The sequence below is a fragment of the Cricetulus griseus genome (assembly GCF_003668045.3).
Source record: "Cricetulus griseus strain 17A/GY chromosome 1 unlocalized genomic scaffold, alternate assembly CriGri-PICRH-1.0 chr1_1, whole genome shotgun sequence".
Lineage (NCBI taxonomy): Eukaryota > Metazoa > Chordata > Mammalia > Rodentia > Cricetidae > Cricetulus > Cricetulus griseus.
Window position 1 is genome coordinate 267,980,982 of NW_023276807.1, and position 61,130 is coordinate 268,042,111.

Genomic DNA, 61,130 nt, shown 5'->3' on the forward strand with positions numbered 1-61,130 from the left:
AGAACCTTCCTGTCGGACAGCACCCTCTGCCTCTGTGACACAGTCTCTTACTGCTTCTCTCTCAGTCCATAGCAAAATAAAGACAGGCAAGCTAAGAAAATCCAGGCTCTGATAACCCAACGTAATCCTCTTATAACCTCCCTGATCCCAGCATCAAAGTTCCTTACCTAAGAGAAGGAACCAGAAACTGGGATTCTCTGCTTGTACTGGAAAAGTAAATGAAATTAGTAATAAAACAGACATCAGACTAAACTTCACTCCCACTGAGCATTGTACACCCTCCCGATCAATAGCGATCTAGTAAGCAAAGGAAGAGAGTGCCCTTTGGGACTGGGCTTCCTCCTCTCCCCTCCACCGCCCATCCCCCACTCCCACCCGCCCCGAATTCTTCCACACCAGTGGTAAAATCTTGGCATCACATCCCACCATCAGAGCTCAGGGGGACTTGAGCACACAGATCCTTCCTGGATGAATGGAAAGATTCGCAGGACAACCTTGTTTGGCTTTTCTTTCATTCTTCATTTATTTGCTTATTTTTGAAGGGACCAGACCCTCACTCACCCAGCCCCCTGCTTTGGCAGCCATGACAGGCTGCAGAAAAGACCCAGAAAGATGTAGGCCCCTGACTCAGTACCGTGTGCTGAGCTTTCAACCTTACCCAACCTCACCTGAGTCAACTGAGAAGGCAGCCAGATACCTTTAACAGTGGCATGCAGAGCATAGCATCCTCTCTGGGCGGACCTATTGGCCATAACAACCAGTTAGCCAATCAACACAGGACAGGTCGGCCAATCCTGAAATTGCACCAATCATGAGACTGTTGAGGACCCCAGACACTCCCATTGCTCTACCCCAATAGGTTCCCTTCCCCACAGTTTCTCTGGCCCCTTCTTGCTCTGCCTGCAGTGTTGAAGGACAAAAAGCCCCAGTTAATACAGTTATCTCGTTCATTATTAAAGAAACTTTTGCTTTTGCATTGTTGAGTCAGTCGGCTCCTTGGTGGTCTATTTGGGGTCTTGCGAACTTGGCATGACAATTTTAAGGTTTATTTGTTTAATTTTTGTTTATATGTATGTATATAAACCTTCTAACAGAAAGACCAGAGGTTTTTTTGTGGAGTTGCAGATGGTTGTGAGCCACCTGCTGTGGGTGCCAGGAAGGAACTGAACCCCAGTACTCTGGAAGAACAGAGGCTCTTAACCGTAGAACTGTCTCTGTAGCCCCGCTTTGCTTTTTGATCTCTTTCCATATACAACATTATCTGAGAGCCAGTATTTTTAATTAGTAAAATTTAAACTTTGAAATTAGTTTCACACACCAGCAACTCCAGAGAGGTTTGACAAATAAAAAACAGCATTTATTGAGCGCCTTCTCTGTTTCAGGATGTTATAGACTGGATTTTAGACCCAGAAATCAATGTATTGATGTTTGCCAGAATGTAAAACATCTGGAGACAGAGCATTTAAAATATGTGATTCAGTAAAAATGAGACCCTTTGCTGGTCTAAATCTAAAGTGACTGGTGCCCTTGCAAGAGAAAATATGAATACAAGCAGAGAGCAAGGGTTTTACCCACATATAGTGGAAAGGAAATGGGAGTGGGGCAAACAAAAGCAGGAGAAAACAACCCTGCTGGTCCCTGGATCTTGATTTTCCAGCCTCTCAAGAATGAGAGGGGAGAAAAAAAAACTGTTTCTCTCTCTCTCTCTCTCTCTCTCTCTCTATATATAATATATATATATATATATATGTGTGTGTGTGTGTGTGTGTGTGTGTGTGTGTGTGTGTGTGTGTGTGTTATTCTGTCATTGTTAACAGATAATCTAATAAAGGAGCAGTAGTCTATTAATAACTTTTTGTAGGCAAAGAAATTAAACCCTGCAGCGGTTAGGAATAAACGTTTTAAAAATATGGCACAGAAAGTGGCTGAGCTGGAATTTAATTCCTGTGCTCTGCCTGCCTCCACAGGCCACGGGATGAAGCACCACGCACTCCTATGCCTCTCTCCAGAAAAAAATCCTTCACGTTGTGTTCACATATTGCTTTATTTCTTTTCATATCTTTTAAAAAATAAAAAATAAAACCTTTGTATTTAGTTCAAGGCAGGGATGACAGTGTCTGGAAATAAATAAGCAAACAGGCCAAAACCTCTGTTTCTGCTATTCTTCAATAAGTGTTATTTATGAGTTAGAATTCTCATACTGTGGAAACAGCCCCACTCACAGTGGCTTGAATTTTAGAAAGAAAGAGAAAGGAAATTGAAGAGAAGAGTCACTAACCACTATCCCTTTGCCCTGGTTGCTTCCATTCTCTCTGGGGCAGAAAAAGAAGGTTCTCTGACCATCTCTACACCCCTCCCACTCAGAGACCAAGGCTTTGTGTGATCTTTCCAGGGAGCCTCAGGGAAGACCCCCACCTCGGCTTTCTGTTTCAGACTGCACAGCTGGAACTCCGTGGCCAAGGGCACAGAACAGAATACCTGGTTTAAGATAAGCAGGTTCTCAAGAGATAAGGAGATTCTTAGGCCATCTCAGAGCTCTGGGTCTCAAGGCGGAAGTGGTGGGGCTTCCCAGAGCAGTTTTGGAGGTTGCCTGCCGCTGCAGGAGCAGGGGTGCCTTAGTGTAAGGTGAGGTGTAGCGCTCCTGTTTGTGTTTGGAGGGTGAGGCCTGCATAGGTAGCAGGGCACTTGTGCGGTGCTCCCTAGGGCACTGGCTACCACCCCAGAATTGAAAGAATGCAGAGTTCGTGTTAGGGATGTCGAGAACGTTCTGGAACCAGGCGGTGGTCCTAGCCATGCAACTGTGTAGGCATAGTTAATGCCACTGAACCTTACTCTTAGAACGATTCAAATGTCCAATTTTATATTATCACCATCACAAAAGCTCTTTTAAAGAATAAAAGAAAAAAGTCTCAACGTGTTTCACTTCCCCGGGAACTGAAGTCATCAGGGTCTCTCTCCATCCTTCTGGGACAACGTACGCCCTTGAGGACAGATCTGGGGAGACACCTGACACACAGAAACTGTGCAGGGTCCGTGAGCGCGGCAGACACCTGCCCACTGCCAGCAGCCCCAACTCTTGATGCTGGACACATAACCTCTTCCTGGGAGCCCAGAACCCTGATCTTGCTGGAGAATTCATATGGGGAAATAATGAAGACCAATCACTTCTTGGTAGTTTAGATGGCTGGACAGGGTTAACCCTCCTTAACTAGGATGTTTGAGAGTTGAGAGAAAGGGATTAAGCCGGGTGGTGGGGAAGGGCGGCTACTGAGAAGTGCCAGTGGCTAAGGCTCCTAGAGGAGACTGTTCTGCAACTGCACACAGCTGGGGACATAACCAACAGTCTCAGCAACACCGAGAACACCGGATGTTTACCTTCCGATGGGGACAACAGGAGTGGGCAGATTGCCCTGCGACGAGGACACTCGATCACGTTATCGTCCCAGCAAAGGGAAAAGCAAAGTCCAAGGCAGCCACCCAGCTGTGCCCAGGTGTTCTGAGAGACTGCCTTGAAAACAATGGCTTTGCATCCCTTGACGCAGAATGACTTTTATCACGCCTGCTTTTGTGCAGCTAAGCTGGGAAATGCCAGCTGTGACAGCTTCGCAGAAAAGGAACAAATTTGCATGTTCCTGGGTTGTAAGAGCTCTTTGGTTGCAGAAGAGGCCTGATAATTCTGTCAAGAGCCCAGCAGACAGAGCGGCACCCGACTGCACCAGATCCTCTCTCAATGCAGCTGACAGCAAAAAACATCGCAGTCAGCACGGGATCAAAGGGCTGGGGATATCGCAAGTGAAAATACTAAAAGCACAAAGAAGCCTGCATCTCGCTAAGAAGGTACCGTTGAAGAGGGAAGTGTGCAGAAAGAAAGGGAATGACGTTATGGGTCTCAGTCTGTAAAACGCCTGGAAGAAAAAGGAAACACGCAGCTCAAATACAAGATTTTTAAACTAGAAGAAAGGCCAAGAGTTGGGTGAGGAAGAGTGATGGGGGATGTTCTTCTGTATTTATGTTTCTCTTATTGGTTGATGAATAAAACACTGATTGTTCAGTAGCCAGGCAGGAAGTATAGGCGGGGCTCTGAGATGAGGAGAATTCTGGGGACAGGAGAGAGAGAAGCCACCAGGGAGAGATGCCATGTAGAGGGCAGAAGGAGTATCATGCTGGGGCATTACCGGGTAAGCCAAGAGCACATGGAAATACTTAGATTGACAGAAATGGGTTAATAATTAACAGAGAGCTATCCAGTAAGAAGCCCTACCATTGGCCAACAGTTTAATAATTAATTTGTCTCTGTGTGCTTATTTGAGGCTAATCAGCTTCCAGACCCGGTGGAACAGAAACTGTGTCTAAGAAGAGGAAGCCTGGCAGGGCCCATCACTGTCACTAAGGGCACAGGTGACAACACCATTGCATTACTGTTTCCAGAGCTGGACACTTGCTTCCTTCCATAAATGGCTCTGAAGACACACTAGTGACTATGCTGAGGAGAATGGAGACATCGTGCCCCTCCCTTCCAATAGCAGCTGAAACAAGCGTACCCAAGAAACTAGAATTTCCCCAGGAGTGTTATACTGAGAGAAGGGAAAAGCTAGAGCCTGAGATTGTCCGCCAGGAAGAGATGCTGCACAGTTCTGACAACCCAGCAGACTGCTCACAGCAGAGTACCCTTTAGATGGACTTGGCTGTGGGGGGTGGGGGCATCACCCACTGGATCTCTCCTGGGTCTGGCCACATGGAATAAATTTTCTTTTTTAAGTTTTCACTATTACTTTGTTTATTTATTGGCTTATTGAGGGCAAATGGCTGAGCCTGGCTTCCTAGGGCAGGCAAGGCCAGACCTCTAACCTTATTTATGACTCTGGTAACAACACCAAAGCATGGATTATATTAGCAGAGCATTTTTCAGTGATGTGAAGTGCAGGCATGTCTAAATAGGAAGATAATCCAGAGAAAACTGGGATGTCATGGATACATACCTTTAATTCCAGCACTCAGACCAAGCATTCAAGGTTAACCTGAGCTACATTGCCAGACAGTGTTTCAAATAAAAGGAGTGAAGAGAAGAGGAGGGAGAGGGAAAGTAGAAATGGAGGAGGAAGAAAAGGAGGTGACAGCTGACTATAATGAAAATAAGCTAATTTCATAAATACTAGAAAGTTACTTAGAAGGAGGATGGGATGGGGGGATGGTGGGGGCCAGGGAAGGAGGGAAGGGAGAGGAAACTTGGATTGACATGCTAGACAAGCTTGTTTCTAATTTAAATTCTAAAAAATATACAAGTTTTAAAAAAGAAGTGGTCTCATAAAATGTTCCAGATAATTCCGTGTCTATGCATTTCTGCAATATGATATGGCTACAAGCTTTTGGGAGCCAGGGAGTGGAATGTGGTGGTTTGAAAGAAAATGGCCACCGAAGGGAGTGGCACTATTAGGTGGGGCCTTGTTGAAGTAGGTGTGATCTTGTCGGAGGAAATATGTCACTGTGCGGCCAGGCTTTGGGTCTTTCTTTGCTCAAGCTTTGCTCGATGTGACACTCAGTCTACTTCCTGTTGCCTGCATATCAACATGAAGCAGCTCCTTCCGTAGCACCATGATGATGATGGACTAAACCTCTGAAACTAGAAGGCACCACCTCAGTTAAATGTCCTGCTTTATACAGCTGCCATGGCCATGGTGTCTGCTCACAGCAACGGAAACCCTAAGACCCTGGGAGCCTGCCCACATCACCCTTCCAAGTAACTGGTATTTCAGGTCTGGATCCCAAGTAACAGACGGCAGTATTTAATAGAAAAATAACTTTCCGGGGTTGGAGAGGGGCTCAGTGACCAAGGACAGAGAACCAGGTCTCAGTCTCCAGAACCCAAATGGAGGCTCAGAACTGTAACTCCAGTTCCAGGGGACCCAACGCCCTCTTCTGGCCTCTACGGGCACTACACACACGGTGCACATGCATACATGCAGGCAAAACACCAATTCATATGAAATGAAAATGAACAAACCTTTAAAACTAAAAAAGGAAAAGGCATTTTCCCAATCTCCAAATGGAATGCACATAAATAACTAAATTATGTCCCGCACATATTTTTCTAGGAGTAAAAGAATTTTCCAGCAGCCTGAAACTATCCCTCCCCCCAAACTTTGATTGTTTACTAGCAAATATTTAACACCAAAAGAGATGAAAATGAAGTTTTGACCACAAAACATTGTATTAATTTAAAAAAAATAGTAAAAACAATATTTTTAGAAAAATGAGGTTCTGGGCTAGAGAAATGATTCGTTGGTTAAGACCACTTCTCAACGACCTGAGTGACTTGAAATCCTCTGTAATTCTGGTCCCAGGGTCTCTGAAGCCTCTTTCTGGCCTTCCCAGGCACCAGGCTTTGTGAAGTACACAGACAGACATGCAGACAAAAATTCCATACCCATCAGCATAAGTAACTCTTTAACCAGAATGGAGCTCTGAGAGAGTCCCAGGGAGCACACTGAGTGCTTCATCCATTCCAGTTGCCGAACCCATGCAGAATCTTCCAGCATTTCACACATACCCACTCCCAGGGTCAAGCAAGTCACAGAGAAAAGGACCACAACTGTAGGAACATTGAAGCGATGTTGTGCAATTTTCAAATCTAACACAAGAGGGCAGGTTTTGCTTTACTGTAAACATAGTTCCATCTGCCAGTGCCGGACAGTGGTTACAGTCACTGCTAAATCAGAAACAGCCAACGGCAAAGACATGAGTCAGGTGGTGGGTGACTTTGGCAGTGAGGCTGATATTATCCTCATAAAGAAAGCCAAGCCCAAGCCTTCTTTCTACAGGACTTTTTTTTACACATTACATCCCAAAGGTCATACTTGAATTGCTGTGGCAAATAAATAGATAAATATTAAACACACACACACACACACACACACACACACAAACACTGCCTTCTCCCCAGTAACTGTAGTCTTCATAGTAACACTGAATATACCCATCTGGATTAGGGAATTTTGACCTTTTTGTTTGTTTTGTTTTGTTTTAGGAAATCATGACATCCATTCTGGCTCACTATTTTCCTTCGTGTTTATTTTATTTTAGTTTTTTTTAAGATTTCATTTAACGACCTTCCAAAGCATGATTAAGTTCACAGTAGTTATGTTCTGTTCCAACTTTTTTCCTTTGTTTAGAGGCCAGCTGGTACACCCTTTAGTACATCTCTACTGTCTTCATAGCTAAGCATCTTGACATGATGCTTATGTCAGCCAAAGTCAAAGTACTGTTGGCCCTCTTGTGGGTTCCTCCTCAGCAAATTCAACCAATAAAGATTGGGAATTTTTCAAGGAAAGAAAGCCCTGTGGTGAATATAAACAGACTATTTCCCCAATTGTCATCATCACCTAATAAATACCGTGCAACAAGCATTTGCACCGGGCTAAGAACCATCTAGAGATGACAAGGCAGGCAAGAGAATGTGTGTTCATTGAATGCCAGTGTTAGAGCTTTTTATATAAGGGGCTTGAGCATCCATGGATCTGTGGTACCCTGAGGACTCATGGTCGTGGAAGTATTCTGCCACAGATAGCCAGGGACTCTTGTTATCTTTATGGGGTGACGCTTCTCAGATTCACAGCATGACCACAGCACTGGTGTGCCTGAGAAACTTATCCTCTAGCTCCTTCCACTGGAGCAAGGCTTCGGACGGTTGACACTGGAAGGCTCTGCAGCAACGTGTGTGAAGTCTTAGAGGAGAGATAAGAACAAATCTTAATTTTCTACTTAGTCTGTCATCAGAGGGTTCAAGAATTGCTGAGGGTAGGAAAATTCATCTAGAAACCAAACAAGGCCAAAGTGTCATCTCGTGTCAGATCCCATGGAGTCAAATTCCACCTCAGGCAGGCAATCCGAAGGGTGAGTTGTGAAACTCCATGGCAGGGGTATCGTGTTTGATCTAACACACTAAGACACACCCCAGGGGATCTGAGTGAAAAGTTCCACTTTGAGGTCGATGCATTCATTCATTCACTCAATCAGAAAATGTTTTCAGGGTGCTCGGGATGAGCAAAGCTCTGTGGAAATTGGAAGACTTTAAACATGGGTTCCCCCCATTGTGTCGAGCATGGTAATTATCCCCCATGGGACAGAAGCTCTTTGATGCCCTTGTCTCAATTAACGGCCTGCATTTTCTGAGTCAGGCAAGATGCTTAGCTATGAAGACAGTAGAGATGTACTAAAGGGTGTACCAGCTGGCCTCTAAACAAAGGAAAATGGCGACTGTATACCCATCACCTCACTGCCTCTTCTTGGAGACCTGTAGGATTCTTGGCAGTCTCAACCTTGAAAATCTGCCTGCAGAATTAGCTAGTAAACCCCTGCAGTGTCTCCTCTCCTGGGGCAGTGACGAAGGAGCCACACACCCCAAGAGAGAACTGTGAGGACAAGGCAGGAAATACTTCACATGGGAAAAGCTGGAATCTCCCTTCACACCTGTACACCAGAGATCCGGAGTCTAACAAACTCACCCAAGAAGTCAACTGTCTGTTTAAGGGCAGGTTTTCAGAAGTAGCTATTATGTATAGGACATGTGTCCATATTTCAATATACTTGCATTGAGCATCAAAAAAAAAAATAGAAATTAGTGCGCACAGCTTAGAAACCAGTAAACACCCCTCCCCCAAAGCAAAACAATAAACTGGAAAACATTTATTTTAATTTTCCTCCTTTAAAAGCTTTCTCTTGTTTGTAAACATAAGATGATACATGCAGGTTATTCATTTAAAGTATTGTAAGCCACTATTAAGTCCTGAGCAAGACAAATCAAGGTTAGAGAAATTTTGATCTGGAAGAGAATTGAATCACAAAAGATGTTTGCTACCGGGTCTAATTTCATTTGGAATGGCAGCTTTGGGGAAGCGTTCCATGGAAACTGGGATTCAGACACACACACGCCTTACCTTATCCTGAGCGTGTAAGCATATGAAGTGATTTGTCCCTTTTCCTTAAGGTTCAATGTGTTCCTGTCACTGAGAAGAGTAGCCTGAAACACTCAGTGACATTTTCTGTGTTCATTTGCATAATATTCAATATAAGCAAATACCAACTCTTGGCTGTGTAAATTTATTCTACCTTTAGAGTTGCTGAAAAGCATCCCTAATTGATTTATTATGAGGTTAGAAAACTGTATTCCTTTTATATGAAGCACCAAATTAGAAAATTATTTCTGTTAGGAAAACACAAGCCATAATATTTACATTAAAAAAAAGGTTCACATGTTTTAGATAAAAGAAGCTAAGTATAAATGATTTCTATTTATCTCTATGACACAAGTTGCTTTAATAAAATCTTATGACAATATGGTATATGAAAATTCTGATATGCCTGAAAGGTGAGATAGTGATGGTTATTTGCCTTATGGAATTATTTATAAATGTTCACCTTTAAAAACCTGATTTCCCATGGTACTTTTATTATATAATTGATTTATACATAACCTTTCCAGAGTGTATCCACCATGCACAATTTTATCTTCATTTTAGTATTTTTCTTTCATTTCAAAAGTAGGATCTGAAAATGTATAGCCAACAACCCTGACTGCATGGATGAACCTTGTTTGGGTTCCATGAGCAGTGTGAATGGCAGGATTCAGATGTGTTCAGATGCGTCCGTGTGGCTGTGACCTTAACTCCACAGAGGGTCCACTGGGCTGATTCTGCTGAGTCTCCTCTGGGACCCTCCTCCAATTTTATGTGACCTGGACTGAATTCCATCCCACCTGGGCACCGTCCCTTTCACCATCACTCCAAGGGCACTGTTTACCTCACAGCTCTCACCCAAGACAGCTCCAGAGACCGCCTGACACCCATGCTCTGCTTGCCATGAACCCATGCCAGCAGAGAAGTCAAGCCAAGCCCGTAGAAGGGCCATTGGACTGCTGTCTCATTCCTGATGCACACGTGTCAAATATTAAACAGATGAATTTTACCTTAAATTTTGTTTTGTTTGGACAGTGGTGGCATACAATTTTAATCCCAGCACTTGGGAGGCAGAGTGAGTTCGAGGACAATCTGGTCTACAGAGCAAGTTCCAGGACAGGCTCCAAAGCTACACAGAGAAACCCTATCTCAAAAAACAAAAAAAGGGGGCAGGGCTGGAGAGATGGCTCAGTGGTTAAGAGCACCGCTGCTCTTTCAGAGGTCCTGAGTGGCTCACAGCCATTTGTAAAGAGATATGATGCCCTCTTTTGGTCTGCAGGTATTCAGAACTATATATATATATATATGGTTTTTCGAGACAGGGTTTCTCTGTGTAGCTTTGGAGCTTATCCTAGCGCTCGCTCTATAGACCAGGCTGGCCTCGAACTCACAGAGACCCGCCTGCCTCTGCCTCCCGAGTGCTGGGGTTAAAGGCGTGTGCCACCAACACCCAGCTCACAATAAATAATCTTTGTCTAAAAAAATTGTTGTTTTTCTTTGAGACATAACTGTACTCAACCTGTCCTGGAATTCAGAGCAATTCTGTTTCAGCCTCCCAGGTATGGGAATTATAGACATAAGCTCCATGACACCTGGCTCGAATTCTTTAAATTTTATTATTTATTTATTCTTATTTATTTGTATGTAGGCTAGAGGATAACTTTGTGAGTCAGCTTCCCACTCCCACCTCGTTTTTGAGACAGGGTCTCTCTTGATTCTGCCTTGCATACTCCAGCTTAACTGGCTCATCAGCTTCTCATCTCTCCATAAAAGAATAAGTCTTAATCGACTGGTATTCCTGAATAATTTTCCGTACAGCACTGCATCAGTAAATCTACAGACAATCCAATGAATTGTAAGGAATGACTTTTTCATGTGTGAGTATCTAATAAAGGAATGGGCTCAGCATCAGTGAAATGAGACCTCAGGGCCATATGGACTCTTGTTGAGTGTCTCATGACCCACCGCCCCCAGTCAGCCTTCCTGCAATAACACGATTCCATGTGGATCATCAGCTCTGCATTTCATGGCAATGAGTGGGGAAAACAGAAGTATTTCCTCATCTGATGTTTATCTTATGGAGTCAATATTTATGCGACTATTGAATCTTGTAAGAGGCCCACCATCAAGAATGGCAACTTGAAACTAAATTTTGTAAGGCTCAACTCATTAAAGAGGACTGAATTGAAGCTTCATTTATCCACTCTTTATCTTACTTGGAAAATAAAGAATTTTCTTAATCATTGGTGCTGGAGAAAAAAAAAATGTGGGTAAAACAAAGGCCAAGGCAAGTGAGGACAAGGGTACATGGGCCAGCTTTTAACTAAAGGCATCTTGGAGAGTGAGTGAGTGAGTGAGTGAGTGAGTGAGTGAGTGAGTGAGTGAGTGAGAACACCCTGCTGTGGCTTGTGCATGGTCTGGTGTAATTCTACCCATTTCCAGGCTGAACATGACCCGTGTGTGTGTGTGTGTGTGTGTGTGTGTGTGTGTGTGTGTGTGTCCCCTACCACTCTCAAGTTGGACTGTGAGAGCCAAAGTTACATTTTAAGCTTTTTGAGGTTTTTTGTTTTTGGTTTTGGTTTTTCGTTTGTTTGTTTTTTGTTTTTTGAGACAGGGTTTTTCTGTAGGTTTGGAGGCTGTCCTGGAGCTCCCTTTGTAGACCAAGCTAGCCTTGAACTCACAGAGATCCGCCTGCCTCTGCCTCCCGAGTGCTGGAATTAAAAATGTGCAATACCAATGCCTGGCCTACATTTTAAGTTTTAATTACTATGCCGCAGAGACCCATGAAAAAAAAATGTCTCTGGTGCAAGCCCCTTGCTCAAGGACATGAAATGCTGGCTGCTACTGCTAATGGGAGATGACAGGGCACAAGTCTTTCACTCCCCTAAACAAGTTTGTTTAACCCATCTGCACCAGGTGTGCTTGATTGCATGTGGACGGGAGAACCTGACTGGGGGTCATCTTTCTGGGGAACCAGACATGGACCTGGACAGAGCCCAACCACCTTGCCTGTATTTAATTAACGCTTGCTTCAAATCTGACTTTAAACTGTGGTAGTGGTCTCATTCTCTTCTGTTGGGATTAACATTTTCCAGAGCCCACAGTGAGACTCAAACCACCAACATTCTAAAGCTGGACATTCACTCTGAAACTCTGGGGTTGAGGGTCCATTCAGGAGGCATGGGCCTTGAGATATTCCAAGACTCAAAGGCAGCCTTCAGTTCATGGACTATCAGAGTGAACTGCCATGCTAAGTGTAGCAAGCCTCTATGGAGACCTCCTGGTGAATCAGTCTGGTTGTGTTTTATGGGATCCATATCTGGGATGTAGAGGGGGTTCAAGAGGACCCCAACATTCCTCCTTTCAGGTCATACAGCATGACATTGCCCAGCCACCTGTTTCGGGTTGGAAAGTTTTATCTGTGTTTTCTGGAGTGTCCATATGTTTTGTTGTAAGCATGGAGCTGAGACAGAAATGGGTCAGATATTTTTGTTGTCTCTGTGTGCCAGCCACCAGTTACCACATGGTTGCCTTCATAGCGGGGACTCAGAATTTATCTCTGAGCTCTCTGATTACTGGATTCCGGTTAGCAGGAGCTGGGATGTCTTTTTGGTGTAGATAACATTATAGTTGTTTTATGCTATTCTACTGTATTGGAAAGCTGGCTCTAGAGTGGAGTTATGGCTGTCCCTTCCCTAGAGTCAGGCATATTTAAAAGCTCCCTCTATATCCTGAGTCAGTTGAGCCATGTCACTGTGATGAGGAAAGGAGAGAAAGCAGAACAGCCAAAAGAATTAGACCTGGCTTATGTGAACATTCAGTACCTCAGGATTTGTAAGTTCGTTTTAGTGGATATGGTTAAAGATCTGTGAAATCTATGAGAAAAGTTAACTGAAAACTGGTAACACTGGGAGTTGATAGTTAAAAAAGAAAACTATGCCTTGGTAGTCTTAAAGGAACCATGCGGCATGACTCCATTTGGGGACACAAGCAGCATGTGGCTTGTCACCATTTTTAGGCAGTGACATGGCTGGCAGCCATCTTTGCTAGGCTTCGAGAGGGAGGATGCCGGGTAACTTCACCACCATCTTGATGAAAGATGACCACGTGGAGTGGGCCTACAAGGAGGCAACAACAGGTGGCCAAGATATTTTGGATTAGGGTGGACTTTTTTGTTTGCTAATTCAAGGTTTACGAAAGATGAGAGTTAATAACATCTTTATTTTATAAAGCTAATAACATCTTTATAAAGCTTACTTTATAATGTATTAAAGCTTCATCTCCATGCTTTCATATGCAGAAATGTACCTTGTGTTGGCAACCAAACATCATAATTTAAGAGCCACCCAAGTGGTATTGGTTTTAAGGGGTCATGGAGAACAGAAGAGGCTTGACACTTTGTTTCAGGGCTAGAGCTCCTAAAGAGAGCCCGGTTGTAATGGTGGACATTAGCATGTTTGAAAATGCCACTGCTGTGGTATAGTCACCTGAAGCAACAGCCTCAACAAAATGGAGCAGGCTGGGATCTAGACGGTAGGCTTCGTATGTGCTGCCTTGGGAGGGTGGGACGAAAGAAGTGATCCAAGCCCCTCAAGAAAACCAAAAGATTGTGAATGAATCCCAGGTATTAAGCTTTGGATTGTTTGCACTGTTGGAACTTGGTTATGGCTTATGCAGTCTGACAAGAAAACTTGAAGCATTTTCTCAACTTGTAAGTCTCAACAATTTGGGGAGTAGCCTACCTCCACGGGCATGTCACATGTTTGCCTTGAGATTCTTAGTGGTGGCAAAGGTGCAGTTGTAAAATTGCAACAGGAATGATTTTGTGGCTGGGGGGTCACCACACATGGGGAACCATACTGAGGGTTGAAACATGGAGGAAGTTGAGAACCACTAGCCCCAGAATGTCTCTCCTTACCCAAGGTCTAGTCCCCATTAAAAGATATATTTCTAGACTCTTTATCTTCCCTAACTTTGTTGATCTTAAGCTACTTTGATAACCTGAGTCATGTAAGAAACTGTTACATTCTGACTATAAAAGGATCAAGAAACTCCACAGTCCCTCTGTGGACTGTTAATGAGTTAAAGGTTTTATTTTGTTACTAAAGGGAGTATCGGTTGAGAAATTGCTGTTTTTAAGGCTCAATCCTAACAGAGATAAATCCATCAAGTCCTTTCCCCAAGGTCAAGCATTTAGACAGAAGTCCCCAATTCACTCAGGGCTTGAAGAAAACTCCCACTTGCTAAAAAGGGAGTCATTCTCCTTATCTCTAGCAAAAGGAACTTGTAGCCCTTCCAGCAACACATGGCTATGGTGCCTATTAACTTGTCAAGGACAATGCTACCCTCTAGGCTCCCCCAGCCCCTGCTCATAAGCTGTACCCAGCAACTCCTAGTTTTATGAAAGCTAATAACTTATCATAAACTGCTAAGGATAATTTAAAATTACAAGTTAAGGGTCAGTCACCTTATAAGTGATCAAATTCTTTAATGTGTTCGGAAACGTACTTGTAGTACACTTCTAAGTATCAATGTGATTAATTACAGGAAAAAGTTTTATCTAGCCTCATGTGATTTCAAGATTAAGCCTGGGTATGTTTAGCTCAGATATACCTAGTAGACAGTGGTCCTCAAACTTGTCAGAGATCTGATGAGTATAGCATTTAAAATGTTTAATGGAAAAAGCTTACTATGACAGAGACTCCCAGCTCTTAGCAGTGACCACAGGATCTCCAAAGCTGACGATGGGGCACCATGATGTCTCCACCTGGATTGTGGTAATGCTAACTACTGGCAAAGACTGCCAATGCAGCGTCAGCTGCCAGGGCCTGGCCCAAACTGTAAACAAGCAGGACACTGGAGAGTTGATTGCCCCACTTTGCCTAGACAAAGTAAGTTCATCTCCCCACCCCCATGTTCCTCCTCCACAGGAAAATCCATTGACCTTCTGGGCCTGGAAGCCAAAGACTGATCCTGTTCTGGTACCTCTGCCCAGTGCCATGGAGACCACAGGAGCCTGATGACCATCTAGGTAATGGACTAGTCACTGTCATTTTTATTGACACACAGGCCATTTGTTATATTTTCTTCTATAATTTATCCTTCTCAGATCTCTGAAGGCATTGATGGCTAGGCTAACTGTGGCAACCAGGTCCTCCACAAGGCTGCAGCAACCTTGTTATTTCATTTCATACATAAAGATTAGGCCTTACCTTTTCCAGAGCTACTAGGACTCTTGGCGAGAAAAGGCAGACAGGATTGCCTTGCTAACAGGCTTCATATGAAAAGATGAACAGGTTTCAGATGTGACTTTCCACTACAGGAACAGGCTTTTCAATGACTGTTCTCAACAATAACTGCTTATGTCTCTGGTAAATGATTAGAGGGAAAGAACAGCATTGAAGTCTATGCAAGTTTTGAGGGTCTAAAAAATGTCCTGTGGTATATAACGGTCTGAGGCTATGAAAGCTTAAGTAAGTCCTGAGGGTCTCAGGAAGGGATTTAAGATGTAACTGCAAGTTGTAAAGGTATACATAAGCCATCTCAGGCATGCGAAAACGGGAAAGGTTTCAGATTTTCCCTACTCAGTACTATTGTTACACAAAGATTTCAGAAGTTCGGGATTTTAAAACCTTTGCCTAGTAAAGTCTCTATAGACCAAGGAAGGGAAACTCAGGAGACTATATCCTGTGAATGTTAGCGATCTGGTGTGACAGGTTTATGGCATGAGGAATGTATGCTTCATAACAAAAGTTTTCCTAGACTCTAGCTGAGTCAGTCAGCTTTGCTACAATGCTGTTTAATGAAGATGCACATTTTGTACAGTGCGGGCAATGGTTAGTTTGAATTGCGCAGGATTTCATCTGTGCAGCCCACTGGGTGAACACAGAAACTTCAGCCTCTCTGCTGGTCCACACTTTGAAGGAATGCACAAAACACACCTGGCAAACATTTATAAGCAGAAAAGCTCACTGTCTCAGTATGAGTCACACAGCTTTTCTTCTGCCTGGCAGCATTCCGTATGGCTGGGGCCCCTCCACTTCTGCGTGATCAAACACAACTCTTCGAACCCCTGGTCCCATACGCAAACACGGTTTCTTTTCAGTATTTTTAATAGTTTTAATCGCGTGGTGTGTATTCCCGGGTTTGTATTAGTGCACCTAAGTGCAGGTGCCCACAGAGTCCAGAAGAGGATGTCAGATCCCCTGGAGCTGAAGATGAGAGGCAGTGTGAGCCCCTGGACATGAGTCCTGGGAAGGGTCTCCTAAGAGGCAGTGTGAGCCCCTGGACATGAGTCCTGGGAAGGCTCTCCTGCAAGAGCGGTGAGCTCTCTTCAGGATGGATGCATAGCTCCACCATCTAGCCCCCACCCCGGTTTGTGAAGTGTCATACCTAGTTAAATACAAATGGATTTCTTAACCATTTAACATGTGTGGAAAATTAGAAACTGTTTTTCTGGTGTTAGTAACAAATATCAATAAAAATAAAATAACATTCTTCAAAAAAAAAAAAAAAAAGAAGTTCAGGGTTTTCACATTGACCAATGAAGTTCTGATGGGCTGCTAGAGCACTGACTATTTACTGTTCAGCCACAGCTCAGTATTTTAGGGGGGTTGCTGTTGTTGCTGTTGTTACTGTTGTTGCTGTTGTTGCTGTTATTGTTGCTGTTGTTGTCTTGACTTGAAAGTGTTTCTCATTGGGCCAAAGGCAACTCTGTCCAATCTATATCTAGCTCTCAGGGACAGAGGAAAAAATGTTCATGTTTTTTAAACCAAGTCTATAACCATTGCTAGGACTCTCAGGTGTGAATCTACTCCAGATGTTTAACAAACACGTTACCTCCTTTTTCTGAAATGTGGATTTCATTACAGATTGGCAATGATAATATAGGTAAACCTTTTATATCTGTTTGTAAAATGAAAATCTCACATAAGCTTCAGAGACTCTAGGAAGTCATAAGACTTGAATTCACTTCTCACAGGTCAAAAGGACTCCAGATAAGTACAGCCTACCTACGTTCTCTGTCTGTCTGTCTGTCTGTCTGTCTGTCTGTCTGTCTGCCTGTCTCCTGGTCGTGGAACTCCTCCCCTTCCCCAATTACTAGGACTATGGACCTGAAAATTCCAAATGTAAGATTTTCCTTTAAGTTCCTAAATTTTAACTTCTGTGCCTAGTCTATATATGTCTCAGCATATTTCCACTTTACTGACGGCAGCATCGGCTGCTGACTACAACCTGTTCCAAACGACTGTGAGCTCTGGACTTGTTGAAAGCTGATGTGGACCAGTCCAGTCACCGAATGCCCCGTCTCTTCATCTGGGTCAGTGAATCAGATGCTGTGATGAATGCCCCATTGCCTGAATTCCCTTCCTGCCTTTCACCACCATTCCAGCCTTCTTGGGCGCTGACAACATCAGCTTATTTTCAGCAGGAAGTAGTTACAGAAGAGTGTGTTGCCCTTTGTCCCCCAACATGCTGGAATGTTAGATCAAAAGAAAACTCCTTGGCACAGGGGACAAAATCGATACCTATAGTGCCTACTGGCATGCCAGGGAAGGTACCTGTCAGAACCAAATAGACCCAGATCTACCAACAGGAAGATTCGTTAGCTGAATAGTTCTGCAGTATGATAGGACACTCAACCAGCTCTATGTAAAATAGAAGCTACTGTGTAGCTTTAAGAGAAAATATTTTTATATAAACCACTTAGGAATTGTTAGAGATATTCTGGTTATACTAAAAGAAATTATTGCAAAAAAAAAGGAGAACCTAAAATGAAGCAAATAACTACTTCCCATTCTCATTTCCAGGTTCCTTCTAGATAGTAACTTTGATGTCAGCCATCATAGGGCCTTTGTTCTTCTGCTTCTTCTAATTGCTGTTGGTTCTTGCATCACTGATACCTTGACTAAATGTGTCTGAGTCCATTAAGCTGCTAGTTATTAGATCCCAATATAAACAGAATCAAGGACTTGACTCAGGATACAACTCAAGGGAAGAATGTGAGAACCAAAGCTACATTTTAAGTTTTAATCACTATGCCTAAGAATCCATGAAACGGAAATGCCTCTGATATGCAAGCTTCTTGCCCAAGGACATATAGCTCCTGGAATGCTGGAGGCTGTTGTTTATGGAAGGTGACAGGGCACAAGCCTTTCACTCCCCTAAACAAGTTTGTTTGACCCATCCGCACCAGATGTTCTTGATTGAATGTGGGTGGGAAGTTCACAGGCAGGAAATATGTCAGGATGTATGCTTGGCCCTGATTGGATGTAGGCTGAAGGTATGTCTGGATGCATGCTTGGCCCTGATTGGATGTAGGCTGAAGGTATGTCTGGATATATGCTTGGCCCTGATTGAACCTGATGGGAAGTACTTAAGCCACTGCAAAACTTGACTGGGGGCCATCTTTCTGGGGAACCAGAGATGGATCTGGCCAGAGCCCAACCACCGGGCCAATATTTAATTAAAGTTTGCTTCAAATTTGACTTTAAACTGTGGTCTTATTCTTGACCAGTGGGATTAACAGGATATGGTCTGAGTGTGCTTCACACCTTCCCAGACTGAGTATACTGTGAGTGTGCTCCCCCCTCTCCCCCCTCGCCCAAAGGCTGGACATGATCTGAGTGTACTCCTCACAGCCCCCACCCCAGCTTCAGGAATTAAAATCTAACCCCCATTATGAAGATTAAGAAGGCACAACTCTTGTTTTAGAGGTGTGAAAGTAATTAGGGTTAAATAAGGCCATCAGACTGAAGCTCCCAACTGAATTTTGATGGGTTTTATAAAAAGAGGGACAGAGACCAGACAGACACCCACACTTCTTAATTCTTGCCATATGAACTGTGTGATGCTCTACCCACCTTAGGGTTCTTTCAATAACAAGATCACCAAATTCAGCACCTTGTCCTTGTTACCTATAAAACGGTGACTTAAAAAAAACAAAACATTCTTTTCTTTATGAGGCTAGCTTGCTTTGTGTGTTTCAATATAATAGTGAAATGCTGACAAACACACGCTCCCCACAAACACTATTACATGCAAAGATATTTTGACAGATCTTCTCCTGGTTTCAAAATACACTTATCTGCAAATTTAAAGGAATCCACTCAGTGTTTGTGCTGTTGGAGGTGGAGGTGGAGGTGGTGGTGATGATTATGGTGGTGATTGGTGGTGGTGGTGGTGGTGGTGGTGGTGGTGGTGATGGTGGTGGTGGTGTTGGTGGTAGCGAGCGGCAATGCTTTCAGAACAGGAAGAGCCTTGATCAACATAAGCACTTTTAATCACGGTCACAAATAACTCACCCCACCACACTTTGGTGATGGTGACAGGCCCAAGCATCTTTGCCGATGTGCAATAAACAAAGCAGCCACTACATGTAAGCATCTCTGTCCGGGGTCATCCTCACTACCAAAGAGCGCATGCTGGGGACATTCACCTAAAGCAAGATCAGCGCGGGTGACTGCCTAGGTCAGCACTATGGCTTGGTCAGCCTCTTCCCTGGGGCAGGGTGACAAGAGCACCCTAGGCCTCCTCTGTGTATCTCTTGCTGCTTAGATGTGTCTCCATTAAGGGTGCGTAGCCCTTGCGAAGCCTTCTGTATTGAAGGAAAGCCAGCAGCCCCAAGAGACCGACGAAAGCTCCCAGTGTTCCCGTGACCACTGAGAGGGTTGTGGTCCAAACTGGAGCTTTTTCCACTGAAACAAAAAGACAAGAAGATTTCTTCAATTACAGCTTCGTCAGCCAAACACTCCTAATGAAGGAAGGAATGTTTGCCTTTCACAAGAACATTGGTTTGCAAAGCAAAACTACCCTTGCTACAATTTATCTTCTCTTTTCTTGCTGCTTATCATATCCACAACACTTTCTCCAAGAAGCTGGAAATGTTATCGCATTATTGAAATAAGGCTTATTATATTTTGTAAATCTGTTCCAGTAAATGTTTGGATACAGAACAAAACCTCTAAGGAAATGAAGAACTGCTTTTGTGAGTTAGAAAGTCATTTGAAGACATAAGAGCTAAGATGGTCTTTGGGGAGCTGTTAAATGAACAAGCCTCAGCAGGAAATTCTCCTATTGTCTCTACCCTTGTGATGGATGACAAACACATGTAAGGGATCAGATGGGCTCTCCTGACAGGGACCCTCACGAGCAGGGGCAGAACTCTTTGCATCCACTTAAACAGTCGTGAATAAAATCTAAGCCTCTCCCGGGATAGATCTAATCTCCTCACCCGTCATGGCATTCCTCCACTTTCATTAACACATTTTCGAAACACACTTGCGGTTTTGTGCCATTTCTTTACAACTTATCAGCAGCTGTAGAAGCTCATCCCCTCCAGGCCTTCTTCTCTTCCCACGCCTGACCCTCCTGGGGAGGACAGATTACATTTCTCCTCCTTCTCCAGCCCCACCAAGGGCCATGGCCCTTCTTGACTGCATCCCTCCAAAAGGAATGCCATTGTCCTCTCCTGGTAGGACCCAGCAGGACTTATTGCTAGTTATGACTTCTTCTCCCTTTCACCATGTAATGTTTTTATGGATTATTCCGGAACGTCATGCTCTGTGTTTTGGTCTTCACCTTCCACCGTTTCTCCTAACTCTGTCCAGGTCCAGCTCTGTTTACTCACCCAATTCCACCTTCCTGTCCTTTTATAATTATCATTATTATTTGATAACCCAATGAATTCAATACCGGCTGCTCATACTCCCCGGCACAGAGTCATCTACTGGAGCATGCTGGGCCTATCAGTGTTCACACTCTTTTTTTTTCTCCATTTTTTATTTAAATTAGAAACAAGCTTGTTTGGTTTACATGTCAGTCCCAGGTCCCTCTCCCTCCCCTCCTCCCCTGCCTCACTCCCAACTAACACCCTACCTATCCCATCCCCTTTCTGTTCCTCAGGGAGGGTGAGGTCTTCCATGGGGGATCTTCAGAGTCTGTCATATCCTTTGGGAGAGGGCCTAGGCCCTCCCCCGTGTGTCTAGGATGAGGGAGTATCCCTCTATGTGGAATGGGCTCCCAAAGTCCATTCCTATAGTAGGGATAAATACTGATCCACTACCAGAGGCCCCATAGATTGCTGAGGCCTCCTCACTGACACCCACGTTCATGGGGTCTGGATCAGTCCCATGCTGGTTTCCCAGTTATCATTCTGGAGACCAAGATCACACTCTTAAAGAAAGCTGACTCCCCACCCTAGAAGCCATCAACTGTGAACAGTGTCTCAGTTGAGGGTGGGGGCTCATGAGGCTGCCTGCCTCAGTGGTAAACTGTAGACTGCCTTGATCTTGTGTGGGTGACTGTGTAAGAGCTGGTGATAGCTTCTTAAAGCAGGAAATTTGGCCTGTTTGGTGCATGCTTTTAATGCCAGCACTTGGGAGAGAGAGGCAGACAGATCTCTGTGAGTTTGAAGGCACCCTGATCTACAGAATACTTAGCAAATTCCAGGCCATCCAGGACCATATTGGGGGATCCCATCTCAAGAAACACCAAATCACAGATTTTTATTCTGCCATTTATTTAATGAGACACCAAAAATGACTGACTGCCTCTTACTGTCCAAACCCTTCTTACCTTTTAAAAACTATTTTTAAATTTGGTAGCACACATATTTTTTTGTAATTTAAGAAAAGCAGCACGAGAGAGAAAGATGCCATGTGACAGGGTTCAAGCAGAGGGGTTTCTCATTAGTGAAAGGGATCATAAAAAGGGGAAAGGGAAGGGAGGAGACCAGCCTCTGGAGACAGGAGCAGCAGGAAAGAGGAGAAAGGAAAGAGGGGGAGAGAGGGGAAATAGGGAGAGGGAGAAAGAGGGAGAGAGAGAAGGAAACAGACAGAGAGAGGGGAGAAAGACAGAGAGAGATGGGAGGTGGGCGGGGCCCTTTTAAAAGAGAACATAGTGATTACAAACAGGTGGTGTTCTTAGTGGCTTCGGCTGAGGGCGGATCCTGTCAGATCCCCAAGGACAGGCCAGTGCAGATGTCTGAATACTAACACTTAGAATATAGATTTTTATCATCATAGTTTTTTAATGTAATTTGGTGGTATTAAAGTGCCTTCACATTTGTATATGACTGTCATCACCATTGTCTATAAAACATTTCTTGTTTTATGAAACTGAGATGTTGTAATCAACATACGATGATTCTCATTCTTCTATAATACCTAATGACTCTGCCTAGGCCTTTGTCATATGGCAAGGTGTGGCAGGAAAATGACTTTCATTCCATTCTCTGAAGCTAAGATTATTTGAACCCATAAAAGAAGCAGACGGACGATAGGCACACTGACGAAGAAAAGGCGCCCAAATTCATGGACGCATAAGTGCGTGGGAGTCCACGAAGGGTAAAACTCTAAGACTCACTTGGTTGGAACTGAGGAGTGGTTGTAGGGAAAGACTAAGTGGTTTTTCAGGGGAAATTAATGGTTTTCTGGGGACACGCTCTCTGGCTGCTGAGTGTGCCATCAAACCTCCTCTGTTCTGTTGATGCTCTGGAGCACCAGGCTTTTAGGCAAATGGGGACTTGAGAGAAAGCCCCTTCCTGCGGCCTGGAAAGAAAGGGCAATGAAGACGCAGGGAGGTTGTGGAGGGTATCAGACGCATCTTGGTTCTCCTTTGGTTGAAAGCACGCAGCCTGCCCACACGCCACACACAGCCTGCCCACACGCCGCACGCAGCCTGCCCACACGCCGCACACTCTGGGATCATCTGAGTGAAACCACGGATTCCTCTTCCAGCCTTCAGGAGGCCACTGTGCCCCTCCCTGTCCATCCTTTTCCTTCCTCTGTCTAAGACACCTGCTCAGCTATTTGGCATCTACCAGTCCTCTCAAGTCAGGTTCACATCCTTCTCCACAAAGTCTTTCCCAGTCCCTCGATGCTCTCTACCTTTCATTAGAAGGGGATCAGAACACCTCTCCCCACAACACGCCTGTGGGTACAGGGTCATTTGGAGATGGAAGCATTTGACATTCAGCAGATCTAGAGCTCCCTTAGCTACTAATGGAAAAACTCACAAGAAACAAGAACTGCCAAAAAGCCCTCCAGGAGAAATTGTCAGCTATGAAATTGCACAAACTTACAAAAATAGACATAGCCCCCATTACTTCACCCAAGATTCCCTTCCCATAGTTCACCACTTGTCAGAGACCAAGAAGCACTTCTCTGTGCTCTTTGTCCTGTCATGCCTCCATGATTTCCCACTCTGGGGCTTAAAGTGGCACCTAAGCTCCCAGGCCATTGGCTTCTTTGAGTCCTCCCTTCTGTTCTAGAAAGATATCCTCCCAATGGATTTTCAATCCATTGAAATTAGTTTTCCAAATGGCCACAATTTCAAAGCAAGACTAAAAAAGTGTGACTGAAAACAAGCCTTACCTCCACTTAGCCCAGTGCCATCCTGGGTAGACCTGTCCCTACTGCATTGGAGAAGTCAAGGCTGATTGAAAATGTCTGGTGCATACAGAGGGTTACTATTTCAGCCAAGATACATGGAGGAAGGCCTAGGCCCTCCTCCAAATGATGTCACAGACTTTGATGATCCCCCGTGGAAGGCCTCGCTATCCTTGGGAGTGAGTGGGTGGTAGGTTGGGGGAGGTCCGTGGGGGGCACGGGAAGATAGGAGAGAGAGGGAACAGGGGGTTGATACGTAAAATAAGATTGTTTCTAAATTTTAAAAATGGGGGGAGAGAAAGAAAATGCCTGGTGAAGCTGTGAAGTAATTTCAATCAAATAAACAACAGTTGGCCTGCAAAGCCACGGTAGTGAGTCTTCATGGAGGCTTTGCACTAATAACAACAATCTTTTAAAATGCTGCGTTCTATTACTTTGCACAATGGCTGAGTTTTTGCTAATTTCTTGTCTTTGACTCTTGCAGCAAGCTCAAGCTTGTCTCAATAATCGCCACTCTGCCTGCAGATGAGCTCGCCAGTCCCTCCCTGCTCACAGGTGAGTGAAAGTCACTGACTTCATCAGTTACACATTTCATTGGCCATGGGGCAGTTTTATGGATCTGGTTAGTTCAGATAAAACTGTCAAATCAGGCAGAACGATAAGACAGTGTCTCTGTAGAATAAAGTCTCTTAACTATTACAGTTTTCCCAAATGATCTGCAGCTAGTCCCTTTCTGATGTTTAATTGGTAGCTTGATGACTTACCTTGTTAAATCCAAGATATTCTCGAAAATAGCCAATAAACTTAACTCAGCCTGAATGCTTCAATTAACAGTCTCGTTTGACATTAAAAAGAAAGAGAGAGAAAAAAAGCTCCCTTAGAAGTTGAGTGAGTCACCCAGTTAGAAGCTGTATTCCTTACCTGGCAGATCAATGGCATAATCGTAGCCAAGTTGGTCTGCGGTTAAGAAAAGTTCCTCATTAGTCACTGGTGGGAAGAAGGGAACCATGTTATACATCCGATTGTGACCAATGGGTGCCAGCTCCTGAGGCCAGGCATCTGTGGGAGGGTTGTTTCTTTTCAGCCACTCGTCAAAGATGGCATCTGTGAAGGAGTGGAGGACCTGCAAGACAGTGGAACACGGCGTTGATCAGCTCACCCAACCCAAGCCTTCCTGACAATGGAGTGTAGTTCTTCACACAGGATTGTCTGTGCCCAACCTAGCCCTGATGACATGCACTGGAAACGCACTCAGTTTTCAGATGAGCCTTGCAACGGCATGTGGACACATCTCCTCAAAGGAGGTTGTAAACCCTTTGACCAGGAGAACACTTGAAAGCTCACCTTGCCCATTTCACACTGGTTTGGAAACATCTGAGCTCTTCAGCATGTTGCGCTAACTATTGCTTTCAGGAGAAAGGCAGATATGATAAATACCGACTTTACTCAGTCTTCAGATGTTTTAGTTCAGCAGAAGAGAAGAGGTAGCACTTACCATTATTGTAAAATAAATGAGCAATAAAAAAGGAAATAAAAACTTTGCAAGTGGATTTTCAGATATTGCTCAACCTTCACCTACTCGTTTTACAAACCTTTCCCTTGAATTCTTAGCATTGCATAGCAATAAAAAGTCTAAAAATGCCTGAATACACAGAATGCTCTTTTTATTTTCTCAAAGAAGCTGTAAAATCCTTTTCAAACACTGCAATCGTTATATATCTCAAAACATCACCAGTGCAATCCCCATATGCACAGCCCTGATTTTTTAACAGGGTGTAAAACCAAGAGTTCAGTTGATTTTTTAACAGGGTGTAAAAGCAAGAGTTCAGCTGAGACTTCACATCTGGCAGCGAGACTTCCTCTTCGGTTCCTGGGCTGCAAGTTCAGAGTAAGATCAAGGATAGCGCCTGCTCTTGCCCCTATGTCCTACAGATGGTCAACTCAGGGCCACCATACACAAGCTCCACCTCTGTGAAGAGGAGAGGAAGTTGGGAAGAAGCCCAACTCTGTCACACAGAGACACCACACAGAGAAGCCAAAGGGAACAAAGGCTAGCCAGACTATAGCTGCTCCAGTATCTGCCGCCCCAATACATTGAGATCCTGACACACACTGGCTTAGTAAAGCCATTCCAGAGTCTATCAAAACTCATAAGAAACCATGAGAAATTAAACAATCATGGAAGCTTCGAGCCTAAGTGCTGGGTCACCTCTAACTCCACAGGAGATAGCCAGATGAAGGGGAAAGGTCTACACAGCCTGGGACAGACTTACACTCACTCCAACATGCAGAGAGAAAGCTGTTTTCTGAACTGTAATGTTGGTGCTGATGGGGAGGGGTCAAAAAGGTTTAAGACGAGGAGGACATGGCTCATAAATGGTGACCATGGAAAGAAAGCACTGAAAATATCACAGTGGACACCAGTGGGACACCCCCCACCACCACCACACATGCCAGTGGGGAGATGGAGGTAACCACACAGAAACTCTAATAGCTCCTGTTGTGTGGGAAATGCTAATAAATGGTGACTGTCACATCAGCTGTAGTGTCAGTATTGCTGCTAGTTTCTTGAAACAATGACTTACGGAAGAAGAATGAAGGAATTCATATCTTATGAGTATATGCAGGCTACTATTCTTCTGGCATCATAACTTTGTATATCTAGTTAATAAAAAGAAGCATTTGAGAAGTCCTATGGTGCATAATTAGCACTTAACAAATATACTAATTAACATTGTTAGTGCTTGTTCTATGCCAAACACTGCCCTAAGAACTTTACATATAATAACATATTGAACCCTCAAAACAGCCTGATTTAATGGATGTTATTTTCATTAGATGCTCAGGCTACTGTAAGGAAGGATCACAGCCTGGGTGCCTCAAACACTACAAACTCCCAGTTCTAGAAGACAGAGCTCCAAAATAAGACATTAGTAGAATTGGTTTCCTCCAGTGATCTGTGTCACTACTTGGTTGTGAGTCTCTGCCTTCATCTCCACATAATGTGTACTGGTTATATCCAGGCTCCTTCTGTTTGTATAGACATCAGTTACCACTGTTTGAATGTCCCTCTGAAATTCTGTTGCCACTGAAGGGAAATAGTCATGAGGACTCTGACCACATAGATGGGTTAACACTGTGATTGTGAGGTGGTTACCATGGGAACCACTTCACATAGATGGGTTAACACTGTGATTGTGGGGGTGGTTACCATGGGAACCACTTCACATAGATGGGTTAACACTGTGATTGTGGGGGTGGTTACCATGGGAACCACTTCACATAGATGGGTTAACACTGTGATTGTGGGGGTGGTTACCATGGGAACCACTTCACATAGATGGGTTAACACTGTGATTGTGGGGGTGGTCACCATGGGAACCACTTCACATAGATGGGTTAACACTGTGATTGTGGGGGTGGTCACCATGGGAAGCATTTCACATAGATGGGTTAACACTGTGATTGTGGGGTGGTTACCATGGGAGCCATTTCCTCATAAAGAGAAGGATTTCTGCCTATTGTCCATCTGTTCTCTGAAGCATACTCACGTACTCCCTTTCAGCCACAGATACCATGCTGCAATACAGCACAGAGGCCCATGCCAGGTGCCTGTCCATGCTCTTGGACTTTCTAGCCTTCAGAACCATAAAAAATTATTGTTTACAAGCCATGCAGACTGTGGAATTCTGCTCCATCAGCGGGAAGTAGACTAAGGCACCTGGCATGTTTGGATTCGGGACCTGCAGTCCTCTAATATGACCTTATCTGAGCTAATTACATCTAAACAAAGTCATTTACTGAGTGGCTAGGGATCAGGATTTCAGGATTTCAGTGAGGAGGGGGCACAATCTAACCAGAATATAAGGGCTGGTCCAAAAGCACACAGATAGAATATGAGGGGGTAAGAGTTTGGACCCAGGAAGCCCAACTCTAAAGCCAGAGTTCGTTTTATAATAAAACATTTCTTTTATTTCACATTCAATGTATGCATCTGTACCTGAGGGCCAGAGGTATGAGCATGTGTGCTAGGGAGCCTGCAGAGACACGAGATCCACAGGAGCGGAAGCTACAAGGCAACCGTGGACCACTGACATGGGTGTTAAGTTAGGTCTTCCAAGAGAGAGTACATCTCTACATCCCATCCTCATACCTTTAAAGATAAAGCCAGAGTTCTTAAGCCACATGTTTGTTTTTACATACAATAAACTACACTGTTTCAACCACTAATCTAACTCTCAGGACCTACCACAGTAAGAAATTAGTTTTAAGGTACATTCTCCAGTTTGACAAGGAGGAGGAAGTATAGAATTTGACTTAGGAGTTCCTAAGCCAATTATGAACTTTGATGACCTCTGAGTCCAACTCAGAGAAAACACTGTGATTAGGAAAAAAACAAGAGACTCTGGAGACACAAGGAAGATGCAGTTTCTAGGCTGCAAGAGGCTAGGAACTTGTAGAAATATGGCAGAATCCTCCCAATGCAAAGCATATAATTAAAAAAGCAGACAAAACTCCAAAGCAATTTATAATCGGCAGAGATAAAAGAAAGGAGGAAAATAATGAAAGACAATAGGTCTCATAAGGGCCATAAAACACACAATAAATGCTCTAGTGCAAACTACATACAGACTGCCCAATTTACAGAGTGCAATAAAAGAGAGGGAAGGGTGTGCTCTGAAAAGATGCAACGGATGTCATAAATACACTGCGAGTAATAACTTATCCAAGGCTGCCACGAGACGCAGTGCAGCTCATACAACCAGGGTTTTTGCTGAAGCTGTGGGCATTAGTTCCTCAGCAGGAAACCTTGTGCTGTTCTCGAAACATTAATTGTATCTTTGTTAGACACAAGTTCAAAATTAACTTGGGTATTATTGCTGAAATAGCCAAATGTTATTTCAGGGTCAGATGTGAGGGGCAAAAGTCAAGTAAATGTACATTATTATGGACCTTTATCCACTACCTAGGGACATAACTGTATTTTGGTATTAAAAATTTAGCATTTTAGAAATAATGTGGCAAAATTTTGCACAGCTTTATTCTGCTTTGTTCAAGCAAAATAAGGATAGGTACAAGAAGCGGGGAGCCTACGTCTCATCTCAGAAGCACTGTTGGAGAAAATGTGAGCACATGGCTGAAAAACTTGTCAATGCAACCCTTGCAGGAGAAAGCAATCAATCAACACACATTCTCCTCACTGGCAAGAAAATACCATACAAGGATGCATATAAGGATAAGGCTACCAAAGGGCTTGAGCTCAGATGGCTATAAATTCAGATTCTTGCTGTAGTAGAGAAATGAGAAGACTTTCTGCACCCGGGGAAAAGAAGCTGTGAACAGCTGAGCCCAGCTGCAAAAGGATGCATACTTTATCAAAGACCAACAGCACTTCAGCTTTGCTGACTCCCCGGAAGACATCCTTTGTAAGAGAGGCTCTCATGATGGAAACATATTACTGTTACAGGGTCTGGACTCTCAACTCAGAGGTGAGTTGAGATTGAGTGTTGAAAGTCACAAGGCAAACATTCCACAAGGGTTGATGGGCATGAGGGCATGCAGGTTCTGTGCCCTAATTAATGCTTAAAGTGAAAGACATAAATAAATAAAAAGTTGAGCCAACCCGACTCAGTGAAGGAATTCCTAAGGGCACTGCCTTTTCAAACCTATTGAGGTGAGGTGTGGTGGCATGTGCCTTTAGTCCCTGCCCCAGGGAGGCAGAGGCAGGTGGATCTCTGTGAGTTCTGGGCCAGCCTGGTCTCCAGGGTGAGTTCCAGGCCAGTCAGTACTACATGACATAGTAAGACTGTGTCTCAAAAACAAAACCCATATTTAATCAAACTTGTTATTTCGTGGTGGTTTTTTATTCTTGACTTGTTCTCTCAAGGATTTGAAGCAATATGTAATAAGGATGCCGTTTTCCCTAAATAAGCAATATAGAATATGCATGAAATGGTTATCGAGCACCAAGGCTGTGCCCATGTGGCTGAGCTGTGCCACAGGAAACACATTCTAGTGGGGATTAGAAACAGCTTTGTGCAGACTGAATGCATGCGCCCCTCCCTAGTTCATGGACTGGATCCGTGACTGGCGGTGGTGGTGGGAAGCTGTATGTCTTTGTAAAATGGCAGGCCATAAGGGTGGATGACTTATGAATAGGATTGGTTTCTTCATAAAGGAGCCCCCAGGGAACACTTCCCACTTTCATCCATGTGAAGACACAACAATGACAACAGGCAGCCTTCTATGAGCCACGAAGCAGGCCCTCACCACACTCTGATGCTTTGACCTTGAACTTCCTAGCTTCCAGAGCTATGAGAACCCATGTTGATTGGTTGAGCCTGGTCTCTGGTATTTTTGTTACAGCATCCTAAACGGACTAATGAACAGCTGTAGTAAAAAGGACACTAGAGCATTAAAAACAGGCAAGATGGCTCCGTCGGTGAGTTCAAACCCTGTGACACACACAGGAAGGAGAGATCTGACTCCCGCAAGTTGTCATCTGACTGTCATTCACTACAGAATGCGTGCTTGTGGACACACAAAATAGATAAATAAATGCCAAGGCAGACAGTGACTGAGGAAGACATCCACTGTCAACCTGTGGGCCTCCACATTCGTGAACACATACACACACACACACACACACACACACACACAGAGAGAGAGAGAGAGAGAGAGACAGAGAGAGACACAGAGAGACACAGAGAGAGAGACAGAGAGAGAGAGACAGAGAGAGAGAGAGGACAGAGACAGAGAGACTTTGTCGTTTTGAAGAAGTTCTCCTGCTTAAATGTGAATAGTGATGAGAGATGGTGCCGTGGTTAAGAGCTCTTACAGAAGACCTTGGTTCGCTACCCAGCATCCACATAGCAGCCCATGAGTGCCTGTAACTCCAGACGCATGAACTCTGACACCATCTCTTGACCTCCAAGAACAACAAGCATGCACATAGTGCACAGACATACATGCAAGTACTCACACGTATACATAAAAAGTAAGAGAAAGAAATCATCATTAAATTGAATGGACATAATAGATATAGATAGATAGATAGATAGATAGATAGATAGATAGATAGATAGATAGATAGATGATAGATAGACAAATGATAGATAGGTGGATGATAGATAGATGATAGATAGATAGATAGATAGATAGATAGATAGATAGATAGATAGATAGATAGATAGATGATAGCTAGATGATAGCTAGATGGATGATAGAATCTGCATACAAGGTAAGATAGCACTGTGTAAAGGACACTATAACTCTGGAAATTCAGTTGTTAATTCCTTGAGGGGGAAAATGCTTATAATTTTTGAAAATTTTGAGCAAACACATAGGTTAGGTGCAACTGGGTTCTGCTGTTAATGTATCAACTTTCAAAGCAGTGGTCATTTCAGCTTGCATCTAAGTAAAGGCTGAAGAGAGAGAACTATGGTGGTGTTAGGATGGAGTCTGCCCAGAGCTGCCCCCCGGTCATTTTTTGTTGCAGAATCATCATTTTTTTGTTGCAGTTCCCTAGGAGATGGGAACTGAAGTTGATGTTAGACCATCCCAGATTTTCACATAAATTATGGTTTTCCACTAGAGTCATGGTTTATCTGATCAATAAGGAAGTGCATTTAATTCAGTTCTTGGTACTGACTTAGTTCTCAACAGTATGTGTTTGTACTTATAAAACCTAGTGTTGAGGGCTGGAGGGATGGCTCAGCGGTTAAGAGCACTGGCTGCTCTTCCAAAGGATGCAGGTTCAATTCCCAGCACCCACATGGCAGTTCACAACTGTCTGTAGCTCCAGTTCAGGGGATCTGACACCTTCATACAAATATATATACACTAAAGTTAAATAAAGTATCTTTAAATAAAACAATTTAAAAAAAAAAAGCTAGTGTTGAAAGGCATTCAGCATCTGCTAAAGTAACACCCCCAGATTGAACCCATAGAGACCTTTGCCAGTCCTGGTCAGCCATCCTCCCTGGTAATTCAGCTCTTCTAGAACTTACTCAGACATAATGCTACTTAAGAAGCAGTGACTGAATGTCTGTTACATGAAAGCTGCATATTAAATAAGTCTTCACCACATTTATGAAACAAAAATACAGTAAAACCAATGGCCCCATCTTTTCAAAAGCCATGAAAAATCATTCAAACATGCCCTTCACCAATTAGCATTCACTCTGCTTAGCATGACCTAACAACGCTAAATTAGCTCAGCTATAATGAAGGCAATTGTGATGGAATCAAGTTAAGAATCGTCTCAACTGACAAAGGCAAAATTGTTGGAAGACTACCAGAGGAGATCTGCGGGTGGGAAACTCTGCTCAGGCACTTTCTAGTTGGTGGTCGCACTCTGCAGCTTCTCTGAATCCTGTGTTCTCCACATTGCAAACAAGGAGCATGATTTAGCACAGAGAACCTTGTGAAGTTAAAATTACTACGTTTGTATCCACGCCTCTAGAATGGGAGCCATCACTAAACAAATGCTTAATAATGAAACAGCTTCTTAACAGAAAATAAAAGGGGAAATAAAGGTTTGGAGGGCTGAGCCCAGGACCCCAAACCAGGTAGTTATGAACTCTACCAACCTATACCTACCCTAAAAAAAGTCACTGAGCACATAAGAGGCAGGCTAGATGTGGTGTCAGTGACCACACAAGATTTTCATAAACTAAAAATAAATAAAATGAAAATTGTATAACTGTGTGAACATGTTGTTAGCATTCCCATGAAAAACATCAACACAAAGAATGTTGCAATTTGTTAGTTACATAGAGAACAAATCACTCTCACTAATTCTGATTCTATGGGATATTTGGGGTTTAAAAATACACAGACGTCATGATGAAATGGGCATACAGATCATATAAAAGCAAATGTAAACAAGATTTTTAAATGCATAGAGAAGATGCTGAGTTTCACTTATAGGAGAAATTAAAATTAAAACTTCTACACCTACCAAATTAGCAAAGAAGAAAAGGAAAGACAGCAAAGGGACAAATAACATGACAAACGGAGAGACCAGTGGTGAGGGTGGCTCAGCCTCATAGGAGTTAGGGGAGACCTGCCTTCAGGGGGCAACTTGGGATTTTTATCAAATGTCAAATGCTTTACCTACCCTTCAGCTGAAGGATTCTATCCTGTCTGTTCACTGTACCCGTTCTATGTTATTTATCCTAATATTATTTGTAAAGCAAAAGATTAGAAACTATTAAATACCTGCTGTGACTTCAATGTGCTTTGTCCCCTTCAAAATTCATGTTGACTTTGAATTTCCAATACAAAGGCATAAGGAGGTAGTGAGAACTTTAAGTGAATAAGTTGTGAGGGGCATGCCTCCTGAGTGGCTGACACTCTCCTCCTGGTAGTCAGTGAGGGACCAGAGTCTGGCTGCCCAAGTAAGCAGCTGTTGAAGGAGGCTTCCTCAGCTCTTGGCTCCTCTCTTGAAGAACGCTTTTGTGCTCACTGTCTTTGCCAGGAGTTGACTCTACACGAGACCCTCAAGTCTAGGAGATATCTGCACCACATTCTCAGACCTCTAGAACATGAGCTAAATAAATCTGCCTTGTTTAACTGACCCAGTCTCAGGCTTTATGTCATTGCCACATACAGTGGAGCAAAGCAGTGTCCATTCCGGGAGACTGGTTAAAGTCTGATGATAAATCTAGGATGCAGATCTCCAACCAGGGAGAATAAAGAGAAAAGAGAACACCCTTTCTGAAAGGGTGGGTTCTGCCATGGAATGGAATGAAAAGGGAAGAGAAGAGGAGGGAGAGGGAAAAGAGGAAAAGGTCTTTATATTTCCATTGTGTTTATAAAATACATCTGGGGGAAATGTTAACAAGTGGCTGAAAGACAGCAATGATACTGAGGATTCGTTTTAGACATTTTTACATTGTGAACCTCTTATGTGCATTATTTATTTTAAGATTCAAGTTTTTAGGGAGAGTTGGAGATATAGTCCAGTGGCCAAGCATCTGATTAGCATGCATGAAGCCATGGCTTAAATCCCCAGCACCAAATGAAATTGAAAAGTTAAGAAACTATGTAACAACTTTATAATTAAGTGAACTAAGTAGAAATATATTATGTCATTTATAAATTATATTTAGTACCATATATATCTTGAAGCATGAAAGAAAGAGAGAAAGGAAGGAAGGAAGGAAGGAAGGAAGGAAGGAAGGAAGGAAGGAAGGAAGGGAGGGAGGGAGGGAGGGAGGAAGGGAGAGAGGGAGGGAGAGAGAGAGAGAGAGAGAGAGAGAGAGACAGAGAGACAGAGACAGAGACAGAGACAGAGAGAGAGAGAAAGAGAAAGAGAGAGAGAGAGAATTGCCAGGCAAGCATGAGTAGCTGAGTTCAAATCCTCAGAGCCCACATAAAAAGCCAGGAGCTGTTGAGTGCACACCTATAATTCCAATATCAGGAATTTGGAAGCAGAAGCATTCCCGGGTGCCCTGTCCAGCTCGTTTAACTGAATCCATGAGCTCCAGATTTGGTGTGAGACCTTGTCTTAGAAAATAAGTGAAGAGTAGTTGAGATGGTTTCTATTACTCTCTGGCCTACATATGCACACATATGCATGCACCCGCCGGCTCATGCACACTATCTAACTACCCTAGTTAGGTTTCTATTACTGCAATCACGACTACGACCAAACCACCTTAGGGGGAAATGGCTTATTTCACCTTATGGTTGTGGCACGTTATGAAAGAAGTCAAGAACTCAAGGCAAGAATTAAATCAGAGACACGGAGAAGTGCTGCTTGCTAGCTTGCTTCTCTTGAAGTTTGTCTTCCTATACACCCTAGGACTACCTGCCTGAGGGTAGCCCCAGCTATAATGAGCTGAGCCCTCCTACATCAATCACCAATAAAGAAAATATCCATGGGTCTATCTGATCAAGGCATTTTTTCCAGTTGAGATCCCTTCCTCTCAGATGACTGTACCTTATGTCAAATGACAAAAACTAGATCAGAGAGGGCAGGTGATGGTAGCAAGAATGGCTTGGAGAATTATAGTAACATTTGGTGGAAAACAAACACATGAACTGTTACTACCTACTCAGTTCATGAACTTCCCAGCCAACTCACAGAACAGAACTCATCACATGTACCTTGTGTAAGGATAACTCTGAAGCCTCAAAGAGATGTCACCTCTTTACAGCTAGAGTATTTCTACCAAGAAGATGAGGGTAGGAGTGCTGGTGAGGCTGGAGAATGATGAACACTTACACACTTTGGTGTAAAATTAGTAAAACAGCAAAGAAGGGCCTCGAACGTGAGAAAGAGACCTTCTCTGTACTCCAAACTCCACCACAGGGTTTATATCTAAAGGAAGCCGTTTCTCACCATGCTATTCACAGTAGCCAAGATGAGGAATGAACCCATGAATATCAGGACTTGACCTTAAAAGGTGGTTCAAGGTCTAGGAGCATAGCCCAGTTGGGAGGGCCCATGCTTGCATGTAAACCTGGATTCCACCCCCAAAACCACATAAACTGTGTCTTGAAACGTAGCATCAAATTAGACTTTAAAAGTGGTATATAAATTCAGTGGAAGACTGTTCCGTTACTTGCCTTTTAACATGGGGTCTCATGTAGGCCAGGTTAGCTCTAAAATGAGCCAATGTGTAGCCAGTGACGGCCTAGAATTCCTGATCCTCCTGCCTCTGCCTCCTGAGTTTTGAGTTACAGGCGTGTAGCTTCTGCTCAATTCTGGAGTGTGATTGTGGTCTTTTGTGACAACATAGGTTCTCAGGAACACATGACATGAGGTAGCATAAGCTAGGCACAGAGACACTTCTCTAACACCTATGTTCGAGTCCCACACAGCCAATGAAGACCTGCCTGACATCAATCTCTGGATGTGATGTAAAGAAAACGAACCACACCTCCTTGGCTACTCCAGATCCAACTTGCTCTGTTTCAACTGACACTCCAGCCAGAGCTTCAGGTACTGATTTCAATCAACACAAGAACTTCAATCAAGTTGAGGGCTTCAACCTAGACCTTCAATCAAGCAAATCCCATCTAGCATGGACTGGATACAATCCATTAGAGACTTTCACTATACTAACATTTTCTTCCTACAGGACCCCATGAGGCTATCGCCATCCCATTTCAGGAGTAAGTAACTTGGAGGATGCTACGCCCCCTTCCCCCCATTGTTGTCACTAAGGATAATGTATATACCTAGTTATAGATAGTTTCCTAGAGTTTAGGGTTGGAATTGGAAGGAAGTTTTCAGGCTTGGACACCTCTTTCAGATGACTTTAGGGTTTAGTTAAAATAGACATAGTTAGGATGTAACATAGCAAATTATTTATCTTCTTGTATTTCACCCTTATGATTATTAATTATTGTAGGGGATAATGAATATTGGCAAATAGCTCTTACTGACTTTTTGGGAACAATTAGCAACAATTACCCCAAAACTGACAGAATTAAATTTATAAAAAAGACAGTCTGGATTCTTCCATGTATTGTAAGACAAACTCCCATTTCTGGAGTTCTTACCTTCTACACTGATGCCAACAAATCAGGTAAGGCAGGTTATAAAGCAGGTGAAGTAAGTATAGTAGTTCAAAGTCCATACACATCTGTACAGAAGGCAGAATTATATGCAATTCTCATGGTACTTATGGATTTTACAGAACCTCTTAATATAGTTACTGATTCCCAATATGCAGAGAGAGTCGTGTTACACATTGAGACTGCAGAATTTGTTCCTGATAATACAGAATTAACTTCTCTGTTTTTACAATTACAGGAAATTATCAGAAACAGAAGTAATCCCATATATATTACACATATCAGATCCCATACGGGTCTGCCAGGCCCACTAGCACAAGGCAATGATGAGATTGATCATTTATTAATTGTAACTGTGCTAGAAGCCTCAGAATTTCATAAGAAACATCATGTAAATAGCAAAGGTTTGAAGAAGGACTTCTCCATCACTTGGCAACAAGTCAAGGAGATAGTGAAAAACTGTCCTACTTGTTCCTTTTATAATCAAACTCCATTGCCAGCAGGTTGTAATCCTAAGGGCATTCGGAGAAATGAGGTTTGGCAGATGGATGTCTTTCACTTTGCAGAGTTTGGAAATTTGAAATATGTGCATCATACTATAGACACATTCTCAGGGTTCCAATGGGCTACTGCTCTTAACTCTGAAAAAGCTGATTCTGTTATTACACACCTGCTAGAGGTGATGGCAGTTATGGGTATACCTGCACAAATAAAAACTGGCAATGCTCCAGCATATGTCTCCACAAAATTGTAACAATTTTTTAAATATTATAACATAAAGCATGTTACCGGTATACCACACAATCCTACAGGACAAGCAGTGGTTGAGAGACCTAATAGAACACTTAAGGAGATGCTTAACAAACAAGCTTGGAAGACTAAACCCCTCAAACATAGGTTGCATAATGCTTTATTAACACTAAACTTTCTTAATGCCAATGAGAAAGGACAAACAGCTACAGAAAGACACTGGACTACGGAGAAAACTGCTGAACTGAATCTGCCGGTATACTTCAAAGATGTACTAACCTCTGTATGGAAACCAGGACATGTGTTACGTTGGGGTAGGGGTTTTGCATTGGTTTCTACAGGAGAAGAAAAACTTTGGATACCATCAAAGTTGATCAAGATTTGAGTGGAAAAGGAAAAACCTCTCGACGATGACAAATGACAGGTATTCTACTAAGGTATATCTATATCTCATAAACTAAATAGAAACTTCCCAAAGGAAAGGGAAGTGTTTTGCTTTTATCTTCACAGGAAAACTCCTCTCCAGAAGGCAAAGGACACTGCATGGGTAGATGCTTAAGAAGAAAAGGTAGCTATAACCATCAAACAAAAGGAACATGCCATACGGTAAACTTTACAGCTGTCTCTCAGAGAACTCTATTTCTCTTCATTTCCTAGTCCCTATTCAATTAAACCAATGCTGGATTTAGAGGTGGATTTGGCTTTCCTCCTCTAAAATCCAAGCACGTTATTTAACTAAACTTTAGTGTTTCTGTGTTGTATCAAGAAGCCAATTGATGTAATACAGAATAAAAGAAGAATTTGGGGACTGTCTTTGCATTTTCTTGGATCTTTCTCTCAAGGTGTACACCCTCTCATAATTGTTATGTTCTCATGGTTGCATTCCCCAGCATGTGTACATACACAAGCAAACATTTCTCTGCTAACTGTTTATGTTTGAGTCCCACACAGCCAATGAAGACGTGCCTGACAGCAATCCCTGGACACCCTGGAAAGAAAATGGGCCACACCTCCTCAGCTGCACTGGATCCAACTTGCTCCATTTCAATGGACACTCCGGCCAGAGGTTCCGGTACTGACTTCAATCAAGTTGAGGATTTCAAGCGAGATCTTCAATCAAGTGAATCCCATCTAACATGGACTGGATACAATCCATTCAAGACTTTCACTATACTAACATTTTCTTCCTACAGGACCCCACATGACTATCATTGTCCCATTTCAGCAGGAAGTAACTTGGAGGATGCTATGCCCCCTTTCCCCATTGTTGTCACTTAGGATAGTGTATATACCTAGTTAGGGATAGCTTCCTATTGTTTATGGTTGGGATTGGAAGGAGGTGTTCAGGCTTGGACACCTCTTTCAGATGACTTTAGGGTTTAGTTAAAATAGATAGTTAGGATGTGACATAAGCAGATTGTTGTATCTTCTTATATTTCATCTTTATGATTGTTAATTTTGGATAGTTTACACTGTTAAGTTTTAATCCTCTTTTAGACTAAAAGGGGAATTGTAGGGGAAGCTGTAGCCACGCCTACTTAGCGGCTGGCTACAGGTGTGCCTGACCAGGCTTGCAAGGGCGTGGTCAGGGTGATGTAGAGTGACTGCGTTTTCTCTTTCGGTTTCACTTTTGTACTTGCGGTACAGACCTCTACCATGCCAGCTGGCTAGGTTGCTCTGTAAGTAAGGCTTTTCCCTATTAAATACCCTTATATTTCTACCTGACTCCATATTGGTAATTTCCCACTATAAATTATGGATATTTTTCACTGTTAAGTTTTAATACTCTTTAGCCCAAAAGGGGAATTGTAGGGGACACTGTAACCACACCTGCTCTGAGTGAGAGGCACACACATGGGAGCCCCTTCTTGCTTTTCACCTTTGGCTTGCTCTGCTTACTCCGTTCCATGCCAGCTGGCTAGGTTGCTCTGTAAGTAAGGCATCTCCCGAATAAATACCCTACTATCTTTACCTGACTCTGTGTTGGTAATTCACCCAGTAGGGTACCATATTCAACAGTCTGCCCATCACCTGCAGCTGCTTTCATGCTTCGGTGAAAGCACTGATGACACAGCTTTGCCATTGCTGAGCAAGCACTAGAACCCCGGTTCAGTTCCCAGTACCAATTACAAATAAATAAATAAATAAATAAATAAATCCTAGAGAGGGAGGCAGGAATGGAGACAGAGCAATAGAGGGGGTGGAGAGGAGAGAAAAGCAAGTTGAGGAACTGAGTAACTGAAACAGTCTGTCAGTCACAGAGACCCCAGAATTTTGCCATCTGGCCATTTACAGAGAAATGTGGCTGTGTCTGTAGGCTTTAATGAGGTTCATGGGCTTCCTCACAGAGACAGGAGCTCTACAGAAAACTGATTTACTAGCATTTCCTATTATTTCCTTTAGGAGAAGAGGAAGGTCTGTGACTTCATCCTCAATCCATTAGAGAACCACATGGTTCTACTGAAAATAATTGAAATATTGACAAAAGAAGTTGTAACATTTTCCTTACAACTTGGGATCCTGTGTTCAAATTTATAGTAGAAGCAGCACACTTTAAGAAAACCTTTTTTTTTTTTTTAACCAACTAAGAACCTAAGCAGTGGTGGAAAGGCTGCCTTTGATGTCCTTCCCCTATAATGAGATTGATGACTACCTTGGTTGCTATTCCTAGAGCCTTCATCCAGTAGCTGATCGAAGCAGAAACAGGTACCCACAGCTAAACACTGAGCGGTACTCCTGGAATCCAATTGTAGAGATGGAGGAGGATGATCAAAGGAGCCAAGATGGAACTGGAGAAACCCACAGAAACAGTTGACCTGACCTAGTGAGAGCATGGGGACCCCTTGTCATAAAGCTGGGGAAACAGCATTGGACCAAACCAAGCCCTCTGAATGTGTGTGCCAGCTAGGAGGCCTTGCCAAGCTATAGGACCTCTAACACTGGAGCCAGTGTTTATCCCTGGAGCCAGTGTTTATCCCTAGAGCACAAATGGACTTTGGGAGCCCGTTTCCTATGGAGGGACAGACACTATTGCAGCCCAGATACATGAAAGAGAATGTGACAGACTTTGATGATCCCCTGTGGAAGGCTATCCTTGGGGAGTGGTTGGGGGGGTGGATTAGGGGAGTCAGTAGGAGTCATAGGAGGGAGAGCGAACTGGAATTGATATGTAAAATAAGATTATTTCTAAAATAAAAAAAAAAGACAAAAAAGAGAAAACCTTTCTTAGAGACATATAGTATCAGTGAAGAGCAGATATGGCAGATAGATACCAGAGACCTGGGCATGAGCTGATGGCTGAAGTGGTCGTCAAGGAAATGGTTTGAAACATGAAGTAAGAGACGATGAACAATGCCAATGTCTTAGTTAGGGTTTCTATTGTTGTGAAGAGACGCCATGACCATGGCAACTCTTATAAAGGAAAATGTTTAACTGAGGTGGTGGCTTACAGTTTCAGAGGTTCAATCCATTATCATCATGGTGCAACATGGCAGCCTGCAGGCAGACATGGTCCTGGAGAGGTAGTTGAGAGTTCTACATCTTGAAAGCAACCAGGAAGTGAATTGAGACACTGGGTGGCATCTAGAGCATATATGAACCTCAAAGCCCGCCTCCACAGTAACACACTTTCTCCAACAAAACCACACCTCCTAATAGTACCACTCCCTTTGGGAGCCATTTTCTTTTAAACTACCACAGCCAGCATGATGGAGATGGAATAAATGGCTGCAGAATTCTCACAGATGAGTCCCCACCTGGTCAGAGACAGAGAACACACTCTTGAAAACACCCTCAAGTATTATTGCTACACACACCTGACAGGAGATGCAGTTTCCAGAAGGAATAATCAACCCATCACCTTTGATCTCAGGATTTCCTAAATCACCTTGGCCACTCTTCAATCTATCCGGGAGCCCCAGTAATCTATTTAATCCTGGGAGATTGCATACTTAATACTACCAGGCAAGCTGATCATCATTGGAAACTACACTTTCACTAACATCTTCTCTTTTGTATAACAGATCTAGTAAAACACAAAGAGTCACCTTGAAATCCCTGGAACTTTGAGTATCAGTTACCTTGGAATATCACTGTCTATAATAGACTAGAAGACTAGAACAAGATAAGGAACTTCAATTAAGATTTGGAAACTAAAATCCAATGCATAGTTCTCTAATCCTCTCCTATAGACTACCACAAAATCATTATTTATTTTTAATAATAACCTTCAAATTACCTCTGGAGTGTCTAGAGCATCATCACATTATCCTGAGGTAAACTTACTTTAATAACTAATAAGTGCAGTGTTTTTTCCCACTACAAGATCAAGACATGTGACCTGCAGGATGAGAAACAGAGGCACCATGTTGTTCAGCCATATTCTCCAGATTGAACAAGTTGGAGCTAAATCAGGTCCTCCTTCTGATGTCACATTGCCTCCCAGAAGTCTGTAAAGACAAACTTCTAAAAACTGATGAAGCTATGAATTTATGAGTTCACCCCAGTTCGTGTGTTGAAAACCACCCTCACTGATATGCCTCTATTTAGAGATGTTGCCTAAAAGGAGGTAACTAAGGTTGGCTAAGGTCTTAAGGGTGGGGCCCTGACGTGATAGGATTAGTGTCCTTCTAAGAAATAGCATGAGACCTTACTCTTTCTCTCTTTCCACCACTCAAGTTTATAACAAGAAGGCCCAGAAGGAGAGCTTTTGTGGCTTGAATGAGAAATTTCCCCTATAGATTCCTATGTTTGAATGCCCAGCTTGCACCTCGTGGCCTTGTTTAGGAAGATCTGCTGGAGCATTTGGGGGGTGGAACCTTGCTGGAGGAAGTGGCTCACTGGAAGAGGACTTGGGGTTTTATGGGCAGGTCCCACGTTCTGTTTACTGTGCTTCCTGTCTGTTGATGCAGTGCGACTGGAGACCTCTCATCTTTCCCAATGCCCAGTGACCAGGGACTTTTCCACCATCCTCCATCCTTTCCCTGTCAAGAGTTGGAATAACCCAACCTGTTCGTCTGTGGTAGAAGGAAACAGACCCCAATGTCCCAAGCCCTCGGTGCCTGCCTGAACCTCATCTGAACTGTGTATTTACTCTACATTATTCCTATGATGAAGTTTAACTGATCACTCAGGAATAGCAGGAGATTAACAAACCAATGAAATAATAGAAAAACAACAACATAGGGTAATAAAATTGGTATGACTGTAGACTGTCTCTCAAAACATCTTGTTGTACCATGTTCATCGCTGCTCTTTCTCCAGACCATGGTTGACCATGGATAACTGAGCATGAAAAGGAGTCTGTTTTATAGCTATGTGACCAGAGGACCACGTCTAGGTGGAACACATTGTGATGGGCAGCCATATTCTGTGGCCCCAGTTGGCATACACCCCATTCCATTTGTCTCCGGAGAATTCCTTGGAAGACTTATCTTTTTTTTGAAATTAGAAACAAGCTTCTTTTACATGTCAATCTCAGTTCCCTCTCCCTCCCCTCTTCCCATTCCCCCCACCCCCCCCCCCAATCCCAATCCCTTTCTGCTCCCCAGGAAGGGTGAGCCTTCCATGGGGGATCTTCAAAGTCTGTCATGTCATTTGGAGCAGGGCCTAGACCCTCCCCAGTGTGGGGAAAATTATCTTTAAGAACTAGTGTAGCTTGGCATTTTAAAATTGACAACCCCATTGCCAACTATTGTCAAGATCCCTTTGTTTTAAAGTGAGATTGAAATCAAATTTCTCAAAGAAATTCACTGGGCTTGGGGTACCAAAGAGCCAAAGAGACCCTGAGTAGACAGTGCTATCTTTCCCTAATAGCTGTCTCTTCTCAGAGAAGGATGAAGCCAAACAAAATAAGTGACACAAAGTCTGGGTTTCATGTCACCACCACGGTTCAGAGCATTTGTGGTTCTCATCCAGCCAGCATCCCTTTCCTGCTTTCTTCTGGCTAACCAAGCCTTTGTTTCCACGAGCAACAAACATGCTAAAGGTGGTCTGTGTGCAGTTACCACTCTTCAACACCACTCGTTTGCCAATGAAAATAACTCATATTTGTGCTAATTGATGGTACACATTTTGTTGAGTTATTGACAGAACTCTGCTAACTTGTAGACTACCCTCTGGACTGTCAACTCCTGGTTAAGTTTATCTAAATCCCACCATCTCCCAGGGATTGGTTTCTGTGTAGGGGCTTCATATGCTATTCTACCATGTTTCCTGTGTGTATCAAACTGATGTATATGTGCAAAGATCATACTGTTGACATAGAATGGAATACCACCAACCCTTCACTGCACTGAAAACCCAATGAATTCAGTGGATTACGTAGAAACAGTTTCGTATGATCCGAGTCTCTGAACATACCACAAAAACAGGGTCATTGGCAGCTGAGTGTGGCAAAGCATTCGTCCCGTTCAGGAAGGAGTGAACCAAATTATGGAGGCTCATAACTTGAGAGTCCAGTGTGCCATCCGCTTTATCAAAACCTTCCAGAGCATTCCTGAGAGAAACCAGAGTGTCAGTGACTTCGGTACAGATTGGCAAAGGTCTCTGTGTTTTCCGGCCACCTTCTAATCTAACTTTGGATAAGGATAGGAGAGGCTCTGCTGCCAACTGGCTGAGCATTCTTGCACTTCAACCTTTTCCAATGATCTTCTAGAAGGGGGAGGAACTCAAACATAGCTGCCCTGCATCTCCTGGGTTACATTGATCCCTTCTGTGCACAGTATTTATCTTTATTCTTGTTTTCTACAATCCTTGAAAGCGAGGGACTGTGTTTCCTTCATATTTTTATTTTCAGGACCTTTTATCCTGCCCAACACATGGGCTCTGTTCAATAAGTGAATTTTGAATCAACATAGAATTGTATATTCATATTTTTCAGTGAAAGAGACTGTTGACTTAGGGGGAGGACACTTATCCTTCTAAATATACCCCAGTATTTCCTTTATTCTTCTCTTTCCTGTCTATATTTTCAGTAAATTATAAATGTCTATACCTTGACACAGTGATATTCAAAAGTAAGATTACCTTGAAAACACTGAAAAATTTTTCATGAGCTTTTCTTAGAGTTTCCCACCCAGTAAGGATAGGTGAGGTCCTAACAATGTATGTTCCTTACCAAATTCTAAAGATACCAGTGATTATGATCCAAAAATCACATTTTAGGAATCTCTCTCAGCTTGAATCTAGAGAGAATGCAGTCTAGCTTAATAGCATTTTTGTCATAAAGAATTCATGCTTCTTTTAAAAACATTCTTAAATGTTACCCTTGACTTACGTTTTTCTTAGTTTATTTGAGACAGGTTCTCATTATGTAGCCTTGGCTGGCCTGCAAGTCACTATGTAGACCAAGTTGGCCTCAAACTCATAGAGATCTGCCTGTCTCTGCCCCCTAAGTGCTGGGATTAAAAGTGTGTACCACCAAGGCCAGCTATTTGCCTACTTTTAATACTAATCTCAGAGCCGTGTCCACTTCTAGCATTGGCTCCAAAGCCCTGCAATATTCAGCAAAATTCCTGAAATTAAGTTTGGTCTACCCTGCCCCTATCCCCATATAAGCTATCCAATTTGTGTGGGGAGTGGTGAGTTGCAAAGAAAGAGAACAAGTCCAGTTTGGAGAAGGCCACAGTTCCTTCCTGGGATGCCTCACGAGTCTTTGTTAGGACCTTCTTTGCATACATACTCCTAATTCTTTGGGGGTAAGATAAAACTGATAGTTGGTCTTTAAGTTCAAGTCTTGGGTTATGATGCTGTGTAACACTTTGAGGTAAATCTGAAAAACTCCCCTGAGAGTCAGACCCAGTACCAGGATCTGAGACTGATGAACTTCTAATGCCAACATTTAATAAAATAAATAAGGAAAGAATAGTAAATAGTATGAACACTGTTAAAGTATGATAGTAATGAGCTGCCTTGGCAATTCCTATATGCATACAGAAATCAGCAATTAGGGTGGCATTTAGTAGCTAATGAAACTACACTATTGGTAAGAGGCTATTTCTCACCATCAACCTCTTCTTATTCTATGTTTTTAAGCCTTTCTGCAATATTTAGATTTGTAGATGTCTGCCAACACCCGGATTCCTCCTGGGCCCACACAACTACAAGCATGATTGGCTAATGCAGTGGTTTTCAACCTGTGGGTCTCGACCTTGTTGGCAAACCTCTGTCTCCAAACACATTTACATTTCAGTTCATAAAAGCGGCAAAATTACAGTTATGAAGTAGCAACAAAAATAATTTCATAGTTGGGGGCTCACCACAACACAAGAAACTGTGTTAAAGAGTCACAGCATCAGGGAGTTGAGAACCACCAGTCTAAAGTGCTGCAGACGATGCTGGCGCCCACCTGAAGCTGAAGGTGGCGTTCTGGAGGAAAGGCGGGCTGTCAAACTCCTGGAGAGACAGGCAATCCTGGATGTTCTTTAAGGTTGGCAATGTCTCGCTATTTCTTCCTACTTGGTTTCTTCTTAACAAACCTTCATAGGTTCCATTACACAGTGTGACCCGGCGGTTGTAGTCATCCAAGCTGAGATGTATAGAATTAAACACAATATGCCTTAACTTTGTGGATGGTATCATGAACTTGTAGCGAAAGTCATGGTCATTAGTTACTTTACATGGTCAAAACCAGGTGTGAAAATATTACCCTTGAAACTAATCATGGATGGAGACATTTCAAGAATATGGGTGCCCAAACCATGAATGCAGGAGTAAAGGTGACAATGGTTACCATTCCATTCATAAGAATGTGGCGGAGTTTACAAGCAAGATGGCGGCCACTATAATTGTAATTGAGCCATTTTGGGAGGAATATGTGTAGAGCTGGGAAAAACATTTATGCCAACTGGAGACAAACAGGAAGCCAGAAAAACAGACAAAATTATACAGATAAAATGCAGTACTAAAACACTTTTTAATATTTAAAGTGATGAAAGTCTCAAGCACATCGATTTTAATGTCCTACATTGAATAAATACATGCACATACACGTGCCCACATACACACAAAGTTATCAGTATTAAACCCCATAATTTATATGATTAAAATAGTTGTAATAATTATTAAATAATTATTCATAATTTAAAAGTCATAAATGTATAATATATTTATAAATAAATTACGATGTGTAAATAATAACATTTTTCAGCTTAGAGACTCATTGATGTGAGTGTATGCACACATGTGTGTAGGAGTATGCAAACCTGGGCATTATGTTTCCTTGGCAAGGAGCCAGCAAGCACCATCAACCCTCTTACATTGTGCCTCCATGAGTCTGGGTTTACAGACTTGCCTGGGATGCCCAGTTTATTATGTGGGTGCCAGGACTGAAACTTCTGTTTTTGTGATTTTCATTAAGTACCCTTAAAAACTGTGTCTCCTCTGTAGGCCATGAAATGAAACTTTTTAAAGTGAAAAATAAAAACTGTATTGGGAACTGTGTAAACACAGCTGGCTATTAATAGTTAGGAGCAAATGTGAGGCTGAGAGAGGGTCCAAGACGTAGGCTGCGGTAGCCTGAAGTCTCAGCATCAGAGGGTTAATGCGTGAAGACAGGTAGATTTTAAAGACATTACTGCAGGGCTTCAAAGAGTGTGGGAAAGCGGTTTGCAAGTGAGAATAGAGAGAGCACACGCAAAGACAGAGGATGTCAAACACCGGCTAACAAAAGACCCTCAAGGCATCATTTCCGAAGTGTCTTCCTGGGAGACGGTCTGTGAAATGAGTTCCAGATTCAGACCTGTTTAGGTCCCCCAGATGAGTAATACCATGTTCATCTATGGAGGCTAGACTATGTCCCAAATAGTTGTTTTAAAAACACATTTTGAATTTGTGTTCTCTAGACTTATGTGATCACAGAACCCTCTTTTTCATACCACTTCTGAGTAGACAAAGGCATGGTGGGAAATGGTATTTTGTGGGACTGAGTGAAACTGTGCAAAGGTATCTACAGCATCCTACTAGCTGAGGCCTGACCCGAGAGCTTCAGGGTGTGCAGAATACAGAAGACAGTTTCCTGTGACCAGGCTGGACCCCTCAGAACAGCAAATGTCAGGAACAGTACTGGCCAGGAAGGTAGCCCTAGAGTAACTGAATATCAGAGGATAGGTGTCAGGTAGTGCAAGTCAAAACATGGGAATCTGAGAGAGAAGAAATAAATGAAGGAAGGCAGAGGAGCCCCTCAGGGAATCTTTTTCTGAGACACAGTTGTTATCTCTTATCCACAATTTTACTTTTCACGGTTGGTTACCTGCAGTCAACTATTCCTACAATATTCCTACAGTGCCCTGAGAAACAAAAGTATTTTGAAAGAAAAAGAGAGACTATGTTTGCATAGATCTTACTTCATAACACTATTATAATTGTACTATTTTATTATTAGTTATTATTGTTGATCTCTTACTGTGCCTAATTCATAAATTAAATTTGATCATAAGGAGGAAAAATTGGAATGCCAAGTACCCCGGGAACAGATCCCCAAAAGTCAGAAGGGTTACTGAACTGCACCTGGGAAGGACAACTTTGAAGAAAGAATTCTTCCAGGACTCTATTTGCTCATGTAGCTTTTAAGGATTAAGGGACAGTTCTGAGCCTCCACATCCAAAGGTCTGTGCTTCTGTCCTGCACAACTCCTCAGGGACCAGTGAGACAGACGCCAGCTCCCTCACCTAGAACCTACCTCTACCCACACCCTCCTTGCCTCCTCCCATCGAGCCAGAGTCTGTACCACCTTCTGTCTCAGAACCACAGCTCCACACACTGTGGACATGTCCTGACTCTCTTTTAGACACACACACACACACACACACACACACACACACACACACACACACACACACACACACACACACACACACACATACACACACACACACATACACACACACCATACACACACACATACACACACACACCATACACACACACAAACCATACACACACACACCACACACACACACACACCACACACATACACACACACACACACACACCACACACACACCATACACACACACATACACACACACACATATACACACACACCATACACACACACATACACATACACACACACACACACACACACACACACACCACACACACACACACACACACACACACACATACACACACACACACACACACACACACACACACACACACACACACACACACACACACACACACACACACACACACACACACACACACACACACCTATCATAGAACTTCTCAGACTGCTTGGTAATTCGTTTACCACAAATTGATCTCTGTAAATGCAGACCGGCTGGATCTTATTCATCCTTGTGTTCCCAGCAGGGTTGCATCACCAAGAACGTGCTTGATGCTCACAGCAAGTGTTGGCTGAATGCCGGAACTGCTCCTGATTGTAAACTCACGCCCCAGGTCTCAAAATGATGCCTAGGCACACTCAACCCACTAATAAGATTTCTATGCATCTACTTTTTCATTTGAGAGCTTAGAATGTTTAAATTCCTACCTCCCATGGAAAAACTGCTTTCAGGAACACGTGAACATAATTCCATGTACGCAGAGAGAGAGACATACAAAGAAATACAGTGTCTATCACCCAGAACTAAGGGAAAACAGTCTCAAGAGCTCCATCGTGTTACCTGTCACACACAATCTCCCAGGTGGAGAACCTTGAACTCTGACTAATCAGGGTTGGGTCATCTTGTCTCGCTGCTCCCAGAAGCTCGTCTGTGCACACGTCACACTCAGTCTTCCCGGTTGCAAAGTTCCAGTAGGGCAAAGCAAAGGACTCATTGCCAATGAGTCTCTAAAAGCAAAGGTAGGTTCCATTACTTCATGTATGTGTCAGATGCTACACCAACATGTGTAAGGCAAAGACTGAGCGTGTTTCTTGGACAAATTTATACCAACGCTAGGAATACAAATCAGATGGGTTTTAAAAGTCATTATAAAATATACTCACATACGTCTATATAAGTATGGAAATCTCCGTATGCATTTGTGCATATGTGTAAATAAACACAATGCAATTGTCCTGACTTAATAGAGAAAGAGATCCTGCCATTTGCAACAAAGTAGGTGAACCTAGAGGACATTATTGCTAAGTGAAATAAACCCAATTTAAAAGAAAAAATGCTACATAATCTCATGCAGGTGACAACTGAAAAGGAAAAAGGACCAAAGCATAGGAAGTTGGGAGGACTGGGAAGATGGGAAACTCCAGAGAGCTAACACACAACGGAGGGCAAAGCTCACAGCACCATCATCCCTGGGTGATGTGTCAAGAGAGCATACTTCAGATACTCGACGCTCACAGAAAGGAAGCAGTCTGAACGGCTGAGTGGAGTCATTTTCTTGACTAGCTGTCACTGAAGTAAGTATATTAAACAGCGTGTATTCCTTAAATGCAAACACATTTTAGATACTGAGCACATGCTATGGACCAACCTGGAGATCTCTTTCCAGCCACAACAAATGGTATCTGTGCCAGGTGACAAACGCAGGCCCTTGGTGTGAGAAATCTATGGCCTTGTAAGGGCGTCCTGGACCTAGAACCATTGGGAAACATCGGTCACAGAACAGAATATTTGAGATGTTAAACCTTACCAGGGGTATGTCTGTGTCCAGAGAGTCCATGGTGTCTTAGTTTAAAAACAATTTGTCTATTAAAAAGCAACAGTTAGAATAATGATAAAAGAGCTTTCACAAAATAGTCTCTTTCATTTCTCAAAAGTTTGATTTTTAGCAGAACACACAGAAACCCAAGTCATTCTCAGGAGTCAGTGTCCTGTTACAGACTTTAATTCTCTTGACAATAACGCATTAAAATAAAATGCTGTCTAAAAACAACCATTGTTGAGACCTAAATGAAATGTATTTTAAAGGTATATTCTGACTTGTTCTTTGAAATTGCATAAACTTATAGCAGAGACATTACTTAATAATGTAGCAGCTTCAGCCACACTTTGTGCTAGTGTTGCCTTTATACAACCAAAAAGAACTTCCACGAGGTCTGCCTCACGCATCCATCAGTAAGAACCGCCAGCTGGCAAGCATGGTCACCGAGAGCAGAAGAGAGACCAATTTGGCTGGCCACTGGAACTGCCGGTCTTAGTGAGGCGCTTTGAGCAACGTATTGCCCTTCTTGGTGCCTGCTCCATCTTTCTTCTGCCCTTCGTAGCAGCTTTTGATGGCATGCAGGAACTTCAGCTCTCTTTAGTTCTTTCAAAGTACCTGTAAAAACTCCAGAGAGCTGAACAGGCATGAATATAAGTTGAGGTCCTAGAGAGGACCAGACACTACAGTTCTCCTTTCCTCCTGAGAGGCTACCCTATCATAAAGCAGAAATTCCTCAGAGTGATGACAGGAAGTGATAAAGCCTTAGAGCCAGATGAGTCCCTCACCTATCCATAAAGGAAGATGGATGCTAACCTGCAAGGCAGGCTCTAACAACATGGAAAGCAGAGCTCCTGCTGCTGCTATTGGCCATGGAGCCTTTTTAAAAAATATTTTTGGCTAAATAAATTCAAGTTTTCTACACCAGAATTATGAGAGTGACCGACACCAAAGAACGGGAACCAGTGATAGGCCAAGTAAGAATTGCACCAGACCAAGTCCGCGCAATAATTTTGTCCACCCTGACCCCAGGGAGGGGACCCAGAGGTAGGGACAGCAGCAGAGATAGCCAAGTGTGTGGACTGTGAGGAGAAGTTATGAGAGGAATCTAGGATGGATTTGAACTCTCCAGCAAACCAATGGCTGCTCCCCAACCCATTGTGCATAACCATCAACCTCCTGCTCCACTCCCACCCAGTCCCCACGTTCTAGGTACTGGGCGGGGGGTCCTCAATATTTCACAAGCATCAGTTTTTGGTTATTGTTGTGTAGGCGGGAGACACGGGCACTACGGCCCGCGTGCAGGGGGCTCAAAGGACAACTTTGTGGAATTGGAGGAGCTGCCCAGCTTTTGGAATTGTGTTGTCAAGGAGAAGTTTCCCCCAAGCCATAGCAAAGTAGAGCTCTCTCGCTTAGCCTCGTGGGTAATTGTGCCTGTGTTGGATGCTTAAGAAAGCGGTGTAATGCAGCTAAGCACTGAGCTGAATTCTGGAATCCACTTGCAGAGAGGGAGGAGTGATGAGCAAGAGGTCAAGACCAGGCTGAAGAAACCCACAGAAACAGCTGACCTGAACAACAGGGAGCTCATGGACCCCAGACTGATAGCTGGGAAACCAGCATGGGACTGATCCAGACCCCCTGAACTAGGAGGAGGTCGGTTTGGAGGTCTGGACAATCTATGGGGCCACTGGTAGTGGATCAGTGTTTACCCCTAGTCCACAAATGAACTTTGGGAGTCCATTCCACATGGAGGGTTACTCTCTCAGCCTAGACACTCTGGGGAAGGTCTAGGCCCTGCTCCAAAGATATGACAGATTTTAAGATCTCCCATGGAAGGCCTTACCCTACCCTCCCTGGGGAGCAGAAAGGGGTTGGCACAGGGGGCCAGTGGGGGCCAGGGGAGGAGAGGAACTGAGATTGACAGATAAAAGAAGCTTGTTTCTAATTTAAACTTTTAAAAAGTGGTATAATGAAAATGATGCTTGTAGCCAGCAAGAAGATAAAAGAATGGTTGTATAAGCCCGGACACCTGAGTTCCATTCCTGAAACACACATCCAAGTGGAAGGACAGAACTGTGGTCGGCAGGAGCCACCTGTCCTACTGGGAGGCACCCTCAAGTGAACTTGCAAGGGAGGGATGTCTAAAGATGTGTGCGTTTAAGGAACCTGGCATTTCCAATGCAGATGCCGCAGTTCTCCAGGAAATGCTGTGCCCCTGGCGTATGTTCAGTTAAATCTCTAATTTGAACAAAAGGCCAGAGCCAGCTTCAAGCCAGAGTTGAATTTTTTTTTTCTTCCTGGATTCAAAAGAAATTTGCCTCCACTTCACCAGCTCATGCCTTTGAGGATTAAGTTTCACAGAGAGCTAGGATTAGGCTTTGAACCAGGAATATAAGCTAGGAAAGGTTTGAAGTGTCTGCGGAACAGGAAGGAACGGCCGCATTTGAACTACAGGAGGTGTTTGGTGATTCTGCCAGTCCAAAAAGTAACCTCGCTTGAGGTTGCCTCCCCGTTAATTAACCTGTATCATATCGCTTCCACTCCCCCATACCCAAACCAGTCACCAGCCTCTAATAATGGATGTTAAGCCAATGGGGAAAACCCACCTAATAATGTGTCTCGGACAGAATAATAATGGAGCCAGACAAAGAAGTCATACACACTGCAGTTGGCGATCTGTGGCTGGGTTCGGTTGGGTCCAAGCAGTCCCAGCCAGTGCTGTGTGGTGATGACATAGTCCGGGTGCACCGTCTTCTTCGCCAGGTCTAGGGCGGTCAGGAACTGCTCCCTCTCCTGGGCAGTCAGGGAATGGATATCCCGCCGTAGGACCCGTGGCTTCTTCTGATCACAGTTGGGGCCGGTCCAGCCAAACTTGCAGCCTCCGCAATCATAACCAGCAAAGTTTCCTGGTGCATAGCAAGGGGAGTGGGGAGTGGGGTTATACACTTGGAAAGAAAGCTCTCAATTGGGATTCCAGGTGGAAAGGAAGAGAACAGGTGTGACAAGGGGCAAGGAAGGGCCCTGACCACACAGACCGGAAGCACAGGACAGGGTAGGGGCCTTGGAGAACCCAGGCGCGATGCTGCTGCCTTCTTCTCAGGCTTGCAGCCTCTATTACTATGTGGCAATCCCTTTTAACTGTTAAAGCAAAAGAGGAGGAGGAGAAGTGGAGGATCTCGCCCCCAGGACCTCAGAACGTGCCTACTTTTGGAAATGACATTGTCAAGAGGGCAGTTAAGTTGAAATGAGTGCGGTGGAGCCGTCCCTCGCCCAGAGAGATCGCTGTCATTGCTCACACAGGGGGAGGACCACGTGGAGACACATGGAAGCCAAGGGGACAGATCTCAGAAGACAGCAGCCCGGCTCTCACCTTGTCCTCAGGCTCGGGCCTCCAGAACTAGTAGAAAATAACTTCTGCTCCTTCTGCCCCACAGTTTGCCACGGCTTCTTGAAGCAGCCCCAGCAAAGGAACAATCGCTCCTCCCTCTTGTGTCTCGGAGCTCTCTCTTCAAACACCCTCTCCACCGCCAACCCAGCATGATCTTCCTAAGCTCCACACCACTGCGCCAGCACAGACTGACCCATTGACTTGATAATTTCAACACACGGGAAGCAGAGGCAGGTGGATCTCTGTGAGTTCGAGTCCAGCCTGTTCTACTAATGAGTTCCAGGACAAGACAGCCACTGTGACACTCAGAAATCCTGTCTCAATAATAATAATAATAATAATAATAATAATAATAATAATAATAACAACAACAACAACAACAACAACAGTAGCAAAGAAGCTGACTTCCAGCACTCAGGTGGCATCTAACTCTAAAAAACACTGGTTTATTTCACAGAGGAGACAGCATTGAACAAAAATCAATGGTGCCTGGCAGATCATAAAAGTGAGTTAGAGACCGTGATGCCAAGAAGTGCATATCCTTTAGAATTTGCTGTCTGCACAAAATGTCTCTGCTTTCCCACACCCAGGGGACAAGAACTAGTGAGGAAGGCCCAAGGTGTCTGTCCCTGAGGACTGGTGGCTAAGCCTAAGTTGTTTCCCTGCCTTTGCACCTGGTACCTGTGGGTTTCCTTTGGGCATACACAGCTATTATTCCCACAATAAGATAAAGGTGCTTATCTCCAGAACATTAAAGTGAACATTAATGCTGAAGGCCAGCTCCCTATCAGCCTCTGCCTCCGCCTCACGCCCCCAAAATTATCACCTGTTCTTTCTTGTGCCTGGAACACTTTCCCTACCTGCCTTTTGACATCATGATAGATCCTCTCTATACCACGCTCTGGCCTAACTGGTTGAGGAGGTGTGGAACCCAGAGCTTTGCACAGCTACTCATGTGCTCTGCCACTGAACTGCACCCCCAGCCTGGGCCCCTGCAAGACAGAAGGGCCTGAGCTGCGTTCCCTCAGCCACGTGGATTCCCATTTACTTATTTATTTATTTAGTTAGTTAGTTAGTTAGTTAGTTAGTTTTAATCATCAAGGAGATTTGGCTCAGTGGTGAAGCTCTTGGTTCCCACCCCCAGCATCATCAGGACAAAAAGAGAAAAAAAATATGTGTCACCCACTGGGATAGCTTTTACAGGAATAGCCTTTTTTGTCCAAAGAATACGTACTAGTCATTTGAGCACTCAGTCAGACTTGCAGCTCTATTTAAAGTCCTCTCAGAAGTGATAGTGGTCTACGGATGACTTCAGTGGGAAAGAAACCAAGACCAGTGTGATGCAGGGGCGTAGGATGCCAACAGCGGTGGACAGGGAGGAATGAGCAGGGGCAAAGGATATGTGTACCTTTTTCTCTCAGCGCGCGAGTGTGTGTGTGTGTGTGTGTGTGTGTGTGTGTGTGTGTGTGTGTGTGTGTGTTGCTGTTGCTGCTGCTGTTTGTTCACACATGTCTATGTGGGTTTGTGTACATATGTGCACATGCACATGCCAGAGGTCAACACCAAGTATCTTGTATTACTCTCACTTTACTTGTGAAACCACTCTCTCAACCAGCCTGGGGCTCACCAACTCAGCTGGTTGTCTGTCTAGCCAACAAGCTCTGGGAACTCGTCTGCCTCTGCCTCTGGCACTGGAATTACATGTGCACATGGGGGACCTGGAGGGTGGTTCAGAGGACCCAGGTTTAATTCCCAGCATACACATGGTAGCTCATAACTGTCAGTAACTCACTCCTGCTCAAGAGATCTGATGTCCTCTTCTGGCTTCCGCAATCTTCCAGGCACCAGGCTTGCACATACCTGGTGCACATATATGCATGCAAGCAAACACCCATAGATGTGACTTAAAATAAATAAATAAATATTCTTATACATAATAAAGTTTTGGAAGGTTAGTTGGGTCATCTGAAGATGCTGTCTAGTTCATCATGCTTACTGGACCTTAATGAAAGACTTTCAGTCTCAAAGATCCAAGTGATAGCCACTAGGATCAGAACCTGAAAGTTTTAACACTTTTGGTTGATAGTTGGCATTATGTTACCTCCAATAAAACACTCTGTCTCTTAAACTAAATCAATAAGTCATAACAGTATGTCAACCAAGTTCTATTTGTCCCACTAATGCTTTCCTACAAATATTAAAATTAAATCCTTAAAAAGATATATATATATATATATATATAAAGTTTTTAATTACATATTGAGGCCCACTTTCTGCATGGTGCCTGGGGATCCCAACTCAGATCCTCCTGACGGTACAGCAAATGCTTTGCCAGCTGAACCATCTCCTTGATTCCTTCTATGCAGTTTTCCTGTGGACTAAAAAGCAGTCCTAAAAATATTTCTAAACAATAAGATAAAAAACACATTCAAATTTTATAGCAGTGACTTTAATACATCCTTACATTAAAAGACATGAAAATACTTTTGACTTTTGAGGTCTGAACTTGAGTTATTCACAGCTTATGCTGTAATTTCTACACAACACTGCTTCATCACGATTCTTCTGGGGGTGAAAATGTATCATCATTTATGTAGTGAATAACTCATTGAACATCTACAAACTAATTACCACCAAGACAAGGGACCATGACACTGAGTGTGTCCTCTATGGCAGGGGACACATGGGAAACCTCTGTACTTTTTACTTACTTTTTACCTGAACTTTAAAGTTGTTCTAAAACATAGTCTTTCCTGGGGAGAGCAGAAAGGGGGAGTTGGGGACTCTGGAAGCTGGGGTACATGAGATTAACACACATTGTTCAATTGTATGATGTTGCTAAAGAAAAAATAAAAGATATTCTGCTTTTAAAAATAGTCTTAAAACAAGTTTCAAAATGCCTTCCTCTGTTTCCACAGCTTTGTGTATTTTTAAACAAGTTGCCACTGTTGGTGCCTTTCAGCTGGACTCCTCTGAGCTTGCTGTATCAAAATAAGAGCTCTGCTCCATGGAACTCTTGCAAAAAAAAATAATAATAATAAGTAAGTGCATTGCTATAGACTCCAGAGGGTGTTGTCTGGGCCACAAGCCCCACCTGTTTTCTGTTGATAGTCTTAGAAAACCCCCCTTCCCAAATGGCAGAGCAATGACTTCTCTTCCCTTATCTCTACAGCACACCCCAGAACGTTGTGTCCATTGTCCCCTTTCTACACAAAATGGGATCATCAGGGTGCTAAATGATGTCATTTAAGTGAGTGATGGAGGAAACACTGAAAATTGGGAAAGTGGCATTTTTTAGGCACTGGGGACATAGCTGTAAATAAAACACTGTTGTAGATGAGATGGGCCATGTGCACAATGAGACGTCCACACAACTGTAACAGCAGGAGAAGCAAAAGCAGAAAGAAGTAGGGTTGTGATCTGATAAGAGACAAAACAAGCACTCCTGATTTAGGTGAGGACAGCACTGTAATGAGCTGTGCAATGAGCACAGAACTGTAATAGAAGCAGTCACACTTGCACATGCACACATATGCACAAGCATGCACACATGCACACACACACACACACACACACACACACACACACACACACACACACACAAGTCAACCGCTCACCAGAAAGTGGTTGCTACTTGTCATATGTAATCCTGACATTTACTCAGTTAAAAAATTCTTTCTCTAAATCTATATCAGGTTCCTTCTATGTTTTAGCTTACAGACCTGGCCTATAGAACTTACAAAACACTACACACAACTAGAAAGTTGCACTGTGACAGCCTGGCACATATGCTGTGTAGTTCTTCTGATTTTCTGGTTGTATCTTGCACCAGCTTAATTTGAGTTCCCCTCTCCTTCATGCATCAGAAATACAAATGGGACACATTTGAAAAAAGAAAAAAGGTTATGCTTTGTTATTGTTGTTGGGAAAGATGGGGAGATGTTGTTGAAGGTGGGAAGACGATTCCGATCTATCTTGCATTGAGTGTGTTCTTGAGCAAAAATTAAATTTAAATTGTAAAAATCCTCTCCAGACTTAAGACTAGGACGAGGAGAGAGAAAACATCTACACACCACATGTCCCTACACGCACTGCACGGCCCAAACTCAAAACGCTATTAGCCTAACTAAGCTTAACGACCACCGATTAGAGAGTTTACAAGGAAGTCTAAATAGCCTATTCCTTTTAATTAGAGATTCTATTATTTTAATAACAATACTTTATACTCACGCCGATTCTTTCATCTGCAGAGCTCAAAAAGACTTTACAGTGTGGTTCCGTCATTATCCCCATTTCAGAGATTGGAAAATGAGGCACTTAGTCACTTGTACAAACAAGAAGTTCTCAGCCAACTGTTCAAAAAACTATTTGGTGCCCAAGGATTTCAAAAGCCCAAACATACAGCTGCAACCGGCATCTGCTCATAAATGCTAACTGTCGGGTGAGCCTCAAAATGTGGTGGCCAACACCAAAGTCTCCTGACTTCCACACTTCATTCAGCTATTATCTTTCTAATTTTCCCAATAGAGAATAGAGAAATGCTTGATAGAGAACTGGGGCACAGGATTTGTTTATTTTAGTTTAGTTTTCCATGTCTTCCTTTATGGGCTAAAGGTTCTCTTACCAGCCTGTAGTGGAAAACCTGGACTCATCATTTTCTCAACGACTCAGCAAATGCAAAGGTCACGAGCACTCTGCTGGCCAGATGCTAATTTCCATTTCTGCCTTAGAAACCTCAGGGTGGCCAGGAGGGTCCCAGGTTCTCCATTTGCAAGTGATTTTGAGGGCTCCCAGTGCCAGGGGCCTTTGGGATGCTCATCAGGCATAAATTCCACAGAGTGCATGAAAACACTTCCCAAAAGAAGGCAAATTACTCACTCTTTAAGGAGGAAAAATAGAAGATCTTGTGTCTGCCTTTGAAACCTTCGGCAGCTACACACACAAAGCAAAACATTCCATTGCAAGTCTCTAGAAAGACTCAGTCTTGTGTCTCAGGACTCAGGAAAACAGACTCCAGGCTACAAACTCGGAGGATGGTATAATGTCTGCTTAATGTGTGCAAGCTTTGGGTTCAATTTCCACGATTTCAAAAACAAACAAACAAACAAAAACAACTTTTTTTTAGTAAGTTTAAAAAAAAAAAAGAGGGAGAGGTGGTGGGACCAACATCTACCTCTTAAAACCTGTGGATGGGCCTGAAAGAGTCTATGCTCAGTAAGACAAATTCCCCCACTGTACAATACTGCCAGGCTCCTCCTAAGTGAGGCATCTAAAGTGGTCAGCTAACCAGAAAGGGCAGGAGCATGGTGGTTACCAGGGAGGGCGCCGAGGAGGAAACTCTCCTTTAAAGGAACACACAGTTAGAGGACACACCATGACTAAGTTTTGGATATCCACTCTATAGCACGGTTAAAGATGAGGTATTGTCCACAAAGAATGTGCTGCCAGGCGAAAGCTCGTGTTGGGGGTTCCTGCAAAACCACAGAGAAAGACAAGGGTGCTGCCAAGAGGAGCAGGAAAGGGGGGCTAGACATATATACAACTTTTTAAAGTGTGTGCATTGATTGTGTCAGAACTTGGTAGGGCAAGCGTGCTTTTTGAAAACCTTTATTTATGTATGCATTTGGGTGTTTCATCTGCCTGCACATCTGCACACCTGAAGAGGGCATCAGATCCCATGGAACTAGTTAGAGATGGCTGTGAGCCACCATGTGGGTGCTGGGATTTGAACTCGGGACCTCTGTTAGAACACCCAGTGCTCTTAACCACTGAGCCATTTCTTCTGCCCCCGGCAATTATACTTCTTAAAGCTGGATAAAAGGACTAATTTATCAAACTAAGTATTAGGAGCAGCAGATCTTAAGCAACCTTAGCTCCCTTGTGCGTGCTGCTCAGAGTGAGCAATGGTCCTGAGGGAGTCGGAGGCAAATGAATCGTAGAAAGGAGGCAAACCACAGGCAGAGGACGGCCCTCCAGGGTGGTCAAGGGTGATCCGTGGTGGGAGCTGCAGACCGAGCACCTGGAGGAAGCCCTGCTTCTAGGAATTGACCTCTGGAAATGTGATGGCTTTACATGTGACAGGCCCTACTCCTGACCCATTGCCTCGTGGGACAGTAGCTCCTGTTGTTTCATTCTGAACGTATATAACTCTGACCCAAGTTGCTATCCCTTCTTGATGAATATTCAAAATACTTTCTCAACAAAGAGACATCCCAAGTATGCCTTCTATTCTGCTGTGTCCCGTGGCTTTCACTTCCACTTTTTAAAAGTAAATGTGCTGTCACTATCCAAGTGGAAACTGTATCTGTGGGGTAAGATGAGCTAACTGTTTTATCTGATTTATTCTGACCCTCTAAAACAGAGATGCTCGACCTTTGAAAGACATAGCCTTTTGCCACCCATTGACATGGGAATAATTGCCATAGATGACTGTGTAGGTTTGGAGCAAAGGTTACCCATGTTAGTGTGGTTTCCAATAACCCCGGTGTGGAATTAATGCCCCCTATGGGGCTGAAAACCTATGATGTATCTGTTGAAGCAAATGTTTCAATGGCTCAAATATGGGAGATACACATCCAATATGCTATCATAACTTTTCTCACAACTGTTGTGTAGAGCAAAAGTAGAACCTGAAAATTCCAAGAAATTACAAGAACTGGGGACATGATTCAGTGTCAGAGCACTTTCCTGGCATACACAAGGCCCTAGGTTTCATCTCTCAGGACTTGTAACAAAATAGCAAATACATCGATACAAAATTATAAGACTTTTGGAGTTCTTGAAACTTCCCTTTGTAATGCTGTTTCAGACCCTGACACAGCTGACATGTCTGTGCTCTCCTACATTTCTGCAGCACATGAGAAGGCAGAAATAAGGCCCGAAGGGAAAGCTGCAGGCAACTTGCCACCAAGAGACAATGTCTGAGGGCCTTGGAGCTACTTTTCAATATTTCAGATGTACTTTTAATATTTCAGATGCCCTGGCAGTCTGTGTGTTCATAACAGTTGTACGTGGGTTCTGGAAAACAGAAGTGGGATAGGGGAAGATTTAAGAAGCCCAGAAAGGCAGAGAAAATGGAGATTTCAAAGACACAAGGTTAGGGAGAGACAGGGTTGTTCAGGAAGGACAGTGAGCAGGTCTGTGAGCTGCTCAGATGGAACTCAGAAGACGGTAGAAGGAAGCCACTGATCCCTCATAACACCTGCTTCGACCCATCTCCCCAACTTTGGCAGTTACAGTCCAGTCCTGGCTTGAACAAAGCAGATGGCCCCTGTTCATGGTCTACTCAAATCCTGAGAAAGCTGAGGCCAGGACTCAGCTGCACCTGCCTCCTGTCCTGCTACCCCATGCCAAGCCGCACCCAAGGCCTCAGCAAGTGTGAACCCATTGCAAGAGAGGCCCCCATCCATCTTGAAAGGACTTGTTCTAGTTTCAAAGCGGGCTCCCAATCTCTGTAGCCTCCCCAAACAAGCCAAAGGTATGTTGGCATGTGTTCAGAAACTCAGGCTCGGCCCACGTAATGTTGACTTAGTTTTCGTAAGTACATGTACAGGGCGTGAAAGATATAAGCAGCCCATCTGCCTTACTGAACAGACTTGCCACCGAAACAGCTAGCCTAACAGTTTGTCACCAGTCTCATCTCTGACTCAGGAGGGATCGATATCCCAGCGCAGATTCTCCACCAAGGTCAAATTCAGACAGAAGCAGCATCTGCCCCAGGGCCTCACCTGTGCACTTGCATGTCCGGTTGAAGAATTTCCTTGGCCATTGCTCCCGGTCATCCTGGTTTCGAAGGACATAAGGGCCACTCCAGGGCCTGGTGTCTGTCTGCACCTCTGTGCACTGCCCGCGACCTTCTTGAGATCCACAGATGTTGGCGGGCTCAGGGCCCAGGGGCGGGCAGCACTCTTTGTTCAGCACACCTTCCAAGGTCATGCAGACCCTCGGAAACTGAGCCTGAACTCCAAGCAGAATTCCGCAGCCCAGGCAACCCAGCAGAAGCCCCCAATGCACGAGGCCCATGCCTTCTTAATTGGGGGACCTGGTCAGGGGTCCCTCCTGTTTTCTGTTCGGATTTCCGCCTTGTCTTCCACTCCTGAGCTCTGGGACATTCACTCACGCAAATCTCCTTTTCCTTTCTTTTGTTTTGTTGAGGGTTTTTTTTTTTTTTGTGTGTGTGTGTGTGTGTGTATGTGTGTGTGTGTGTGTGCTAGCCTTTTCCTCTCCCCTCTCGAAATTCCCACCTAAATCACAGAACCTGCACGTGTGCACATGCGTACATGCCCGTGAACATGCTATTTTCTGTGACTCAGACAGCTAACACAAATTTAATTTCAGCAGAAGCTCCTCCAACATCAAATGTAATGAGGGGAGCGCTCCTCGACAGCCCCCCCCCCGTTAAAGCGGGCTCCGTCTAATTGAGTTAATTTAAAGTGCTCCAGCCATACTGCTCATTATGCTGGGCTTCCAGGCCCCCTCCTTCTCTCCTTAGCCCTTGACTTTAATTGCCTT

The 61,130-nt window shown here is 43.6% G+C and overlaps 1 protein-coding gene across 2 annotated transcripts; it reads right to left on the reverse strand.

Annotated features, from left to right (window-relative positions):
• Nucleotides 1–19,475: 19,475 nt before the first annotated feature.
• Nucleotides 19,476–60,641, reverse strand: Dct (dopachrome tautomerase). 2 transcript variants are annotated; one of them, XM_035452104.1, is made up of 8 exons: nt 60,347–60,641; nt 51,838–52,137; nt 49,064–49,164; nt 48,256–48,422; nt 44,970–45,149; nt 42,983–43,118; nt 24,265–24,464; nt 19,476–19,656 (listed from the first exon to the last, which is right to left on the reverse strand). In XM_035452104.1, the coding sequence occupies exons 1-8, from the start codon at nt 60,639–60,641 to the stop codon at nt 19,476–19,478; spliced, it is 1,560 nt and encodes a 519-aa protein (XP_035307995.1). The 2 variants fall into 2 exon arrangements, with proteins under 2 accessions (XP_035307995.1, XP_027249749.1); XM_027393948.2 differs by having other exon boundaries at nt 19,476–19,648; nt 24,263–24,464.
• Between the last annotated feature and the right edge of the window lie 489 nt (nt 60,642–61,130).

What these genes read in the sequence shown, in the direction of transcription:
- Dct (XM_035452104.1), bottom strand. Translation starts at nt 60,641, where the DNA reads ATGGGCCTCGTGCATTGGGGGCTTCTGCTGGGTTGCCTGGGCTGCGGA. An exon ending in TGTCCGAGACACATTATTAG is followed by an intron (nt 49,165 to 51,837) that starts GTGGGTTTTCCC and finishes CAATGGTTCTAG; the next exon opens with GTCCAGGACGCCCTTACAAG. An exon ending in AACGCCACCTTCAGCTTCAG is followed by an intron (nt 43,119 to 44,969) that starts GTGGGCGCCAGC and finishes GGTTTCTCTCAG; the next exon opens with GAATGCTCTGGAAGGTTTTG.